This window comes from Adiantum capillus-veneris, chromosome 23 (assembly GCF_014529385.1).
Source record: "Adiantum capillus-veneris isolate H3 chromosome 23, ASM1452938v2, whole genome shotgun sequence".
NCBI lineage: Eukaryota > Viridiplantae > Streptophyta > Polypodiopsida > Polypodiales > Pteridaceae > Adiantum > Adiantum capillus-veneris.
Genome location: NC_140953.1, coordinates 140656207 through 140728295, shown reverse-complemented (window position 1 = coordinate 140728295; position 72089 = coordinate 140656207). Strand labels below are relative to the sequence as shown.

General features: G+C 41.1%; 1 protein-coding gene across 1 annotated transcript; it reads left to right on the top strand.

Annotated features, from left to right (window-relative positions):
• Positions 1-60435: 60435 nt before the first annotated feature.
• LOC147428713 (pentatricopeptide repeat-containing protein At3g09040, mitochondrial-like) lies at positions 60436-64544 on the top strand. Its single transcript, XM_086497099.1, has one exon. It carries the CDS (start codon positions 60678-60680, stop codon positions 62910-62912), a length of 2235 nt encoding a protein of 744 aa, XP_086353225.1. The 5' UTR covers positions 60436-60677; the 3' UTR covers positions 62913-64544.
• The last annotated feature ends 7545 nt before the right edge of the window (positions 64545-72089 follow it).

Below are 72089 nucleotides of genomic sequence, written 5' to 3'. Positions count from 1 at the left end.
GAGAAGCCTCCATAGATCCTGTCATCACAATTATCAGTTAATGCACAAACATAGTACTACTCTCCTAAATTGATTACCACTTAATCATGCATCTAGATGAGCCTTCTTAATCCCAAGATTAGTTAAGATAAAATATTAGTAGATAGACAAGTTCTTCCATTGTGCGACTTTGGTGGCTTTAAATTGATGTTGTTGGTGAAGGAGAACAAGTCCAAATGCCTTGAAACTTTGTGTGGTGTATTCTCTCATCGCATGTAAGGTCACTCCATAAGCCAAAGCTCAAAATCTGTCCCTTTGCTACTTTTTCTTAGTCTATCGCGATAGACTGGCATTTTTTTGATCTGGGTCCTTTTTTGCAGTTGTGACTCCACCACTTGGTTTCCCATACCTTGCACATGGTCTGATCCCCTTTTCACCTCAAATGAATGTCAAGTGACCCCTTTTTGGATCAGATTCCCTTCAGAGAGATGTTGGTCTATCTCCTTCATTTTGTGTTGTTTTGGGCTCAAAATTAGTGGGTGGTCATCTTGCATCATGTTGAAGACAGCTGCTAATTCAGATTTTTGATAAGATGGTACAGTATCCCTCTGCTTGGTCTATCACGATAGACTGGGACTTAGTGCCAGTTTGTCATTTTCTGGCTTTGTGACCATCTGTCTGCCTTCTCCCAGTTGATGCAAGGTTTCTTGACCCCTTACATGTAAATTTTACCTGTCTGCCCTTGAGAATTTCTGTTCTGACTCTGAGTTGTCTGCATGTCTTTCTCAGCTTTCTATATGAGTCCATCTTGGCACCAAATTTGGTGTACTGCCTTCATTTGCTTCCCCAAGTCTAGCTTATAAAAATTTGAAAAGTCCTTCCCCCCAAAAATTGTTGCAGCAAGTCTATCGCGATAGACTGAGCTTTTTGGCCAAAATAGATTTTTATGGCACTTTGACTTGATATTGGTGGTTAACATTCCTTGTTAGCACCCCTCATGAAGCCAAAGTCAAATTTTCCCTTATCTAAGTGCAAGTTCAAGTCTATCGCGATAGACCAAGCACTTTGTCATTTTTACCAGTTTTTTGATGTTAGTTGACATTCATGGTGTTAATAGGCCCTCCTAGACACACACATCAATTTTTAATCAATTTAGCAGAATGTACTCCCTATTTGCAGCACTTAGCTGGTCCTGAAGTCGAAGTAGACCACTTAGGTGATAGTCGCGGTTCCTTTTGGTCTTTGTATGATTCCGACTGTCTTCTACTTCCTTTTGACCTTCCATCCAAGCAGTCGGTTGTTGTTTTGGTGTTTGAAACACCAAGAACGACCATTTGGACGTCTTTCTGACCTGTTGCTGGCATTTGCCCTAGTGGAAGAACTTTTTTTCTCCTGAGTGGACACATTCCATCTCGTAGTTGACCTCCTTTGGATGTTCCTTGTTGAATTTGGTGTAATTTTGTCACTTGGTCGGCCCGTTAGAGTATCATGACGCTTTGTGCGGTTTTTGTCAGATAGGGACTTTAGGCTCCGTTTTGACGAACTTTTTCATAATCTAACCCTTCAGTCGGTTTGTCGAGGTCATTGGCTTGCTGTCTATGAATTTTGGCTCATTTCCGATCACCTTGGTTTTGTCGCCCATTTGCAGGTCCTGCTAAATTAGGGTTTTCTGAGCGGCTTCCTTCACGCTTACCGAGGTCATAGGCTCGATCCCTAAGCTATTAGCATTGTGCCTTTCACTTTTGGTCCCATTTGGTGGCCTCTAGGTCTCCCTAACAACCATTCTACCGTATGTGTGCACAGGTTGTGATTGTGATGCCGACTAGGTTTTGCGACTAACTGAAGTAAACAACACTTAGAGTTAGTGTTGACGAGCATACCTCTCATATCTGATGTCGATCTGGCGACCGCGCGCGATGGATGAGCTCCTAGAATTCTCAACTGCTATAGGGAGCTCTCTCTCTCTCTCACTATGGAAAATGACTCAAATGAGGGATTTCTAGCCTAGTCTCTCTATATGTAATCGAGACTCCGACACCAAATTTTTCCATCTTTTACCTGTGGCCATAACTTTTTGCGAGATGCGGTTTAGGCTCGCAAATTTCCTGATTTGGACTTCGGTTGCTCCAATTTTACAATTTTTGTAGATTTCTCCTTTTGGAGGTCCCTTCATGACGGTGGTCATTTTGCTCTGTCACCTTTGTAGTCCTTATTTTTTCTGTGTCTTCTTTATCTTGCTCTGATCAGGCGTCTCTTCTTTTGTGTTTCCATCTGGATTGCGGATTTTTTTCTATAATTTTTGCTAGAAAATGGCTAAAATAAAGCAAATAAATCCCAAAATAACCCGAAAATAGCAATTCTAACCTAGAAAAATACCAATGAGAAGAAAAACACTTTGTAGCTCACTTTTCTCTCGTCTATGTACAATCTCGCTCACTATCGTCAACCTTGGCCTATTTTTTGCTGTTTTTAGACAGTTTTTGGCCAGATTTGACTCTCTTTATAGTCTATACACATCCCTAGGGGCTCATGAATGATGATTTTGTCCCCGATTCTGATTAATTACGAGGGCATATTCTTTTTCCAAAAATCACACAATAAAACGCAAAAAATGGTTGAAAAATTGCTCGCAAACATTGCCCTCTAATATATGACATGATGAGTCCGCATTTGGAATGCCTCCCCCCCTCCTAGTCGGAGTCCTCCCGGACGACAGGGTATCGTCAAGGGTATGTGTTATGCATGGGTTTGAACTCGTGCTAATGCAGGCCTTGTAATATAGCCCTATATGCATGTACGGTCAATGCATGTAGAAAGAATGTATGCAGTGCAAGAGGAAGGTATAAGCGATTCGCTTATTGGCATTTGTCGTCGAGGTTTCCTGTGGTATCTTGAATTGGCTGGCAGATTTTCTTTGCAAGTAGTAGTTGTAACTCCGTCGCCCATTGTTTGATTGTTTTTCACTGGTTTTGAATTGGCGTATGTGGTTCCTTTGAAATCGCTATTGTCGTATCTGGTTGAACATCCTCTCTTGCTGCCTTTATGATTTGTGTCTGATACATCCTTGTAGTTTTCGTTGTTGATTTTTTTTGTTTCCTCGTGTTGTTTGTATGATGTTGCTTGACCTTGACGGTTGTAGATAGCTGCACGATTGTCATCTTTGTCCTCCCTTCTTTTGTTGTTGGCTCGTTTTGAATTGGCACTTTTGGCCTCCATACCAATATAGTCCGTTGCGTATTTGACAGATTGACTATGTTTCTCTGTAGATTTGATGGCTTTCGGTGTTGTGTCTGTTCTTCAAACTCCTCTTTTATAGGAATTAGGCTGTCGCGCCTTATCCAGACTTTGTATTGCCGCTTTTGATGTAATTGTGCCTCGTTCAGCTCTGTACGTCGTACCCAAACTTGCCTGGTTCCCTGCATGGTTGCTGATTTTTTATAAGACGTTGCTGGACTTGTAAACTTTGTTTGTTGTTGGACAGATTTTTGCGGTTGTATTGACTTTTGTTTCCTCCTTGATATGAATTGGTTATATGATAAGAAGGGTTCTGAAAAGTTTTCCTTTCTAAACACTGCCTCATTCGTATCCAAATCAATGAATACCCTGTTAGCTTTCATCCATGACACTGCTAAGATACACGGAGTTGCTGACCTACTTGGTGGTAGTACATGGAATTTTGTAGTGTACTGGTGTGCCTGCACTGTGATTGGTATTATAATAGACCACATCGTGGTCACCTCATCATCCGACGCTACTTTCAACCTGTGTGCCTCTGGAATCATCTTCATTGGTCCAAGTTTCTGAAAGAGCTCAAAGCTGATGACATTCATTTTTGCTCTAGTGTCAAGCAATGCATAGATTTCAACTTGTTTTGTGCCTGCATAAGCTTTTATGTAAGGACTACACCATGTATCTTCCAAGTCTTTGATGATGCTATCGTCCTGAGTCCTAAGGTCTGTCATGGTCTTTTCTAATTCGTCGCTTTGTATATCCGCTTTGATTGTTTGGGATGTTGAAAGAGGATATTCGTCAGTCATCATTGGGGTGACCATGTTTATTGTCCTGAGAAACTGCTTTCGTTTAGCAATCTGTTCCTTTGCTTCTTGTTGTGCCTGGTCTTGAATTCGTTGTTGTTCCCGTCTATATGTTTTTCCATAATGCAGCTGAAACAACATTTCCGGTGTTAAAGGGAGATGATATTTTTTTAAACGACACCCACTAATCCAGTTCGGAATTTCTTTTCCATCTAGTGTCGAAAGTTTTACTGCTCCACTGGACGATATTTCTTGGATCAAATAAGGTCCCATGCCCCTTTTCTTTATATTTTTGGCATGCTGTTTAAGGGTGTATACTAAGGCATAGTTGCCCGTTTTAAAATCCTTGTTCTTGACATGTTTGTCAAAAAAATCTTTCTGTTGTCTTTTTTTTTTGCATAGATGGCCGCTACAGCGTTGAGTCGTAACTCATCTAATTTTTCAAGGTCCTCTAACCGCTCTGAAAGTTCATGCCCCGTCCAGTCCAACTGTTTTGCTACCCTTAGTGTGGGGATCAAAAAGTCAATAGGCAATATTGCATTTAACCCATATACCATATTAAATGGTGTAGCATTGAGCGTTGTTTTATATGCAACTCGATAAGCCCACAATGCCGAATAGAGCATCTGATCCCAATCTGTTCTTGTTTCACTAACCAGTTTCGTGAGAACCGTGCACAATACTTTGTTGGTCGCTTTCGCTTGGCCATTGGCTTGTGGATGATAGGGTGCAGATTTGCGATGAATTACCATAAACTCATTTAAGAGATGTTGGATAACTTCAATTACAAAGTGTGTCCCTCTATCACTTACCAGCTCGATTGGAAGGCCATAACATGTAAACACATATTCATATAAGAATTGTGCCATGGTTCTAGCTTCTGCTTTCGTTGTGGCTTTTGCTTCCACCCATTTGGTCATGTAGTCCATGGCCACTATGATATATTGTGCTTGTGAACGATACGCTGGTGGAGTGATAGGACCAACAAAGTCCAATCCCCATTTAGCGAATGCTCGAGCACTCATCATTGGTCTTAAAGGCATTTCGTCTCTTTTAACTGGTACCTTAGTGCGTTGACATTCATCATACCTTCTCTCGAATTCTTCAGCGTCTTGAATCATGGTCGGCCGCCAAATCCCTGCAATCATAATGATTTTTACGGTTCTCTCTGCTGAAAAATGACCACCTGCTATGCTTGCATGAGCCTATTCCAATAATGGAAAGTAGTCATTTTCATGAGGAACTAACCTCAGCTGGTCATCAGTTCCTCTTTTATACAATTGGTCACTAATGATGGTATACCTATTCGCTTCGATTTGTAAAGCCTTTTGTCTGGATTTAGACCAATCTCCTGGAAGCTCCTTATTAGTCAAATAATCCACAATAGCATGAATCCATGAGGGTGCTAATGTCACTTGGTATAATGTGGCATAATCCACAGTGGTATTGGATGTGCAAAAGTCGCATTTCTTGATGTAATTGGCTACATCGCCTGCCATTCCTGGCCAATACACTCCAAGTCTTCTTAATTGTGCATACATCATTTGATTTCCTCTATGGAATCCCCCTATTTGTGTGTGGGCATCCTCTAGATACGCTTCGTACTCCTCTGGGCCTATACACAATCTTAGAATCCCATCGTTTCCATGATGGTACATTCTTCCCGCAAGCATTGTGTAATTTTGTGCTTGTCTAATGTCTTCCACCGTGTGTTTGTCGTCAAGATTCATTCCATATGTCAGCAACGGAATAATTTGCTGTGACCATTTTGGTACCATCTCTATATTAAATAGGTATGCGTCTGGGAGATCATCATCTACTCCGGTAGCTTTTTTGCCATGTAGTAATCGAGAAAGGTGGTCTGCTCTTTGATGAGTTTTTCCTTTCTTAACCACTACTGTAAAATCAAACTCCAGCAACACAATGAACCATCTTACAATTCGTCCCGTGTTGCAAGGTTTGTTTACTAAGTATAAGAGTGCCTGATGATCCACAAAGAATGTGAATTTGTTCGCGAGTAAGTAATGCCAAAATTTCTTTACGGCATATATCATACCCAATCCTTCTCTTTCAGTGGTAGTATAATTCTTTTTTGCACTGTTGAGTTGTCTACTAGCATAACTGATTGGAAAATCCATCTTTCCCTCATCTGGTTGTGCTAGTATACAGCCTATTGCAAATGCCGAAGCATCTACATGTACATGGAAGATCTTTGACCAATCTGGTGCTTTTAGAATTGGTGCAGATACCAATGCATCTTTTAATTTCTGGAATGACTCCTCACATTCATTTGTCCAAATGAAGAGCGTGATTAGACTATACAAGGGTTTTGCTATTACAGCGTACATGTAGATAAAACGTCGATAGTATCCACAATGTCCCATAAATGATTGTACCTCTCGTACAGTGTTTGGTCTTGGCAATTCTATGATCACCTTCACCTTGTCTTCATCAGTGGTAATTCCATTATCCGACACTATGTGGCCTAAGATTTTACCTTGTCGTACCATGAATACGCATTTTTCTGGGTTGAGGCAAATCCTATACGTTCTGCATTTTTCGAATACCTTTCTCAGATGATCTATATGGTTTTCTCTCAATAGCGAATAGACACACAAGTCGTCCATGTAAATATCCAAGAATTTTCGCAAGTATTCTTTAAAAGCGTGTGTCATTAATCTCTGAAATGTGGCTAGAGCATTGGTCAAGCCAAATGGCATTACCCTAAACGCATATATGCCCCATTCTATTGCAAATGCTGTTTTGTATTGATCTTCTAGTTTGACCCCCAATTGGTTATAACCAGAGAATCCATCCATAAAGCTATAGGCTTGCTTGCGAGCCACTCGTTCCAGGACGTGTTCAGTGATAGGTAGAGGGTAGTTGTCTCTTATAGTTGCTGCGTTTACCTTCTTGAGATTTACACACACTCGTAATTTCCCGTTTTTCTTAGGTACCACCACTATCGGGGACACCCAGTCCGTGTGTTCTATCTTATAAATAAATTCAGCCTCCATAAGTTTGTCTATCTCCTCTTTTATCATTTTGGCGAATGTCTCATTGTACGTGTATGGACGTTGTTTTCTTGGCTTTGCATCAGACTTCAAAGGGATTGAATGTTCACAAATGTTAGGATCCACTCCCTTCAAATCTCTGTACGACCAGGCAAATACATCTCGAAATTCCTTAAGTGTTTTGATCAGTAAGTCCTCCTCTTCTCGACCTAGATCTGTGGCAATGTAAGCAGGTCAAGGATTTTCTCCTGGCTCTGCTAAGTCTATTTTCTTGGCGTTCTCTGGTTCGTCGTAGGACTCGTTTGATTTAGGCTCCCTCATTGGTTGCTGAACCACCAATCTTCTTTCCTGAATGGTGTACTTACAATAGTGAGGAGGTACATCTATCTTTTTACTCCCATCACTAGCGTTCCTTCCATCGCTACTTTCCATTTCGGTTGTCCATACATTTTTAATTTTTTGTTTCCACTCATTGTATCTCGTTTTCCGTTCAATTTTCGTCATAATTGGACTACCATAGACATTCAATTTTTCTGTTGGAACTCTTTTTTTTGGTTTGCTGGTTTTCTTAGGTTTCAACAGTCTGGACTTAAATCCTAAGTCTTTAGCAACCTTAAGAAATCTTCCTGACACTTTATCCTTAGCACAATCAACAGCATGAATGTTCATAAGGAAATGTGTCTTACCCTCAAACTCCGGCATGGGTCTCAACCTGGTTGGTGTACTGATGTGGTGTCGTTTACTCTTGTATCTTTTTTGACGTCTCTCATTTTGGTTTGGGAAATTGTAGAAGACGTCATTGTCTTGATCTTGATTGTCGTCTCCCTCTGTATTTTCCGACTTCTCGTCATCCGCGTTATCCTTGTTTTCACTTTGATCAGAAGAATCATAAAATTCTTCTCCTTCCTGCTTGATTTCTTTAGTGGGGATGTCCACATAGCCCACTATCTTAATCTCAAGTTTCGTTTCTGTTTTATGGATCCTCGTATTCTCAGTATCTACCTCGTCCTCGTCCTCCTCCACAATTTTGCTCAACATGTAGTATGGTATGATATCGTAGCCATTCTCATCACAAAATTTGGTGGGAGTGACTTCATTGACGCATACATCCAATGTAGCTAAAATTTGAGACCATTCTAGGGGTTCGAGCTTCTCTTCAGGAAAAGGTTCTCGTATATAGGCATCATCTTCCAAGACTCTCTCTAGCGTCCTTTCATCATGGTCAAATTCACTACATTGAGATGCCCCACACATCCATATCTCTTTTTTCTTACAAAGCCACGCTGGGACTTCTAATTCACTAATGGTGGTTGAGTCAAATTCTTCCACAAGGGTTCTCGTGACATCATGGTAGCTATGATTTTTCATGTTTACGCGTGTAGTAGTTTCATCATGTCTTAGATACAAATAATCATACCCCGAGTCCTGCACCATTTTGAGTTGCCTCATGTACGGCCTACCAAGGATAATTTCATAGTTGTTCTTCTTGCCGAAATCTACTATGGCAAAGGTATGTTCGTACTCTATGCCACAGGAAGATACCATGATTGCCTCAAGCAATCCTATAGGCCTTTCTATGTGCCCATCCGCCAGTTGCAATTTCATTCTAGTTGTTCGTATTGCTGGTTTTCCCCATTTTTCCCATAGCAATTTGGTCGCAATGGCAATGCCAGCTCCACTATCAAGTATTGCCTTAGTTTCTATGCCATTATACTCAACTAGTAGGGTCGTGTTGCTGTCTTCACCCTCACAATACTCTCCTACCTTGTTGAGTGGCATTCTCGGTTTTGAAGAACTTAAGAGGCATCCTGATGCCAAAATTTTCAAGACATTTGCCCACTTCCGTCCACATGCTTATTCTGCCAATGTGATTGTACACTTGACCGGAGTGGTCAACAAGTCTGTCAGGATTTTAGTGTCCAGTTGATTTGAACCGCCTATTCTCTGAGAAGGTACTCTTCGAATTTCTGATCTTGCCTCATAGTCCCCCATATATGATGGCAAAGTTCTGAGAGATTGTGGTCTGCTATCTTCGGATGCAACTGAACCATTATCCCCTTGAAATGATTTAACGTCCAAATCCCATGGATTCTTATTCAAGTTCAGCTCCGAGAAAGGCGCTGACTCGACTGTTTTTGTCTCATATTTTTCTTGAGCTTTTCGCACCGTTTCCCATAGCTCTTCAAGCCAATTTTCTTTCACAATAGGCGAATATGGTGAAAAATCTTTCAGCGATTCATCAGTGCTATTAGGTACGTCTTTTGCATCCTCTACATCCGGCAAGGATTTAATGTTTTCTATCTTGTCGGGTATCCTTTGTTCGGTTTTGTGAGGTGTTTCATGGTTTGGTGGTTTGATTACTCTATCTCCCGCTTCCATAGGTGGAGGCTCCAGTAAAGCTTGTGCAGTTTCAATCAGCTGTTTGCACATCTCTAGTCTCTGTTTTTCTATCTCTGGATATGGATATGTCATCCACCTTTGCTCTAGGGTCTGTCTGTTCTTCAATCTTGCTTCATATGCTTGCAAGATTGCATCTAAGGGTTCATTGATCTTATCTACCAATACCGACCCTCCTGAGCTTGCACTCTTTGGTCCTTCCGTTGATTTTAGAGAGTTGGACTCTCTTTGCTGTTTAAGTTGTTCTCGAGCTATCGCTAGCTCAGCTTCTACATCTTTTTGTTTTCGCTCACGTCTAGCTTTCATTTTCGCTCTTCGTTCTTTCCAAGGATTATCACGACTGACACTAGACTTGTCAGTCTTGATTTCTTCTTGATTTTCATCGTTACTCTTGGGTTGATTGTCATTTTTCCTTGCTTGGGCTCTCGTCAAGACCTTAACAGGAATCGGAGTTTCGTTTTCTGACCCTCCACTGGACGGTAGCGCTCCCAGCATATTCAAGGTAGTTTTTGCTCCTTTGCTCGGGTTTTTAGGGCAATCAGGGATCAAGTGAGTAATTCCACACTCCGTGCAATATGCGTTGACCCTAATGATTTCGTCATGAGGGCAATCCCTCAGCCAATGGTCTCCTCCACACTTGTAGCATGGTCCTTTAGGCTGTTGAGGTGCTCCTAGAGCTCCTCTTTGTTGGTGCGCAATTCTTTGCCCGCTCATGCCTCCGTTGGCTATGAACAACAGTGTTCTTTCATCCAGGCTATATCGTCCTTCTCCTGCTACCTGTGCAGCAGTTGGTGGTCCTGTATTTCCTATCATGCTCCATGGTTCTGGTGTAGAGGGTTCGTCCTGTGGATAATAGACAGAGTTTGCCGCATATCCATTGGGCTCGTCGTAGTATGCATGCATAGGTACCAAAGCCTTCTCGTCCGACTCAGTTACTGTGGGTGTGTATCTTATGCCGACTGGTCGTAATCCTGGTAGGGGTGGTTGTTGTCCCAACATTGGTTGTGGTCTTTCTGCACCTATAGGTCCTGGTAGGTTGCCAGTCTCATATCTAGGCATCGTTTGGACTTGAGGAGATGTCGCCTGAGCTTGTGGAGCATATGGTCGTTCTCTCACATATCCCTTGTTATAATAACACTCCTCCGTTCCATGGTTTCCATTTTTGTTCAATCGCACACCATTTTGGTTATTTAGCTTGTGGTTTGGAATACAAGTTAATCTTTTTAAGCACTTCCTCTACAAGCTGCTCTTGGCTTACCGCTACTTCCCCCTTCAGTGTTGTCTTAGCAGACTTGATCCCGCTTTGTTGTGAGGAAGAATCATCGTCAAGATCCTTGAACTCGCCCTCTTTGTAGACCGCACAATTGTCCACAAGGTATAGCGCTTCCTTGGTCAAATCATTCAACGTAGTGCTCCTTTTCATATGTAAGTCCTTTTGAAGATCTGAATTCCTTAGTCCTTGTATAAATATAAGCATAAGTTTGGACTGAGTTGGCAGTTCTTCCACAGGACAGAACTTAACATATCTTTTTAATCAGAGGGCGGCCTTTCGCACGGACTCTCCATATTTTTGTTTGAATTTATGGATTTGCGAGACGGTATTATGAGCTATCCCCCTTTGTGATAATTCCTCGATAAACTCGTCAAACACTTCCTCCATAGACTCAAAGTCTCTTCGCTCCACTGAGTCAAACCATGTAGCCGCATCATCCTCTAAGGTTAAACCGAATCTTGCAAATTGGGTAGGAAAGTCTAGCACCTCTTCAACTCTAATTACACGCACAAAGGCTGCTACATGATCTCTTGGATCCTTGCTTCCCGTATATTTCTTGTTTACCCATTTTTGCACTTGAGAAGGTCTAATTCTACGATGGTCTCCAAATCTCATCATGGGATCTCCCCGTCCTAGTCGATATACCTCCTCTGGTCTTTTGTAGTGGCCAGGTTCTTCTCCCAATGGTGCTCCTAATCCATAATTTCTAACAGCTCTTGGGAGAGATGGTTCATCTCTTTGAACTCGTTCTTGGGGTGTTCTTCCAAGCTCAGTTGACCCCTGAGTCTTTGGCTTACTCTATCCTTGATACTGTGCATAGAGTGGTGGTTCTTGTAAATCCCTTAACCCTCGTGCGGTTTGATAACCCTCTCGGGTCCGGTCTTGTTCTAATGTAGCACTCTGTCGAAGCCATGCCTGCAGTGATGGCTGAGTAGCTGGTTGGTCTTGGTAGTTGGTCGTCGGTGGTCGGGTAGAATGTGAGGTAGCATCATACTCTTCTGAAAAGGGATTAGTCGACTTGCTAGGGGAGTAGGTGGCTCTTGGTACCTCGTCGGGGCCATAGGTCGATGCTCCCGGAACTGTTTCCTTTTCAACCTCTTCTGGGAGAATACGTTTGTATTCTCGCCCGTATCTGTCAACAAAAACAATATCCTTCCCCATAGCAGTTTCATAAGAAAATAAGTAAAGAACCTTGTCTTTGCTTAATTCATTCGGGTAGGGTTCCTTGCATTGAAATTAAGAGACTATTCCTTCGCTTTCATGCTTGTAAATCCCTACATTCTCATTATAGGTTGGAACTCTGGTTGTTTTCTTATCATACATAAAAAGCGCTCCAGGTCGATCAATGTTAGGAGGCGGTTCTTGGGTTTCTGAAACCATTTTCCCTTTGGCCACGTTATACCCATATCTGTTGTAATCCTCAGGGTTACTTACTATCAGATAGTGGTTTCCCTTTTCGTCTCTGAATCTATCTCCATCATCGTAGACTCGAATTATCTCTAGACTCTGAGCCGGTCTTTCTTCAATACAGATACACTTGCGTCCCTGATAGTCAGAATAGACTAGGGCTCCCCTCGAGTTAGTTCCTTCCAAGAAGATTATAGTGAACTTGGTTTCGTTTAAAGGATGTAGGGAGGTGCTCCCCCCTGGCATTGGTCCTTCACCGTTGAAACCTACTAGCTGTTGACTCCCCATCATGAAGAAGGACTTTTTTGACGAAGTGTCAGTATCACTTCCCTCTTCAATGATTGGTGCCAATGGATCTAGTCTCGTCTGAGTTACACTCTCTTCTGTGGACGTGGTGCTAACTTGACTTTTGACACTTTTAGCTCCCGACTTAACAAAGGCTCCTGACCTTAAATACATAAGAATGAAAGTTTTGTTGCAAACTTAAAGCTTACCTGGACTCCTTCTTCCTGTATAGCTTTGTGATGACCTCCTTCTGGGATCTACACAAGGATGGTTAGTCTGTTCACAAGTGTTTTCCCTGAATTACCAAAAAATCTTTCAAGTATATTCAGCAACCACTTAGTCAGTCTTCTGGTGGTCCAATTTCAATGATGAAATGATGGCTGGGATCTATATAGAGAGTATGTTCTAGCAGTATAGTCACAAAATGCAAAAAATGTCTGAATCACTACTTCCTTAGTCTATCGCGATAGACTGACAATTTGCTCAGCACAAGTCAGTTCAAAATTGTGACTTTACCCTTGGGTTCCAGTTACCCTCTATAGCCTATCCCTCAAGTTTTGTGAAGTTTGGACACTTGGGTTGGGTTTTGGTCCCCTTTTAGTATTTTAGTCAGAGCTTGATTCTCTATCTGACCCTCAGATTGACCTTTAGTGATCTAAATTCCTTGAATTTTGGTGTGTTTGCTATTTAGGCCCTGATAAAGCTCTCCCTAGGGAAAATTTGAAAGAAAAGTTCCCCAGTAGAAAGTTCCTTGGTCTATCGCGATAGACTGAGCTCTTTCTTCATTTTCAGCTTTTTTTTCCAAAGTTTTCCCCACATTTAGTTTAGTCTCCCCTTGTGTAGTGCATTGACCAATTTTGGCACTGTTTGGACATCTGGTCAAAGACTTCTTGCCCTTGTCTCTGAATCCAAACTCCAAACACCAGTTTTGAAGTTTTGGGGTCAAAATTGGTGTTCAAATTCACTCAATTTTTGTGAGTACCCTTGTATTGATGTGTTAAGCTTGTGGTGTAAGGGTTTTTTGCTTGTTGCTAGACAAACACCGCCTTCACAAGTCTATCGCAATAGACCAAGCAATGAGCAATAGGAACTCAATTTTTTGTCTGTTTTTGCATAGTCTTGTTCCCTGTGCCCATACAAGTCTATCCCCCAAGTTTTGTGAAGTTTGGACTTATTTTGACCTCAAACTCAAGCACTTCAAAAATTTCACTTTTCTCTGACAATTCACAACTCCATTGCACTTGAAGTGATGCAAATTTGATGACACTACATCTTAAACTTGTGCACATCAGTCATACCTCATGACACAGTCAGTTTACCCTTGGCTAATGGTTATATCTCATCTTGGCCTCTTTTAGGTTCACTTAGTGTTTCCTTATGACAATCACCGGTTTTTTTTTCTTTTGTTGGTTTTGGTCATAGTTTTTATGTTTTCTCGAGTGTTGAATCATAAATTTCAATGTCGACTCTTTTCACCCCTTTCAAGGGTATATGAGGTGGGTTTTGCTTTCAAGGCAAGCAAACAGCCTTATTGTTTCTTCTTTTTGTTTTTTTTTTGCGGTTTTACAGCGTTTTTCTACTCTATTTCTTCACAAGTAAAACAAGCACTCAAAACCAAAAACCATAACTCCTCATTATCCTATTTAACTAAATCTATCTAGTCGTAGACCCTCGGCAAGACACAGGCTTCCTCGCTATCCACTAGACCTCAGGATACTCTATCCTGGATCTTGTTCTAAAAGTTTAAGCTCTCTCTAGTCAAAACTAAAGTAAGCTAACCATCACACGAGTGACGTAGATCTCCCTACTTAAGGTCTTGTGTCCCCGGCAGCGGCGCCAATGTTTTAGGGCTTAACTACTCCCCTGTTCATACTCACGAGCATGACACAGACAACATACTTATCATCCGATGACACGACTAACCCGTAGGTGCACGTAGGCAATCTCGTTAGCTTGTCACGTTGAGACCAATCTACACATACACACTTTTATGATGCATCAATCACTAACCCTGGTAGAATGCAACCCACCCTATCCCTTAACTCTCATAACACAGTTTACACTTCCAATGAACTCAGAATCGCATCAAACTTACTAGGCACCATCCTCTCACTAGGACATACTTACCTATAAGTTTAATCTCGCCAGATTTGAACCCTAGCTATCTCGAATGCTGTCGCGATAGACTAACAGGTCATAATCCAAAAGTGGGCAAAACTTAAGTTTATCAGTATCTATGTGTAGCTAATCTCTTTCTCATTCCATGAAGCACTTGATTATTGAAAACAGACACCGTTTGTGCTACTTACAAGCAAAACAAGCTCGAGGAAGAATCGATCGCGATCAACTCGAAACGGCGAATGCGTGGCGTGGGCGCGTAGCTCTTGGAGAGACTATCGCGGTGGTGTGGTCGCGTCGTGAATCCGGTGAGGGACAAGTGCGTAGCGAAGAGGATAAGACACACTCACTCACTCACTCTCTCTCTCTCTCTCTCTCTCTCTCTCTCTCTCTCTCTCTCAGACTCGTACGACACAGGATTAATTCAAATGTTATTCAAAAAATGGTTCTAAGGTGACTTTTATACTTTAGTCACCTTAGCTCAAAAAATGTACATGGGGTTCTCTTGCTCATGATTACAAAAGTGGGAATAATTATGAGTCCTGACTAACTGACTAATATTTACATAATCCAGATGAATGGATCAAACTGATAAGACGTCTTTGACATAAAAAAATGGAATTTGATATGCTTTACAAATGGGCTCATTACAACAGTTGGACCAATGGGGCTCCAACAGAGAGAGAATCTTATTCTTCTTTCAAGTAAAGAATAAGGTGTGTACAAGTGATGGACAATCGAACGTCTATGACATGTCTGACTGACATAAGAGGCACACTGCCTTTACCCCAACAATCTCCCACTTAAAGGCAAATGTGTCGATAAGTGGTACTACTATAGGTTGTAGTAGTATGTACAATAGGTATGGGGAGGAGTCTCATCTCAACCTATGTCCACTGGATCTCTTGAATTCAATGCATACATCCCTACTAGAATCAACATACATACCTAGCAGGTATCCTGGAATGATCTGCACTACTCCATGATGCATCATTCTAGCGCTTGACTAACAATCCCAATTGCAAACACTCCCATTGCACTTGCTAAATAGGGTCTCAAGACTAAGAGGTCATTCATGAGAGTCTTGAAGGTTGATGAAAAAGCGTAATTTTTTATAGTATATCCATGAAAATCACATCAATGCCATGTGCAATGACCTCTACCATTCTATCCACGGTAGGTATCTCAACACTCATTGCATCACCACCAAAACTAGTCATGCATGGATGCGTCAATCTTTACTCCAAGGTAGTAGTCGCTCCCTCATCACCCATAGGGACTATATCCACATGTCATGACATCACCATATCAGTCTCTAGCATGAGCATGTCAAAGAAGTCCATATTTCTCATCTCTGTAGTAGGAGGCATCTTTTTCCTAAGAGGATCAATCTAATGTGTCTTGCTAGAGCATGGCCACTCTAACTCTGCATCTATAGATATGTCATGCACAAATTGGAGCTCAATCAATGAAACATATGTGTCTAGCCTCTCACTAACATGACTATAATGTAATCTAGACTATGTCGTCTTGCACCTCAGATACATGCAAGGGTAGACCAACCCAATCTTGGCTCCTCTTGCAATGACTAGCAAGTTGTAATGCATTTGGAAGAACTGATCTCTAAGTAGTACTTGACACCCACTGTTTCTCAAGTATCTCACTGAGTTTAATCTTTATGAAATGTTAGGAACATAACGCACATGTTGTAGCATATAAGATGCACCATTGGGTAATAACAAGCATACATCTCCTACACTGTCAATGTCATATGTTGATCCGTGAGCTAGATACACACAACCAAAGCTCCCACTAGCAAAAGTGCTAAACTACTTAGAACATGATGTGACATGGAATGTTGCATACTGATTTAGTAACCATCAAGAGCAAGTGGCATCTCTATCAAACATAAAAGCAAGAGGAATACTAGAGGTAAATGTGACATCATCATCACTAGCATACAAGCCACCTCTCTTGTTTGTGTCATCATCGTTACTAGCATACAAGCCACCTCTCTGGTTTGTGACATCATCTTCACTAGCATACAAGCCACCTCTCTGGTTTGTGACATCATCTTCACTAGCATACAAGCCACCTACTTGGTTTGTGTCATGTGGATGCTTTTGGCATGATGATGGGTGCTATTTTAGCTCAACCAAATGAGCGAATTGATGTTCCGATATATTTTTCTAGTAGGAGGTTCAATAAGGCTAAGCAAAGTTATTCAACTACTGAAAGAGAGGCATTGGGTATAGTTTTCAATGCCACAAAGTTTAGACATCACTTGCTGAAAAAACTATTTCACTTTTATATAGATCGTCAAGCTCTATTATATCTGATAAATAAGGTCATCATCCAAGAAAGGTTTCTCCTGGAATTTGACGTTAAGATTTTCAATAAGCCTGGAAAGACATATTGTGGTGAAGACTTATTGTCAAGAAGCACTGAGGGCATTTCAGCCACGTCCTTAAGAGATGAACCAGCAGATGTTGACCTATTTTAGTCTAGTGCTAAAGAACCCAATCTCAAATGGAAAAAAGTGAATGACTTATTGCATCATGGAGGTTTACTAGAGCACTAGTCATAATTAAGTTAGAAGACATTCATTCTCAGAAGTATGAAACTCACTATTGTAGCTTGAGCTTTGTATTGACTGGGAATTGATGAAATTATGAGAAGGTGTGTGCCTATGTAAGGAAGAATGCAAGTTAACACGGAGGCTCACTCTAGGAATTCAAGAGGACATTTTCAACTAGCTTCAGTTAGAAGAAAATTTTGTAGGCTAGTTTATGGTGGGAGAGCATGATGTTAGATGTTTGAGCTTTTTGTAAACCTATTATATTTGCCAGAGAATGGGCAAGCCACTTGCATTAGATATGAAACCTCCGACCACAATTCAACCCTTATAAATATTTATGACATGGGGTCTAGATTTCATGGGGCCCTTTAAGAAAGTCACACCCAAAAAGAATAAGTACATAGTTATGGCCACATGCTATGTCAACAAAGGGGTGGAAGCTAAGGCACTCCCCAATAATATATCCAAGTCCCCAGCCTAGTTTATATATGAACATATAACATGTCAATATGGTTGCCCTCTAGAGAGTTTCAAATCAAGAAATTCATTTCACAAATGATACTATTCGGATACTCAGTGACATTTTCTCTATCAAGCATCAAAGCTCAACATCAAATTATCCCAAATACTATGGATAGGCTGAAAGTAGTAATAGGGCCATCGAGATTATTTTGACAAAGACTGTTTAGAAGGAACCCCATAACTGGGATGAGAGACTTTAGACAACTTTTTGATACCAATGTAATGTAATTAGGCTAATAACATTGATTGTAGCGGAATTAAAATGATAGTAGTAAGCATTTCATCAAGAGAATTCCTAATGAAGATAGAGAGGGAGTACTTGATTAAAGATAGCAATATAAACATGACACCTAGTTAGCTTGGCATGAACAATACATGTAAAAGAGAGATAATTAGAGAAATTGACAAAAATTGAGGACCGGATTTACTTGGAGCGGGTCCCCCTTCCAAAAGGCTTTTGTATTATATGTTTTCCAATAAAGAGTACAATACATTCTTTGCGTTCCTTGAGACCTTGTTGATTCCATGAAGATGGAAAGATTCATGCACCAATATTATGCCTAAAACAACAATTAAACTTACTTGCAATAGTATAAACTTGTCCCTGGACTCAATCCCAAGACCTGAAACACCTTCAAAGGTGAAGAGAGCTAGCAGGGAGTGAGGAAAGTAAAGAGGAAGAAGATGGAGCATACAAGAAAGAAATATTCTCCTTTACCATAGATTACTCTTAGAGCTTAGCTTAGCATAATAATGAAGATGGTAGAGAAGATGAGCATGCCATTGAAGCTTGACTCTTGCTTGGATTTGCATTCCCTAGGCAAGATGTATTGGTGTAGGCTCTCTACTTCTCAAGCATAGAGAAGGAGATGGAGTTCCATACAACTCAACACATGAGTTGTGTTGACCAACTAACTCTGTATGCTATTTAGAACTGAAGGCTTGCTAACTAGCATACGCCGTATGCTACCTAGCAAACTCCATATGCTAGCTATCATAATCACTTTCTTTTAGACAACGTACTTATCATGCAATTGAGCATACTAGGTATGTTAACTAGCATACCAAGTATGTTAATTAGCATACATATTGTGTTAACCAACTAGATCTGTATGCAATTTAGAACCCAAGGCATGCTAACTAGCATAGTCAATATGCTAACCAACACAGTCCATATGCTAACTAGCAAAAGCCTACAGATCAGTATGCTATTGATCAACATATACAAGTTACTAAGCACTAGAGATGCAATGCATAAAATGCATAAGTTAACTCGAGTATCATCTAGGAGGTGCACAGGGTGTTCTATGTACCTTTTCCTCCCCATCCTCTTTCAACAAACATCCTTCTTGTTCAGTGAAACGTGAGTCTCCACTTTACAAAATATGTAGACCAATTCCTTAATTTCATCTGTGATAGGGCTATGACGGTGTTGCTTGTGACATGCAACCAATGAAAACAATCGACCATCAACATCAGGCTTCGGCTGTCGTGATCTCGCCTTGTGCAAGGTGCGACGATTGACATTTAGGACCCTGGCAATTTTTGCAATAGGCATGTTTTCCTTTGAATTCAACATCATCTGCAATGCTGCATTCTTCAAAAACAACTCCTCATTGGAAACTGGCTGCTTGACGGTAGCGAGTGTGCTACGGACATTGGAGACAATTGCGGTCTGTACAATAGCCTCCTCCTCAAAAGACTCATCGTGGATCGCCCGAACATGCGGATGTTGAGCAACAAGATTCTAGATTTCCCACTTTGCTTCTGTACTAAACCCTTCAGTCCTGCTTTTGAAAACTCTCACAATCTTGGAGGAGATTTTCTTTTTCTCCTCATCGTTGAGGGCATGATGTTGTCGCTCAAATTTCATTTGTTTCTGCTCCCATTGTTTCCTCTTTCTTACTCTCTCATATTCCCTGATTACAGAAAGAGCTAGATATTGGGAGTTGTAATTCATTGCCTGTAGTGGCTCTCTTCTGCTTTTTCCTGAGAATTGTAGATGTGCATAAGATGTTACTTACTTAAAATCACTTAAATGTATAGCTATCAACACTTGATGTTGTAATACACACATACTATGAACAAATACCCTCACAAAACTATAGATATGACCAACAAAACCAATGACTTTATTTGGTGTGGGTGGGATACACATAAGATTTGCTTACCATCACATTAGAGTACGGCTCCATTTCCAGCATTGGAGGTAATGGCAGTAATGTTGGCTGCTGGTTCTCCATTTCATTAGGTTTGTGTCAGAACGAGAGAAAGAGCTCAGCTTTGACAACTCATCTCTCAGGCAGGATTCCCGGCACAAGGAACAAAACACACACACACACACACACACACACACACACACACACACACAGAGAGAGAGAGAGAGAGAGAGACTCCCCACATCGTCTTTAATAATTGAAAACAAAAGCACATGAGGAGGAAAAATATTTTTTTTATGGAACATTTGAAATTCAAAGGACTTGCCCATCCATTTTCAGTATATGCTAACAAGCACAAGTAACTAGCACTGTCCGGGACAACATATTCAGTGACACATTAACATGCTTCTGCCCGTATACCTAACGTTCTTTTTTGTTAAGTCATATAATGGTCTTGCTATTAGCGATAATTTCTCTATGAAGCGTCTATAATATGCACACATACCAATAAGCTTCATAGCTTGTGTAGATTCCTTGGATTGGGCCATCCTTTTATTACCTCTAGCTTAGATGGATCCATTTGGATGGCATCTTGAGAGATAATGTGACCTAAGTATTGAATCTCTTGTAGGACAAATTCACTTTTTTTTAATCAATGAAAAGTTTTTTCTCTCTCAAACCTTGAAAGATTACATAAAGATGTTTCTTTTGCTCTTTGAGAGAATTGGAGTAGATAATGATATCATTAAAGAATACTTCAGTAAACTTGCGGTAAGGCCTAAAGATTTTCTCCATTAAGTGATTGAATGTTGCCGGAGCATTTGCCAAGCCAAAAGGCATGACAAGGTATTCATAAAGGCAAAATATCGTGCAAAAAGCAGTCTTTACGATATCTTCATTGACTACCCTTATTTGATGATAGCCACTTTTAAGGTCAATCCTACTGAAGTAGGTAGGTCCTTGTAATTTATCAAATAGATCTTCTAACAGTGGAACGAGAAATCTATTTTTGATAGTGATTCTATTTAGTGGTCTATAGTCAACACACATACGATATGTGTCGTCATCTTTCTTTTGGACTAAGAGGACTAGTGAACAAAATGGTCAAGAGCTAGGCCTCACCATCCCTTTTTGTACCAATTCATGGACTTACCTCATGATCTCCTCTTGTTGAACTTGTGAAACTCAATAAGGAGGCTTATTAGCAGTGAGCTTCATGGTAGAATCTCTATTGCATGACTGTCATCCCCTCGTTTTGGAGGTAACTCTATAGGTATATCATCAATAAAAACATCTTGGAATTTACTTAGGAAATTAGACAACTCTAATACCTCTTGATTGATTGCGATTATTTTTAACTAGTAAAACATTAAGATCCTTTAGAGATTCCTTAACAAAAATCATGTTTGTGGAAATTGAGCTTCTTATTGACTTATCAAAAGCACACGTATTTACAAGGGGTATGGTGTTACCCGACTCATTAGCATCTATGTTCATGTTCTTTCTCCTATACTTGAAATATATTCTCCTTTCACAGAACTTCATATTGGCAGCCATGCAATGGAACCATGGTGCCCCTAGGATAACATCTTCATGTTGGAGAGGGGAGATGCAAAATTCCTCTTTGGCAATGTAGCTTTGGACATGAAGCCTCAATTTTCCAATCAAGGGAGTAACAGAGTTGTTTTGTCCCTTGAAAGCCTTTTCGGCAGTCACAGTGTCCCATCTCAAAAGTTTGTATGCCTAACTTGGTAGCCAAGTTTGTTGATCTACAGTTGTGAGTTGAACTAGGGTCAAAAAGGATAAAGGAATCAGGATCTCTCACCTTTCCCCAAGCATAGGAAAGGGAAGATCCTTTGCAATGAGCAACTCCTTTTGGATTTTCAATCATAGATGCTCTAAGTGGCTCCTTGCGTGCATTTCTTTGGGGGCAAGTGCGATAGCCATGTCCTTGCTCCTCACACTTGAAGCACTTGTTGTCTTTGCAAAAACACTCTGGATCTTCAGAGGAGAGTCTATTCTTACCTTTTTAGATCCCTTTATCCTTAGCTTTTTTGTTGTTGTTGCTAGAGTTGTCTTTAGAAGAATTTTGAGCATTATTCTTCTCTTTAGGCTCATTTTTGTCTTTAGCTTCCATGGGCTTAGAACTCCTGTCATAAAATATAATATCTAACTTTACCAAATGATTTTCTCATATTAAACTGATCACTTAAAATGGGAAGATAAAAGGGAAACAAGAGTAAGTATATATATATATGTGCTTCTAGACCTATCTCAACAAAGGACCGAAAGGAGAAATGGTTGCATCTCAATAGGGGTCCAAAAGGAAACAGTCTACCAAAGAGCAATGTGAAATCAGTGCTTCTAGATTTACCTCAGCAAGGGACCAAGAGGAGAGATGGTTACATCTAAAAAGGGGTCCAAATAGAGATAGTCTATCAAAGAGCAACGTGCATCTAATGGATCTTAAAAGACCTTAGGGTTAGCTTCATTAAAGACCTCCAAAAGTTAGTGTTAAAAAGTCCTTTGACATTACGCAAGCTAGGGTTAACCTTGAGGTGGGAATCGTACCCAAGCATGAGGTGCTAAGATGCTTAATGTGGTTGTGGGAACCTTGCCCAAAGCTTGAGGTGATTTTTATGCTTAATTGACTAAGGTTTTTGAAATGTTAAATTCAAAGATAAATTCTCAAGAGGCATGAACATCCATGCTTGATTGACTAAGGCTTGAAGTATTCCATTCAAAACAAATGACTTAAGAAGCATAAAAGACACATGCTTTCTTAATTGACTAAGTCCTTGAAGTATTCAATTCAACCAAATGACCTAATAAGCATAAAGACACATGTTCAAATGACCCTCCACATGTGGCCCTCATGATGTGATTGAATGCTATTAGCTAGGTTTTAAAGGGGTCCAATGAGAATTTAGATACATATAAATAAATAATTAAGTTATTTCTCTCAAAGAGGAAAACGAGGACACGTGTCCAAATGAAATAATAAAATAATACAAAAGACAGAGAGAGATAGAGAGGTGTGGACCAAGCATGAGAGGGGGGGTATACTCTCCCCCCCACACACACACACACACACACACATTCTCTCATTGTGTGAAGTGCAAAATTCAAGAGCTCCATCTCCTTCTCCAAGATTGTGGAGAAGTGGAGAACCTACACCAACACTCTTGGCTATGGAATGTAAATCCAACCAAGAGCCATGCTTCAATGCTTAAGCTTGCCATCTTCTTCATCTTCATTACTATGCTATTATGCTATGCTAAGCAAGAAGAGTGATGATAAGTGAGGAACTATTTCTTTCTCCTATGGAATGTTTCTTCTTCCTCTTCCCTATCCTCATTCCCCGCTAGCTCTCTCCACCTTTGAAGGTGCTTGAGGCCTTGGGACTGAGGCTTGGGATAGTTAATTCTTTTTGCAAAGTTTATGTTAAGCTCATGATGCATGAAGCTTTCCATCTTCATAGCATCACCAAGGTCACAAGGAACACAAAGATTGTATTGTAACAAAGTCTCTCTTGATGGAAGAATCTATAATACAAACGCCTTTTGGAGGAGGGACCGTGGAGGAGGGACCGGATCCAAGTAAATTTGGTCATCAACTATTGTCATGTTCTCTAATACTCTCTCTCCTGCAAAAGTATTGTTCATGCCAAGTTAATTAAGTACTATGTTTATGTTGCTACCATCAATTAAGTTCACTCTCTATGTTCTCAAAGTGAGCTCACAAAAATGCTCACCTTAATTCTCTCAATCCCACATTCTCAAAGTTCATAGTCCATTCCCATTACAACTTCTCTTAGCCCCTTGTTAGAAATTGATTTGCGAAGATACCATAGTATGATGTATGACCGCAAAGATGGTCATAGGCTTTTGAGAATTGACATATTTGGCCATGTCTTCAGATAGCTCATCACAAAATTGTTGTTTTTGTTCTCTAAAGTATATCATTTTGTAGACAGTGGCTTTGAGATGCAAATCCCAAAACTTGTCCACATACTTAAGAATAGACTCGTAGGGAGACAACTTCAAACTTCACCATTCGATAAGAATTTTGTCTTCGGTGCTGCTTGCAAGAAACTGTCTCATTATGGATGCTCTTGGAGCTTTCCACGTCCTTCGAGCTTTGCCATTAGCTCGTAGACTAGCCCACCATTGTCTGGTGGACTTTTGAAAATGCATAGCTACATGTCGTAGCTTAGAGGACTTCGTGAAGCCCTCATCTCCAAAGGGCGCATCAAATTACTGGATGAAGGCCAAGTCTTTGTCCGTAGCACCAACGGTGACATCATAGGTGAGAAAAGGATGTTCTTTCCTCCCTTCTTGAACTTCTTGAGCTTGCTGGACCTTTTCGAAGCAGCATAGACTTTTGATGCCCTCTCCTTCTAGGCCCTTTAGGGGATAACTTGCTACTTTCATTGGAAGAAGAGGATGGTGATGAGGATGAAGAAGAGGGTGACCACTTTCTCTCCAAAGAAGAAGGTGATGAAGATGGATAAGAGGGTGACCTCTTTCTCTCCTTTTTCTTCCTTTGATTCCCCTCTTCCTTCTTGGGATTGCGACGAAAAGGACTATGCGGTGATATTTTCCTCTTAGAAGGAGTTGGAAATCTTTGTGACCGCCATCGTCGTGGAGCCACATATTTTGAAGGGTTTAAAGACTCACTTCTTTGTCTTTTTTAGGGATCTTCTCTCACCAAAGAAAGTCTTCTTTTGGAAGTCTCAGTGAGAGGCTTCCTAAATACTCTCTCTTCTTAGGGAGTTTGGAGAATCCCATGGGTGCGAAGTTATTTGAGAACTTCACCTTGTAGAGCGGGGTTGCCCATGGATTGTTGTAGCCTGATGATAAGATAATTTATAAGCACAGGGGAATCATTAGTAGCCCCGTCATGTGCAAAATCAAAGTCATCAATATTCATTCTACTCTCTTTATTATTGTCATCCATGCTAACAAATTTTAGTTGTATGCTAATTTATTCTTTGGTAGCTTAAAAACCTCTCATAAAAGCTTTTTACAACCTATCCTCTCAGACAAGAAAAGAGAAACCAATAGCTCTGATACCAATGTAACGGAATTAGGATAACAACATTGATTATAGCAGCATTAAAATGACAGTAGTGAGCATTTCATTAGGAGAATTCCTAATGAAGATAGAGAGGGAGTACTTGATTAAAGATAGCAATATAAACATGACACCTGGTTAGCTTGGCATGAATAATACTTGTAAAAGAGACAGAATTAGAGAAATCGACAACAATTGATGACCAAATTTACTTCGAGCTGGTCCCCCCTCCAAAAGGCTTTTGTATTATATGTTCTCCCATAAAGAGAGACTTGGTACAATACATTCTTTGTCTTCTTGAGATGTTGTTGATTCCATGAAGATGGAAAGCTTCATGCACCAATATTATGCCTAAAACAACAATTAAACTTACTTGGAAGAGCATACACTTGTTCCCAACCAATGAGAGATATCAAGCAATGTGTGTAGCCTTGTAACAAGTGTCCTTATTTCCCCTTTAGAGAGAGCTTAGATAATTAATTAAATGAATCTAAATTCTTATTGGACTCCTAAATCAATTGGCCAATAGGAATTAAGCTACCCTATGGGCTTAGCCTATGGGCTGCTTAATTCTCATTGGACCCCTTGGTAGACTGTCCTCATTAGGAATTAGGAGGGTCTCATTCCTCATTAGTTCTTTCAATGAGATTTTCTAAAATTAAAATCTCAATTTACTCAAGCTTAATTCTCATTGTTACTTGCCATAGGCCATCCAATAGAAATTAGGCTTCATTAGGGGGCAACCTATCTAGGAGCTTGACATGTGTCCTATATGCCTTATGTCAAAAAAGGGGAGCTCTTATAGTGTGTGCGTGTGTGCTTGTGTGTTCTCTCTCATCACTCACAAAGATGACTTGCCCCATGCAAGTGGGAGTTTACACTTGGCCACTTGCATCCACTTGGTGACCATAGTCCAAATTTACAAAGGTTTAAAATACCTACCATAGGCAATAGTCACCCCTTTGTTCCTAGGCCTAAAGGCTTTTAACACTAACATTTGGAGGCTTTAATGAAGCTTAACCCAAGTTCTTTAAAAATACATTAAGTGCATATTTCTCTTTGGTAGAACTCTCTCCATTTGGACCCCTATGGAGATATAACTATCCCTCCTCATGGCCCCTTACTATGATAGGTCTAGCATCACATATCCATATTCTAACCATTGTTCCCTTATATCTTTCCATATTAAATGATCATTTTAGCATGAGAAAATCATTTGGGATAGGTAGATATTAGATTTTTTGACAGCTTTTATGCTCCATACAATCTCTGACCTCAAGCAGACACACCCTTTAGAGGATAGATGATCTGAAGTCAATTAGGCATATGAGTAAGACACCAAAAAAACTGAAGAACTAATCAAATGTCTAGTTGGCATTTGAAGTAACCAATGGCTATTAATTGTGCATTAATGTTTTTGGGAAATTATATCATATAATCATTGTAAAGGTTGATTCATACATGCACAACACATCAATAATGGTTGTTATCACCCTAAGGCATGAAAGTAGGGTCATTTCTGGCTTGAATTAGAATCACCATGAGGAGAATGCACCACCCTAAGTCCATTTCATTTCCCTTTGCACACATGCGTACACACACACACACACACACACACACACACACAAATTTTCAAATCACTCTACCATAAGAAGCATATAGTCTACATAGCTGATGAGGTCTCTAACTATCTGAATGAGACACTTGATAAGAGAACTAAAAGGAAACCTAGAAGGCAGGGGATTCCAATTTCAGCACTTGAAAAAAAATTAACGTACAAATTTATAGTTGAAGCCCTCATATTGAAAAATAACCCCATGTATGTATCTAAAAAACTATTCAGCATACTACTGACCAGAGCTCTAGATAGCCAACATTCCAGTAACTTGAGCATAAATTTGTATAATAGTGTGGTGGCTTAGACAACCAAGGTGAAGTCCTAGTACCTTTTCAAATCGTGGTATATATAATTTTTTTCCTATTGGATGACTTGTGAGCTAGACCATTCTACAACTTTGGTAGTAAACCCCAAGAAACCAGAAGTCCAGACATTAGCATTAGTAGTACCATAAGGACAATTGAAACAATCAATGCCAAAATCCACAAAGAAACACAACATGGAAACTGATAATGCGCATGCATCTGGAAAGCCTACCAAGAAACAAAAATTATCAAAATAGTATTGGGACTAGCTAAGCACCAAGGCCAAGAAACTAGTGGTGGACACATCTATGGAATAGAAGGCTAAAGAGACAAGACTGACATGTGGGACATCACAGGGCAAAGCTATAGTATAACATCATGTACTCCCCAAAAATGGAAATTGGTTTATAGAGAACTCTAGTCTAGACAAGCCAGATGCCGAAGACATCTGGACAGATAACCACCAACACGGCGCAAGCCACTATACTTTATACAATAGTGGTTCAATGCCTTCCACATAGGCTCTAAGAAAAACAAACGCACTGACTAGTGGGTGATCTATTCATTGATCTCATGCATCAATTGCCCTTACCATACCTAGTACCTATGCTTAGATATGAGATTCAAAGGACAAATGTGGATACTATTACAAGGAATACATAGACACAATTTAAATAGGGTGGAATACCATTGTAATTTTTTTTGCTCAGATGATAGAGGCTCAAGCCAATAGGGACATTTTTGAAATTTCCAGCTAAGGCAACAACTAGAGCAACAAAAAGGGATGCAGACAAGTGGAAATATGAAGTGCTAAAACTCAAGAATCACTTAATCCAGGAGCAAGAAGACAATAAAAACTATAGGAAAGCCATCAAAGCCATGGAGGAGGATCATTAAGAAGGAAAATGTATCCTCCAACACTCCCACAACAAGATGGTGGCCAAAACTTCTTGACCACTAGCTCAAATTGTTCAGAAACCTATTGTAAAGAAGACACCAAATAAACAGAACAGCAAGCACAAGGGATGAAACATTTGGAAAGAGCCAGTGCTACAAGAACTCCCTCCTAAGCCACAAAAGAAACACAGATGTGGACATCACACTTGAGGTGCAAAAGTGCAAGATAACAGGATGGCAATGGAGCTGACACTAGCTCTGATGAATCTATAGAGTTAGCAAGGCTTAACAGAGTCTGCCTTGAGTTCATTGTCACACAACCCCAAGGAAAAATTGCACAAAAATCTAGAGTCCTTGAAGTGTTGTAAGGATCTCAACGGGATGAGGGGACTAAAAAAGACAAGCCTAAGATAGCTAAAAGAGTTAAAGATGTCCAAGTAGCTTTGTAGTGAGTCATAACTAGATGACGGTCTTAATGATGTTGAGCTAGCTATGGAGGCTATAGTAGCTCTCCTCATCAAGACTCTATTAGAGAAGTTGATGGAATATTCCCTTTGTTCTTGAGGAAGCTTAAGGTTCCCCTTCAACTAAAAGCTGATTTACACGAGTTACGTACCCTCAAAATCAAATGAGGCCCATTGTTGGACACAATACTTGAATAAGAGGAAAACTCAAAATATTATAAATTGGGAAAGTCAAAAAATGTAAGTAAAAGTCAAACCCATGGAAATACACAAGACTTTGATGAAGCATTATAATCAAGGGATACCTCGAGTGAAGACAATTCACGAGGATCCTATAACTTAAAGGGAGTGCACTAACAAGTCCTTAGCTAGGGATCCTTGGCCAGCTCTCTATGATGAGCTAGAAAGAAGATTTCCTCCTACCAATACATTGCCTCCTATATATCAAGAAAATCTCAAAAAAGAGTGTGCTGACAAGTCCTTAGCTAGGGATCCTTGGCCAAATCTCTGTGATGACCTAGTAGGAAGATTTCCTCCCACCAATACATTGCCTCATATATATCAAGAAAGGCTCAAAAAAGAGGAGCAACACGTTTGAGAGTTGGATTCCCAAATAGCTGATGAGTTTTGGGAATGAGTGAGAAATAAGGGTGACAAAGAGGCTCCAATTCCTCCACCCTTGGAAAACCTCTATTTCTCCAATGGATGCAACAAATATGGTGAGATAAGCCCAAGTTTTAAAGACCTCCTAGACAACAATGATGATAGTGAGAGTGATGCAAGCATTTTAGCTACACTTCTAGAAGAACACTCTTAGCAATAATGTCATCCTTAGTGATGTACACTCTTTGTCTAGTAGATTTGCTAAATAAAAGGCCTAATTTATGGGAGGATCTTGGGCATCTAAAGTTAGTCATTGATTTTTTTACTAAACATGGGGTTGACCAAGAGTTCTTAAACCAATATGGTGAAGGAAGGCCAAAAGGAAAAAGCCAATACCAATTCATAAAGTATCCTACAAAAACAATAGAAAAGAACAAACTACAACCCTACCCATAGAATATAACAAGAAAAATTCCATGACAACATCGGATACCAGGCAAGAGTTAGTATTGCCACAAAAGAGATGTGGGAAAAATGGGGGGACTAGCTCTAAGCAAAACACAAGTAGTACTTAAACTAGCTGATGGAAAGATTTCTAACCCATGGGACTCCTTGAGGACATTGACGTTAATAGTTGTGGTGTGAAAATATAAGCACACATTTGCTATTGTGGACTTTTGTAGGGATCCCAATTGCCAAGTGATATGTGGCAGTTTCTCATAAGACAACTTATGCTTGTCCACTACAAATACCTCTATTCCAAGGCATAACCCAATTTGGATAGGGTTTGTCCCCTACGAGAATACTTCTTGGCTATGATCAAATTCAGCTACGAGGTGCATCCCTCATCAAACTCTTCTACATCCATTGTCTCATTGAGCCAAAAAAAATGAAGAAAAACCTTAAAGAGGAGATATGGACTCCAACAAATAGTCTTGAACACATTGGCAATCTCCACCACTACAAGGGAAACCATAAGTCAAATGTAGTCAAAATTACCACTTCTTATGGCAGCCTCGTCAAGTTGAATACCTTTTCATAAGTTTGTTTCCACTAATTTATTCCCCATATCAACTTTATCATCTACACTATGAGTTTGAATCTACACCTATGCATATATTTACTCCACTATTCAAAAAGCAAAATGTATTGCCTTAATCTTTGGTGTCTAATCACATATCTATAACAAAGAAGCTCCAATCGAGTCATTAAGGAACAAATTTCATCCATTTTTCTCTCTCTTACTAACCCTCTCAAGCAACCAACTTATGCCTTGGCAGTTCCTTTCCAATAACCCTTTTGTATGCTCACTAGTTTCACCTTAAGAACCCTATACAAAGGGGTGTCTAGGGATGGACAGTCAGTGTATGGGGAGAGTTGTGTGCCGAAGTGCACACAAGAGGTGCACCTGCTTATTAACACTAGGTTGGTAACCTAACAGGACACAAAAGTGTCCTTTCAAAGTTTTGAAAAAAACCTCCAAAACCATAGTAGATCCACTCATTTTGTAAAATCCTTTCATGAGGTTATAGTTCAAGGCCTACTACACATGGAAAAAATAAGAAACTTGTAAAATTTCTCATCTTTTGGTCACACCAAGCCTCCAAAGTTGATGGACCAGTGCATTTTCATCAAAATAGTCATTTCCTACATTTTGTTGCATAAAAATAAGATTAGGGATTTTTGTAGGACTTGAGATAAATTCCCTAGTTAACTTCAACGGGTTGGTGATCAGAACATATGATTACTTCTCACTCACTATTTTTTGTTTTGCCAAAATAAATAGGTACAAAAAAGTTGAATTTTTACCATTCTGCAAACCTGTCATCAAAGTTTCTATAGCCACGCTCAATACAAATAATATATGCATGTTTTCTTAGTTCCCTATTTTCCTTTATGTTCATAAGGAGCCATGGAGCATGTCAAAAGAATAATACATCTCTTACCAAGGGGAATCTTGGGGACAAAGATGAAGTGCTAAATACAGCAAACATGAAAAAACTGGGTTCAACATTATGAGTTGTAGAATCCCATAGAAACTATTCAATATCTAGCCAAATTTGATCCTTATGACTAGATATGGTTACTACCTACAAAATGCATGTAGTTGTCACAAAAAACTAACAATACTGAAAAAGCTATACTTAATATACTAGAATGTTTTGTTTTCTTCTATAATTGTAAAAATCAACCATCGTTGTGTACTATGCAAAATAGGGTATTAAGTGCCCCAAAACTCAAGGAATATTAGTTTTATGTTACAATATGCGACATAGAAAATCAAAAATGCATTTGAATATCATGAAATCCACCAAAAAAATCATAGAAGAGCTAAAATTGGCTAAAAAACAGGATTTGACAATTTTTGTAATTTGCAACTTTAATATTTATTTCTCCCTAGAAGCATCAGGACATGTTGAGGACTACTAAAGATAGTTCTCTAGAATTATAGACCTCACAAAAATGAATTCTAGAGTGGTATAGTTGCAAAAAGTTGAAAAAAGCCAAAAGCAGGACCCGTTTTATCACAGAGTTTAGGTTGTGAAATGTTGTGCAACGACAAGGTTAAAGATGGAATTGATATTCCAAAAAAATGTCGAGTTTTTTTCAGCTCACGAGACAACTTTCTAGATAGATAGAACCTCAAAATCCATTTTAAAACTCTTGACATAATTCAAGGAAAATGGTCACTTAACAGGACATAAAAGTGTCCCACGACATAAAAGTGTCCCATTACCAACCTAGTGTTAAGGTTTTCTCAAAGCCGTCAACAAGATTGGTCAACCATGTCAAATGGAGATAAGGATGGTCAAAGTGGAGTAGCATGGCCTAATATGGCTATTTATTGGACCTATTTTTAAATTGTTGCAGGAATATTGGAAGAAGATTAGAAACCTAGTCAAAGTGGTGATTTGGTAGAAGTCAATCGTGAAAATGCCAAATATGGTAATGTAAAAGTTTGTTAAAATGAAAACAAGGAAACAAGTTTATGTCCTGAATGGAGCTACAAGCTACAAATACGGTGCCACCTAGACATTGCAAGTATTTTTTGCAATATTTTTCAAGTAGTTAAATAAAATGCTGGATTTGATGTTATGTTCCTATGATAGCGCACACTCACATGAGCTTGAGTTTGTATATTCCAAGCTCCTAGTTTAGGCTTACATTAGTTATTTTGGCTTTTGTTGCTCAAAAAAATAGTTTATATCTAGGTATAAATATAACTTTGTCGAATGTGAACTAATCTCTAAGCAAGAGTGTATCACCTTAATTGCAGCTCAAGCTTCCATAACTTGCAAGATTGGATTGTCCTCTATGTTGAGGCAATGAAGAGCTTCTTTCCTCCTCTACTCTCTTCTATTATGTGAGTGCGTGAGCTCTCTTTTTGCATTGTAAGTGTACTTGTGACACTATGTGCACGCTTATGTGTGCATAGGAGAAGTGTTCTCTCCAATGCTTGTGTGTGCACTCTCTTGAGTGTGCATGTGCTTCTTTGTCAAAGCCATGCTTGATTGATAAGACCCAATGCTTGCTTTGTTGATGGTGGATTGTAGATTGAGTAACATTGATCAAGTGACTAGGATTCAAAAGATGTGTATTCACCTTAGATCCACTCTTTATAAGCATTGTAGCTAGGGTAGAGAACATTGAGCACTTGTTGCGCTATGTGTGTAGTGAGAGTCCCATATAAAAGTATGGTTGCCACCAAGCACTAGCCGAGTAGCTCATTAGATTAATGACTTAGAGGATTCATGCATCAATGACCGCATAGCTTGCCCCTTTCCCTATATATCACATGGCGTGATGGCAAGAGGGTAGCAATTCCACTTAAGCCAAGCCTTCATTTCACTTTGTGCTCTCATGGAAATTGTTGTTGTTGAATGTCGAGCTACTTCTCATCTCTCTCTTCATGGAGAAAACATTCCCCCCCCCCCCCCCCCCCTCTCTCTCTCTCTCTCTCTCTCACACACACACACACACACACACACACACACACACACACACACACACACACACACACACACAAAATGTCGCATTCAAGAGAGGAGGTAAATGGGGGGTAAATGGTTGGCCTTCACAATACTGGTTTGCCATCTTTTTCACCTCATGTCTATGGTTCTCCAATAAAAGAGTAGCCTCTCTAACTCTCATAGGCTCTCCTCCTTTCTGAATGTGTTCTACCATAGTGTTTCATATGGAACGTATATGTATGGGGGAAGGGACAATCAAGAAGTAGGTGAACACCTCTCTATCTATCCCTCAACCTATTGGTGACCTCTACATGTGTGTGTTTAGATGAGCATGTAGGTTGCATGTGGATGGTATCAATCATGATTAGGTGAGTAGTAGAGTTGACCATGATAATCAAGCCGCACAACATAGACCACAAAGAGAGAGAGAGAGAGAGAGAGAGAGAGAGAGAGAGAGAGAGAGAGATTGAGAGAGAGATAAGAAAATGAGGTGGGAAACATTTTTTTTCAATTTAATTTTCACTGCTCACATATAGCTAGCAAGCACAACCAAGTGGCCGATGCACTTTCACGAAGGCCAAACGTGAATGTTCTATCAATAGCTACTCACAATGATCTATCCTCTATGTTAGATGAGTATTCTACAAATCCAAACTTCAAATATGTAATGTCTTGCACTAGGAAAGAAAGAGGAACCATATAATGTGCAAGACTGTTATCTTCTCTCTGGCAACAGGTTATGTGTTACACATAGTTTACATGAAAAGCTTAGGTACGAATCTCATGTTCCATCTTATGCGGGACATAGAGGGATTCAAGCTACTCTCAAGGGAGCAGAGATGTACTTTTATTGGCCAAATGCATTGTATGTCAAAAGATAGAGGGAAGCAACTTGGCTTGCTTCAGCCATTGCCTATACCTAATTCCCATGGAAAAGTATATCCATGGATTTCATCTTTACATTACCCAAGTCTATACATGGGAATACAGAAATATGGATACTAGTAGACCGGTTTAGCAAGCAAGCACATTTCATACTAGTCAAGAAGACTATTAAAGCACACCATATGACAACCCTTTTTATCTCACAAGTCTTTCGGTACCATGGCTTACCAACATCTTGCTAGGCTACAGCCTATGGGGGGTGAAGGCATAGTGGAGCCATGGCTAGAGAGGACGGGTTGCAGAAGAGGGAGAGCAAAGAAAGGGGCATAAGAGAGAGAGAGAGAGAGAGAGAGAGAGAGAGAGAGAGAGAGGAGAAGGAGAGCAGATACGACACAGAGGAAATGAAAAGCAACGCTATTCTTGATTATAATTCCTTTGTAAAAACCTTACAATATATAGTAAAAGTGTCATGCACACTCCAGATAGACTGGATTTTCCTCTGCATTCTATAAGGGGAGTTTCCAACGGGCTTAGACCACTAAATCCGGGCTGGAATACCTAATAGTCCCCCCCTCAAGCCCAAAGTAGATAGACCACTCTCATGATATCTCGAGTTTTTGGTATACTCGGCAACCGTGAGTTTTAGGTTCTCTCACAACCAAGGATTTTTGGTGTATCCATAACCTGGTGCTATGATAGTAAACCCCCCCCCCCCCCCCCCCCCCCCCTTGAATAGATAGGGTGTAGGTCAATAAATGGAGTTTTTGGTTCACTGCCAAACCTTGGGTTTAAGGTGTACCCAGTAACCTCGTGAGAAGTGATAACAACAGGCTGAGAACTGACAAAATGGGAGGTCTTACCATTTATGGATGGCAGTGCCTATATCCCGTACAATTTTGATATGATGAAAGCTGACAAGCATGACAATAACTGACAACAAATAATGTAAAAGAGGCTGTGAACTGGAAAACATAATTGTGTTGACAAAACATAACAGATCTATGACACTGAGGGAAAAAACAATTTTTTGTACTTTTTGTTGGTGTACCGAGTGCTCGAAGCAAATCCATCTTTGTTGTTGGGACCTTCGATATGTCGTAAACCTTAGACAAGATAAATATTTGTATACACACCAAGACGTGTAGGCATAATACCCACATAGCCGCAAGAGTCCCCACAACACTCCCATGACCTTCATAAATTGCTTGAAGTCCTTTCCAAGTGCTATACCATGTGCAACGGCCAAAAATCAATTAACTTCCACTCGCAAAGCTAAGGCAAGTCTGCTGGCTAAGGTACTGCCCATTATAGCCAAGCTACCACGTTTTTGATATGCTCCGACAAAGGACTGCTCCAAGGCAGTGTTGTGATATGCTATCATCTGCAGTCCAAGGGTGTTTCGAAAATCTATTGATAGCCGAGATCGCAAAGCAGCATTTTGGAATGCTTTGCTTGCGCAGGCTTGACACAGTCAACAGTATGCCGGCCTAGGTCTGCTGTAATCGTGGACTGTTGGACTGCGGGGTGTGAACACCTTCTTGCTTTAAGGGTTAAAATTTCTTTAGGACATCTTTTATAAAAAAAACAGTGTGAAAACAAACCAATGATGGCGAGCTCTGCAACGACTACGCCGATAGCCAGGGAGTTCATAGTAGCGAGCGACGGTGCATGTTTTAGCAGTTGGTAGAATGTCGAAAACTCTTCAGACAGCCAAGGCGACCTCGTTGATGCATAAACTACACGATTCCATGTAGGTTGACAACGCCTTATTTCTCTGTGCAGGCAGTGGTTCTCGCATATGCCGAGTCGAGCCGAAAGCACTGGCTCTGATACCAGTTGCTAGGTGGCTACGGCCTATGGGGGGTGAAGGCGTAGTGGAGCCATGGCTAGAGAGGACGTGTTGTAGAAGAGGGAGAGCAAAGAAAGGGGCGTACGAGAGAGAGAGAGAGAGAGAGAGAGAGAGAGAGAGAGAGAGAGAGAGAGAGAGAGAGAGAGAGAGAGGAGAGCAGATACGACACAGAGGAAATGAAAAAGCAACGCTATTCTTGATTATAATTCCTTTGTAAAAACCTTACAATATATAGTAAAAGTGTCATGCACACTCCAGATACCTAACATGTTAAGAAATAAGACGTAGCTAAATAGATAATTGAGTAGATTACTTAATGGAGAGAGACAGATTTATATACACGAGATTATAGAGTAGAGAGAGAGAGAGAGAGTACACACAATATACGTGGTTCACCCAATGTGGGCTACGTCCACGGGAAAGCAGCCACTCAATGGCTTTAGTACTTCAAAACAAGAAGTACTTTACAAAGGGATTATACCCTTAATGGAGCTCCCGCCTTGCTTCACTCTCACCACCTCACACTCACCTTGTTGCATCAACTTCACACTATGAAATGTGTGTAGAAATGGCCTCCTTTTATAGGCCAAAAGGGCTGCCCTCTCTTATGAGAGACAACCGTGTGTAGCCGCCCTTGTGCGAATAAGTCCAAATCGGACCCTCCAATCCGCCCATGTGTGGCCGCCCTTGAGAAGACAAGTCCGCTTTTGAATTCAGCCACCGGCCATTGACTTCCGACCACCGGCCATCGGCCATTGACTACCGGCCACCGGCCAACCGACCAATTGTTTTCCGACCACTTTCCGGCCGCCGGCCGGCCATAATATTCTGGCGAAAAAGAATATTCCGGCGAAAAAAAAAGTCTCGGGGGCCTTCGCCCCCGAGGCCTTTAAAGTTGCCCCTGATTCTTGTCCGTGAAAATTTTGGTTTCCGGTGAGTGATTTTCCTTCACGCACGATGGCTTCTCCTCATAATGGGGGCCTTACAAATGTGCGCTTTTACCACAGAAAATTACAAGGGTAAATCAGGCTCCATACTTAACATAACACATCTATAGGATCTGATAGAGATCCAAGAATGACTAGCAATTTTTGAAAAAGTCTCTTTGAGAATCTTAGTACGGCCTATCACCCACAAACGGATGGCCAAAGTGAGAGATTAAATTCAAACGTCATTGATCTACTTAAAGCCTATGTTATGGAAGTAGATCAAAAAGATCAATGGAAAAAGTATTTACCCTTTGTAGAGTATGCGTACAATAACAATGTCCATACTTCTACAAGAAAGACACCCTTCGAGGTAATTCAAGGAAGACCCAAGCTCCCATTGATAGTCAAGACACTTTGGACCATATTTGTTGTTGATGAGTATAGCATAGATCTTAAAGAATCTTTTCAAAAGATCAAAGAAGCTATATCCATCACACAATAGAAGAAAAATACTGCTACTAATAAGCATGAATGAGCCTTGATCTTCAAAGAAAATGATTGGGTGTTTCTCAAGTTTCCAAAAGCACGCCTAAGCCACACTACAAGCAAGGGAACACAAGGACACCCAACAAGTCACCAAAAATATTCTGATAAGTTAGCAAAAAGATATTATGGCCCATTTCAAATTCTTAAGCCTATCAATGAAACAACTTACAAGTTAAGGTTACCAAGTACCTGGTTCATTTATAATGTCTTTCATGTGAACCTCTTGAAACCTTACCATGGGCTTGAAATTTCTTCTCGCCCCTTGTTGGAAATCGATCCTTGAAGCAACCATAGTCTGGTGGATGACTTCGGCGATAGTGCTAGGCCGTTGTGAGTTGACATACTCAGCCATTTCTTCAAGTAATACCACACAGAATTGTTGCTTTTGTTCGATGAAGTCTACCATTTGAAAGACTGTAGCTTTGAGATATAAATCCCAAAACTTGTCTAAATTTTTGTGGATGGACTTGTTGAAGAGCAAATTCAAGCTCCATCATTCGGTAAGCACTTTGTCCTTTGCATCACTTGCAAGGAATTGCTTCATGATGGAAACTCATAGAGTTTTACATGCCTTTGGGGCCTCGCTGTTGCCACAAAGGCTAGACCACCATTGACGAGTAGATTTCTGGAAGTGCATAGCTACATGGTGTAGCTTGGAGGACTCCGTGAAGCCCTCATCTCCAAAGGCCACATCAAATTGTTGAATGAAGGCCAATAATTTGTCTGTGGCACCAAAGGTGCCATCATAGGTGAGAAAAGAGATACTCTTTCCTCCCTCTTTGAATTTCTTGAGCCTTTGGAACCTTCGCAATGTTGGGTAAGTTTTGCGATGTCCTCTCCTCTTGTATTCTCTAAGAGAATAACTATTGCTTTCATCGGAAGAGGAGGAAGGTGAAGAAGAAGGAAAAGAGGGTGACCTCTTTCTTGCCTTTTTCTTCCTTTGTTTCCTCTCTTTCCTTTCGGAGTGACGAGGAGAAGGACTGTGTGTTGACCATGTCCTCATGGGAGAAGTAAGCGATCGTCTAGACCGCCGTCTTCGTGGAGCCACATCTTCAGAGGAACTTAGGGGTTCATTACTTTCTTGTTCTTTGAATTCCTCCTCTCGTATAGGAGAGAGTCTTCTTTTGGGGGTCTCACCAAGAGGCCTCCTAAGCTCTCTCTCTCCTCTTGGAGAGGAAGGGAAATCCCATAAGCACGAAGTTGTTAACTTCGGCTTGCAAAGTGGGGTTGCCCATAGCTTGATGCAACCTAGTAACAAGATAATCGTTAAACATGGGGTATCATCATTAGCACCTTCATGTGCAAAATCAAAGTTATCAATGTTCATTCTACTCTCTTGGTTATTGTCAGATATGCTGATTATACTTATGTGTTTACTTAGTGTATTCTTTGGCAACTCAAAACCTTAGTTGCTACTCCTCTTAGCCTTTGAAAATAAGCACTTAAGTATCTGCATCCACGGCTCGAATTGGTTAATTATAGAGAGTATTGGGGTGGGTCTAACATAGCAGAATTGCCAAGGGATAGCTCCTTTCGGACTTCTTATGGCTCAATAATGGTAAAGCCATAGGAAAGTCTAAAAAGACCCCATTATTAAGACCAAAGCTCTCGAGGTGTGCATCATATCCCACATAGTGGGCTCAACAAAATCGATAATAGATCCCAGTTCCACTTACCCTAATATAATTAACAAAATCAACCATTAATAGGCTATTTAAGGACCTCTCTTCTTAAGCAAGAAAAGAGAAACCAAATGCTCTGATACCAATGTAATGGAAATGGCCTCTGAACTTTGAGAATAGCGGAATTAAGAGAATTAAGGTGAGCATTTTGATGAGATCACTTTGAGAACATAGAGGGTAAACTTAATTGATGGTAGCAACATAAACATAGTACTTAATTAACTTGGCATGAATAATACTTTTGCAAGAGAGAGTATTAGAGAACATGACAATAGTTGAGGACCGGATTTACTTGGAGCCGCTCCCCCCTCCAAAAGGCGTTTGTATTATAGATTCTCCCATCAAGAGAGACTTGTTACAATACAATCTTTGTGTTCCTTGTGACCTTGGTGATGCTATGAAGATGGAAAGCTTCATGTATCACGAGCATAACATAAACTTTACAAAAAGAATTAACTATTACAAGCCTCAGTCCCAAGGCCACAAACACCTTCGAAGGTGGAGAGAGCTAGTGGGGAATGAGGGTAGGAAAGAGGAAGAAGAATCATCCATAGGAGAAAGAAATAGTTCCTCACTTATCATCACTCTTCTTGCTTAGCATAGCATAATAGCATAGTAATGAAGATGAAGAAGATGGAAAGCTTAAGCATTGAAGCATGGCTCTTGGTTGGATTTGCATTCCATAGCCAAGAGTGTTGGTGTAGGCTCTCCACTTCTCAACAAGCTTAGAGAAGGAGATGGAGATTTTGGACTTTGCACTCCACACAATGAGAGAATGTGTGTGTGTGTGGAATACTATACCCCCCTCTCATGCTTGGTCCACACCTCTCTCTCTCTCTCTCTCTCTCTCTCTCTCTCTCTCTCTCTCTCTCTCTCTCTCATTATTTTATTATTTCTTTTGGACATGATGTGTTCTCTTTTTCCTCTTTGAGAGAAAGAACTTAATTATTTATTTTTATGTATCTAAATTCTCATTGGACTCCTTTAAAACCTATCCAATAGCGCCATATGTGGAGGATCATTTGAACATGTGTCTTTTGTGCTTATTAAGTCATTTGGTTGAATGGTATACTTCAAGGACTTAATCAATCAAGAAAGCATATGTCTTTTATGCTTCTTAAGTCATTTGTTTTGAATTAAATACTTCAAGCCTTAGTCGATCAAGCATGGACGTTCATGCCTCTTGAGAATTTATCTTTGAATTTAACATTTCAAAAACCTTAGTCATTTAAGCATAAAAATCACCTCAAGATTTGGACAAGGTTTCCATAACCACTTTAAGCATCTTAGCACCTCATGCTTGGGTAGGATTTCCATCTCGAGGTTAGTCCTAGCTTGCGTAAGGTCAAAGGACTTTTTAACACTAACTTTTGGAGGTCTTTAATGAAGCTAACCCTAAGGTCTTTTAAGTTCCATTAGATGCACGTTGCTCTTTGATAGACTATCTCCGTTTGGACCCCTTTTAAGATGTAACCATCTCCTTTTAGTCCCTTGCTAAGGTAAATCTAGAAGCACTTATTGCACATTGCTCTTTGGTAGACCGTCTCCTTTTGGACCCCCTATTGAGATACAACCATTTCTCCTTTTGGACCCCTGTTGAGATAGGTTTAGAAGCACATATATATATCCTAACTCTTGTTCCCCTTTTATCTTTCCATTTTAAGTGATCAATTTAATATGAGAAAATCATTTGTTAAAGTTATATATTGTATTTTATGTGTGTGTGTGTGTGTGTGTGTGTGTGTGTGTGTGTGTGTGAGAGAGAGAGAGAGAGAGAGAGAGAGAGAGAGAGAGAGATAACCACTCTCTTATCATAGGCTTCAACAACATTTCTCGTCATGAGTAAGCGATGAGAGTTGCAACTACCTTAGTCTTCAACACCAACTTTGCATGATAATCCTATGAGGGCACTCGTCTACCAAGGTGGCAGGCTATAATTACTAGCATGAGGGAGTATTAAAGAGTTTCCAATGATCACTTTTTAACTTTCAATTTTAAGATTGAGTTAGCTACTTTTGCTTTAAAGCATGACCAACTATCCAACTCACTCGTCTACCTTAGTCTTCGACACCAACTTTGCATGATAATCCTATGAGGGCACTGGTCTACCAAGGTGGCAGGCTATAATTACTAGCATGAGGGAGTATTAAAAAGTTTCCAATGATCACTTTTTAACTTTCAATTTTAAGATTGAGTTAGCTACTTTTACTTTAAAGCATGACGAACTATCCAACTCACTCATCTACCACGGTAATCGCCTAAGGTTACTAGCATGAGAGGGGGTTTATTCCAAAGGTAAAAGTATTGGCAATTCATCTCTAGTTGAGGTGACCAATGTTCATTACTTTTACTTTAAAGAGTGACCACGGTCCAACTCACCTGAAGACAATTATGAGGGTCTTGAGATGTGAAAGCGTACACACTCTCAAGGAGCTAGCATCAAAAGCCAATAGTTTCTTGCAGAGACATGGCAAGGGAGTGTGGGCAAAGAAGAAAGGGTGAAAGACCGGATAAGAATGCAAGAATGCCACAAAATGAAAATAGTTTATCATTAAATTTTCTTAGCCTTATACAGGCTTTACATCCACGTTTACACAACGTGGCCGCCCAGGTTGGGTTGACCCCAACAATTGCCCCCTTCAGCCAAACTTGGCGTACAAGTGTAATCCTAGGAACTATTGATACATATAGGCACAGTGCATGATACATCATGGAGATTCTCATAGAAAATGCTCACCAAGGTTCACAAGGGCACTCGTCCTAGGCTCACGAGGTAGTTCTAACCCTGGGTCATCGGGAAGGTCTTACCTTCGGTGTCATTCATTCTCACTGGGGTATTGTCTAATCACGTTACAAACAATTGTCATTAAAAGCATAAGACGCTTCAGGGGTTTGATTCATTATCATACATATAATTGCTTCCATCATTACATTCATGTGAACATGCTCTAAGATAAGATAAGCTCAACAAATTTTGATTAAAAAATTTAAAAATTCAAATGAACGTTCATACGTGTAGTGGGTGTGTATCTGGCACCGAGTGTTGCTGTTGTGTTGGCTGGCTGTGTACACACTAGGGCTGCTATCTTTCTCTTTCGGCCGCCGCCTGCAATGATCTCTCACCGCCCTATCTTGGACAGTCGCCACAACCCAAGCTGCCTACTCCTTGCTATCTCTCTCAACTCTCTCTTGCTGCCCACACGCTCTGCTACTTTCAAGCCTTTTATGCTACTACAGATGCGGACTGGCAGGAGTGCTCCCGCCTTTAGCTGGCGGCTACCTACGCGGTGTTGCAGCTCTCTAAGCTGAGCCACCTAGCCGGTTGAGTTCCCAGCCTTGGTTGGTTGAGCTCCTGGCTGAGGCTTCTTCTGTTGCTGAGCTCTTCTTATTGCCGCCAAGCTTGAAGTTGCATCAAGTCCTCTAACGAATATTTTGAATCGTTGCCCAAACTATAACCTGCTTTGATACCACTTCTGAGGGTCTTAAGATGCAAAAGTGTACACACTTTCGAGTAGCTAGCACCAGAAGACAATAGCTTCTCGCAGAGATCACGGCAAAGGAGTGTGCGCAGAGATGAAAGGGTGAGAGAATGTCACAAAATGAAAAGAGAGTTTATCACTAGATTTTCTTAGCCTTATATAGGCTTTACATCCATGTTCACACAATGTTGTCCGCCCAAGTTGGGCTGACCCCAACAACATTCCCTAAACTCATACACTTCCAAAGGTTTAAAATTGTGTCATCAAATTGTGTCATCCCGTACAGAAATCCATTCATTCTTCAAGGAAGCAACTTATCTCACACACCTCAAACTTTCTTTTTAATTTTCCTACTCCATGGGTTTACAAGACTCGTTTATTTTTATCCCTGTGCCCTTTCAAGATTTTTTCCCCTTTCAAGATCTTCAATGCTGAAGGATCATGGTGATGAGAATCGTAATAGAGAGCCCACACTGTGCCTAGAAGAGGAAAGAGTTTTGGTCTAAGTCATGGCTGAAGAGGTGAGGGAAGCAAGTTTGAATGTGAGCAAGAGCTGAGCACACTCTAGTAGTGTGTGATACTTACTCTCAATCTTGCAATGAGCTAATGTGCATAGTGGATGTGACTCTATTCCATTGCCCCAACGCCCCATTTTGCACAACCTCGGTTCTTGACATTAGCATCGGTCTCGGTTTTGACACCGATCACGCGATTATTCGGCTAGAGTGTTTCCGCCTGACAGTGAAAGACGGCACAGACGGACATCCCCGGCTTTTTGACTTTGGCATTCTGAAGTTTTTGGCTTCGACGGCACATATCGGCCATACTGCTCTGACAGATCATTCCGAAGGAGGTTGATTGCGGGATATGCCCAACAAGGACTGGGCCACGAAGCTCTGGCTCATTGGTTTTAGGATGCAAAGCGAGGGCACTTCTCGCACTACATAGGAGTCCAATACGTCTATGATGTAGAGCATAAAGTTAGCTCTGCTTCTCTTTAAGTTTAATCTATATCTTGCATCTTTTCTATTTGTCTTAATGTGTGTTTTTTGTCTGACAGGGAGGACATATATTCACAACAGTGGATGTTCAATTGCACAAGTGCAACTTCAACTCGACAGCACTACAAGGTTTGTTATTTGCATCCATCACCCCATGACTATGCGTTTGCTTGGAGCAACACATAAACTCCATGACGCAGGGCACGACTTCTGTTTCTTATAATTTTTGGAGAGACCACAGTGCCAGCTCTCCACCATACTTTTGTTTGGCACCTCTGCATGACGTGCACTGTATACTTTGCAGTGTCAGTCTGTTTCATTGCAAGACGATATGTTTAACTATTCACATTGCTTTTTTGTAGCTTGACTCAAACATTGTCCGCCAGCTTGCACAATTGGATGACATTCATACACGATTATCAGGTCGGTAGTGTAGTCTGCTAATTGACTATGCTTAATTGAGAATAAGATGGGTGTCTCAAAGATGGTTCCACAATTTAGAGACTAAATGGTCGATATTACTAGGTTGAATGGTGCAATGTGAAAATAACTACCAAAGTAGGTTAAGTTGCAACCCTTTTGCTCGATTCAATTACCCTCTTTAGTAGCTCTTTGTCGTATACGGAGCACTCTAGGACACAACTTGCTTCTTCCCAATGCTCATCAAGTCCCAAGCTGAGCTATAATTGGTGCCTATCAATAGGTTCTACTCATTTTCTTGTGTCACCATAACAAAACCCAAGGCGACAACAATCACAACCAACTAACTAAGTAACCAGCTGCGCTCCAAAATCTGTCAGATTATGTACGGCAAAGGACCACCAAGCAAGACTAGTTTGGGGATACCTCCCGAGATTCCCTCCCCTCTCTTGTGGCCCTCCACCTCGTCGCTCACCATGCAACACCTAGTACAACTACGGCCCCCACCTTGCAAACCACATGTACCCTCAGCCTATCATCGCCACCCTCCACAGCCAGCTTGGTGCAATCCAGAACCTGCACATACCTCTTGTCCACCTGCGCCTCCCTCGACCCCTCGCCTCCTCCTTCACCACAATAGAGTAGCTACTTCTCTTGTGCTTTATCACCCACTTGCCCACGATGGCAGATGTCAGAGTTTGATGCATAGAAGGTTTGGTACTATTAGCCTTGCATATTCTTTCAGTAAAGTGTTAGTGAAACTTAGTAATTTACTTTTCAGTTTGTAATTTGTGAAGGTCTTTGTACCTCTTCATTCTTCCTAGTAGTTGGCCTCGCACCTGATGGTAGTGCGTTGTATGAGAGAAGGACGATGAATGAAAGGCTATGGCTATGAAGATTCTGTGTTTCTCTGTGTATTTTGTCTTCAGTTTCCATTCAGTACCCTGATTCTGTTCTGAACCTGTACAAGTATTGAAACTGTTCTGATTTAGCGAGGTGATGATGTAATTCTTTAATGGTTGATTTAGTTGTTATTCCCACTCCCCTATGCCTCAATAACACTTGGCGATCCTGCTAATTGTGGAGAAAAACTTGATCAAAGCCTTATTGGGCAATGGGGTTTAGTTGGGGCATATGGGGTTGTGAACCTAAAGATTTTCTGCAAGCACAACATTCTCCAATTGGAAGTCAGAGGAGGAAGAACAGGAGGAGTATAATCTGATTTTCCTTCAAGATTTTGTCCTTGGAATAGCATCCTTCAGAACTTTTGGTGACTTAACACTTGACAATCGTTTGCTGGTTTTTGTCAGAAGTGGTAAATTAAGGAGTGAAAACCCTACTTCTATTCAGGGCGTTTTTGGTTTTCAAGGCGTTTTCAGAAATCATGCGTTTTTCAGCAAATGGGGTGTTTTCCTCATGTTTTCAGGGTCGTTTTTGCAACCTGATGGCATTTTTAAGCAATGCAGGGTGTTTTCCTGACAATTCGAAGGAAATTTAGGCAATATCCTGACAATTTCAGACAGTTCAGGAAATTCAGGCAGTTTCTTGACAGTTTCATGCAGTTTCCCTAACAGTTTGTAGGAAATTTAAGTTTTATGCAGTGTAATGTTGATTCTTGGAGTATGGGTATATTATTTGTCTCTTTTCCTTAATGTCTACTCAATGGCAAAGAAGAAGAAGAAGAAGAAGAAGAAGCAATGTCTTATTTGTCAAAAGCATGGCCATTCCATCAAGAAATGTCGTTATATGTGTACGCTTTGTCAGAAGAAAGAGATATGTGCGAAGTATTGCATGCCCAAACTATGTAAGAGCCTCTATTGCATCATAAAATCTTTCCAGGATGCATTAAGTTATGAGGACTTTGCTGAAGCTAAAGAGGATTTGAAAGAATTCTCTGATTTTCTTGATGAAGCATGCGAATGGCATAAATGTTGTAATGGCAAGAGAAGGAAGTCATGCTCTAGTGAACGACGGATCCGAATGTTGCAAGTAGCGGCTGAGAATGTAATTGAGGAGTATGAAGATGATTTTGTGGATGATGCAAGCGATGATGATGATTCTCAATGGTGTTTTCAACAACCTGTTACTATTTCCAACCGAAAACAGCCTCAAGTTTTTGGTTTTCAGTTACCAACAGTTTTTCGGGCACCTACAGTTTCAAAACCTCATATTTCAAAGCCCGAATCTGATTTGTCAACACCTGAAGTTTTTCAACCTGATTTTGATGTTCTTGAATATGGCATCAAAGCTGTAGATACTCAGATTTTTGAAGAGAAGAAGTTGATTCAAGAAGGAGATTTTGTTCAATGCAAGGGAGATGAAGTCCAAAAGACGATGAAGGAAGAAGGAGGAAGCCAGGAGCAACTCATGAGCCAAAGGAGCCAAGAGGATTGCCAGCTATCCCCAAAACTCACATCAAAGAGACTCACCTCTTTGCAGGAAGAGAAGGCGAGTTGCCAAAAAGGATATTTACTGATTGAGAAGAAGGGAATACAAGTGGGAGTGAGCGAGAGAAGCCACCAATATCCCATACAAACCCATATACCAACATTTGACATCAATCTTGAAGAGGTTGAAATTCAGGGAGACATCAGATTACAGTGTATTAAAGTGGAGGAGATGAATATTAAAGTGTGCCGATGATGAGGATGATGTGATGAATCAATTTTTGATGTATCTTGATGAAGATTATCCCACAGGTGACAGCTTGAAAGGTGTTTGTGTTGATGGAGAAGAGTTTTTTGGTGTTTTGAAGACTGAAAGCCAATTTCCAAGAGTGGATATGAATTATTCAGGTTGTGAATACAAGGATCTTCAATTTCAGGTCCCTGAATTACAAGTTTTGATACCAAAGGTTCCGAATTTGCAGAGTTTCAGAATTCAGGTCCCTGATCCGCAAAAAACTGATTTGCAAAGGAGTTCAGTACTTGAATTACTGAATATCGAAGTCTTGTTGTTTGTCATTAAATATCTAATGTCTAACCAACCCAAATAATTTTCTCATATTAAACTCGTCATTTAAGATGGGATAATAAACGAGAACAAGGGTTAGAATATAGACATGTGCTTATGGATCTATCTCAACATGGGGCCAATGGTAAAGGGGCCCAAATGAGAGATGGTCTGTCAAAGAACAAGGTTAAATAATGAATCTTAAAAGACCTTAGGGTTAGCTTCATTAAAGACCTCCAATGGTTAGTGTTAAAAGTCCTTTGACCTTAAGCAAGCTAGGGCTGAGCTTGAGGTGGGAACCCGACCTAAACTTAAGCAAGCTAGGGTTGTTTTTGAGGTGGGAACCCAACCTAAACTTAAGCAAGCTAGGGTTGTGCTTGAGGTGGAAACCTGACCTAAACTTAAGCAAGCTAGGGTTGTGCTTGAGGTGGGAACTCCACCTAAGGTGCTTGTCATGCTTGATGACTAAGGTACTTGAGGTACTTGTCACATTTAATGAGGAAGTTTCTTGAGAAGCTTCCTATGTATGGGGGGTAAGATGCTTGAGCCAAAAAGAGAACCTACACACTTAATGAGGAAGCTGCTTGAGAAACTTCCTATGCATAAAAATCTCAAAGTTAAGGGAATTCTAAAAGAACACATGGGACACATGTCAGACTCTCACTAAGCTTAACCACATGGTGTGCTTGAATGCTATTGGTTGGGCTAAAGAGGGGTCCAATGAAATTCTACTTTCATTTTAAAAAAATATAGATATTTTCAAGCTCTCTCTCTCTAAGGGGTAAGGAGGACACTTGTCAAAAGATTACCCATGTGCTTGACTACAGGCTGCATGTGATTGGCTAGGGGAATAGGGGTCTAATGAGCTTGTAGCATGCAGGAATTTTGCCGAAAGCAAGGAAGGGGGGTGATAGGGGGATATACTCCACACACACACTCATTTGCAAGGTGATTCTCACTTGGTGAAAGTGGAGGAACACCACCTCCTTCTCCAAGCTTGTGAGAGTGAAAGCCTACACCAATACTCTTGGCTATGGAATGCAAATCCAACCAAGAGTCATGCTTCAATGCTTAAGCTTGCCATCTTCTCCATCTTCATTACTATGCTATTATGTATGCTAGCAAGAAGAGTAATGATAAGTGAGGAACTATTTCTGTCTCCTATGGAATGTTTCTTCTTCCTCTTCCCTATCCTCATTCCCCACTAGCTCTCTCCGCCTTCGAAGGTGTTTGAGGCCTTGGGACTGAGGCTTGGGATAGTTAATGCTTTCTTCAAGTTTATGTTATGCTTGTGATGCATGAAGCTTTCCATCTTCATTGCATCACCTAGGTTACAAGGAACATAAAAATTGTAATGTACCAAGTCTCTCTTGATGGGAGAAACTATAATACAAATGCCTATTAGAGGGGGGACCGGCTCCATATGAATCCGGTCCTCAACTATTGTCATGTTCTCTAAACTCTCTCTCTCTCTCTTGCAAAAGTATTGTTCATGCCAAGTTAACTAAGTACCATGTTTATGTTGCTACCATTGATTAAGTTCACCCACTATGCTCACAAAGTAATCTCTCAAAAGTGCTTCACCTAATTCTGCTACTCTCAAAGTTCATAGGCCATTTCCATTACATTGGTATCAGAGCGTTTGGTTTCTCTTTTGTTGCTTAAGAAGAGAGGTCCTTAAGTAGCCTATTAATGATTGATTTTGTCAATTATATTAGGGTAAGTGGGACTGGGTTCTATTGTCGGTTTTGTTGAGCCCACTATGTGGGATATGGTGCACACCTCGTGAGCTTTGGTCTTAATAATGGAGTCTTTTTAGACTTGCCTAAGGCTTTACCATGATTGAGCCATAAGAAGTCTGAAAGGAGCTATCCCTTGGCAACTTCGCTATGTTAGACTCACTCCACTACTCTCTATATTAACCAATCGAGCCGTGGGTGTAGATACTTAAGTGCCTATTTTCAAAGGCTAAGAGGAGTAGCAACTAAGGTTTTTAATTTTGCAAAGCATACACTAAGTAAACAACTAAGTTTAATTAACATGGCTGACAATAACCAAGATGGTAGAATGAACATTGATAACTTTGATTCTGCACATGAAGGTGTTAATGATGATGCCCCCATGTTTGTTAATTATCTTGTTACTAGGTTGCAACAAGCTATGGGCAACCCCTCTTTGCAAGCCGAAGTTACTCAACAACTTCGTGCTTATGGGATTTCCTTTCCTCTCAAAGAGGAGAGAGAGCTTAGGAGGCCTCTTGGTGAGACCCCCAAAAGAAGACTCTCTCCCCCGAGAGGAGGAATCCAAAGAACGAGAAAGTAATGACTCCCTAAGTTCCTCAAAAGATGTGGCTCCATGAATATGGTGGTCTAGACAATCACCAACTCCTCCCAAGAGGAAACGGTTAACCCATAGTCCTTCTCCTCGTCACTCCAAAAGGGAAGAGAGGAAACAAAGGAAGAAAAGGGCAAGAAAGAGGTCACCCTCTTCTCCTTCTTCTTCACCTTCCTCCTTACGGATGAAAGCTATGGCTATTCTCCTAGAGAATACAAGCGGGGAGGACATCGCAAATCTTACCCTGCATGGCGAAGGTCACAAAAGCTAAAGAAGTTCAAAGAGGGAGGAAAGAATATCTCTTTTCTCACCTATACTGGCACCTTTGGTGCTACCGACAAAGTATTGGCCTTCATCCAACAATTTGATGGGCCTTTGGAGACGAGGGCTTCACTGAGTCCTCCAAGCTACACCATGTAGCTATGCACTTCCAAAAATTGGCTCGTCAATGGTGGGCTAGCCTTCGTGGCAATGGCGAAGCCCCAAAGACATGGAAAACTCTACAAGTTTCCATCATGAAGCAATTCCTTGCAAGTGATTCAAAGAAAAAAGTGCTTACCAAATGGTGAAGTTTAAAGCTTCTCTCTCATGAGTCTATCCACAGATATGTGGACAAGATTTGGGATTTACATCTCAAGGCTACTATCTTTCAAAAGATAGACTTTGTCGAGCAAAAGCAACAATTCTGTGCGGGATTACCCAAAGAGATGGCCGAGTATGTCAACTCTCAACGGCCTGGTTCTATCACCAAACTAATCCACCACACCATGGTTGCTTCGCGCATCAATTTCCAACAAGGGGCTAGACGGAATGTGAAGCCCATGGAAAATAAAGACAAAAATGATGCCAAGGGGAAAACCAATGGCCAAAATTCTTACCAAGGCTATTCCAACAACAACAACAATTGGTCCAAGGAGAAGGGAGTTTACAAAGGTAAATATAAACTCTCTCCTAAAGAGCTAGAAGCTTTTAGTAAGGACCACAAATGTTTTAAGTATGGGGAGCAAGGCCATGGTTATCGTCCTTGCCCCAAGAGAATTGCCTGCAATGAGACTCCTAGAGTCTCTATGTTTGAAGCTTCAAAAGAGGATGCTCATTGCCAAGGATTTCTCCTTTCCTATGCTTGGGGAAAGATGCAAGAGCATGATGCCTTTATTTTGATTTGACCCTAGTTCAACTCACAACTTCATATCCACAGAGTTGGCCACTAAGCTAGGCATATGAGCCCACAAGATGGGAGATGCATTGAAAGCCAATGGAGCTATCAAGGGACAAGACGTCTCAATTATTTCTTTCATTGAAAAATTAAGGCTTCATGTCCAAAGCTATTTGGACAAAGAGGATTTCTTCATCTCCCCTCTCAAACATGAGAATGTTATCGTTGGGGCACCATGATTTAACCTCATGGCTTCCAACATGAAGCTCCTTGAAAGGAGAATCTACTTCACCTACATGGAAAAGAGCATGCACATAGATGTTTATGAGTTGGGAAACACCCTATCCCTGCAATAAAGGGAATCAAGAGGAATTAGAGTTGTCTAATTTCCTCAATGGATTCCAAGATGTTTTCATTAATGACATCCCTAGTGAGCTATCTCTAAAATGAGGGATGATGACCATGCAAGTGAGCTCCTACCAAGAAGCTCACTGCCTAACAAGCCTCCTTATTGAGTTTCACAAACTCAACAAAAGGAGATAATGAGGCAAGTGCATGAAGTGGTGAAAAAAAAAGGGATGGTGAGGTCTAGCTCCTCTCCATTTTGTTCACCATTGCTTTTAGTGCAAAAGAGAGACGACACATATCACATGTGTATCGATTATAGGACACTAAATAAGATCACTATCAAAAAAGTAGATTTCCCGTGCCGCGGGTAGAAGATCTATTTGATAATTTACAAGTTTTGGCCTGACAAATGCTCCAGATGCATTCAAACTCATGATGGACAAAAAAATCTTCAGGCCATTCAAATTCTCTTGAAGAGTACAAGCGACACCTCCATGTAATCTTTCAAGATTGTGAGAGAGAATAAGCTTTTCATTAATAAAAAGAAAAGAGAATTTTTCCTACAAGAGATTCAATATTTAGGTCACATTATCTCTAAAGATGGCACCCATATGGATGCAACAAAATTAGAGATAATAAAAGGATGGCCTAATCCAAGGAATCTGTAGAAGGTACGAAGCTTCATAGGTATGTGTGCATACTATAGATGCTTCATAGAAAAAATTCTCTCTAATAGCAGTCCCATTACATGACTTAACAAAAAAAGAACGTAAAGTATTCATGGACTACAAAAGTGCAAGAAGCTTTTGAGAAGCTTATCTCTCAACGTGTGTTCACACTACTAGATCTCTCAAAGCCATTTGAGGTCCAATCTGATGCTTGTGGTGATTGTCTTGGAGCTATTTTGCTTCAAGAAGGGCATACCATAGCATATGAGAGTCAAAGACTCGACTTCAATAAGTGAGTATTGGGCAAATACAAAAAAAAGCTACTAGTTATTCTATATGCCCTAAACACATGGAAACACTATCTCTTGGGGACTCCATTCATCCTACGAATGGATCACAAAGCCTCAAGAACTTCATGACGCAAACCAAGCTCTCCAACAAACAAATGAGGTAGGCAAGATTTATTTTGCAATTTAAATTTCATATTGCTCACATTGTTGGCAAGCACAATCAAGTGGTCGATGCACTTTCACAACGACCAAGGGTAAATGTAGTGTCTATGGCAACTCACAATGATCTATCTTTTATGATAGATGAGTCTGCTACTGACCGAGACTTAAGTACGTAATTACAGCCTTTGCATAGGGAAGTAACAAGAACCATTCACCTTGAAGAATGGTTATCTTCCAAATGGCAATAGGCTATGTGTTAATCACACATACAATAAGAACGTCATGTATGAATCCCATACATCTCCTTATGTGGGGAAAAGAGGAAATCCATCATCTACTCTTCAAGGAGTAGAAATGTATTTTTATTGGCTACCATGAAAAGTAAACATACAAGAGTATGTTTCAAAATGCGTGTATACCAAAAGTTGAAATTTGATCGAGGGAAGAAACTTGGATTGTTTCAGTCAACGGGCTTAACAAGAAAACACACTCTATGCCTGACAAAAAGACTATTGAGGCACATCAAATGGCAACCCTCTTCAGATATCAAATTTTCAAGCATCATGGATTTCCAACACCCATAGTGTCGGACAACGATCCTAGAATGACCAGTAATTTCTAGAAGGGTCTCTTTGAGAATCTAGGAAGTAGATTAAATTTCTCTTTTGGCCTATCATCCACAAACGGATGACCAAAGTGAAATAACTAATCTAACGATTCTTGATCTACTAAAAGTCTATGTCATGGAAGTAGATCAATGTTCTCAATGATAGGAGTGCCTACCTCTTATAGAGTATGTGTACAATGATATTGTACATACTTCTATGGAGAAATTACCTTTTTAGGTTAAAGAAGAAAGATCCAAAAGTCCCTTACTACTTAAAGTACATAGGAAGATCTCCGTTGCTGATGAATATAGCCGAGACCTACAAGAATCTTTTCCAAAGATTAAAGGGGTTATATCCATCTCACAAGAAAGGCAAAAAGGGTTGCTGCTAATAAGCACAAAAGTGCCTTAGCCTTTAAGGAAAATGATTGGGTCTTACTTAAGTTTCCTAAGGCTCAATTGAGGCAAACGACGGGCAAAAATCCAACGGGTCATCAAAAGTATTATGCAAAACTAGCAAAAAGATATTATGGTCCTTTTTAAATTATTAAGCTAATCAATGAGATGGCTTATTAATTAAAGTTTCCCAACCATTGAGCTTACTCAAGCCCTACAAAGGAGAGACTCCAAATGAACCAATTATTGAAGACTCTCCCGAAATCGAAGATCAAGAAGAGGTACTACAACCCAAAGCTATCCTTCGGCATGAAGACAAGGTACTACGACATGGTAAGATTATCCGACGGTATCTTATTAAGTTCAAAAATTATCCTTTTGAAGATGCTAGATGGATGCAAGGAATCCAGCTTAAGGATAGTATGAACCTTGTCAATACTTACATGCTACATTAGAGTAACCAATTGTACATGTTTCTTTTAAATTATCAATGTTTATGTTTTATAAGACTACTTCTCTCTTTATTGTGCACAAATTTAAGTAGTATGCATACTAAGAATCATGTTTGGGATGACGACGTCTCTCAAACACCACGTAGAATTTGTCACTCTACTTGGGAGGATGAAATGGACTAAAGAGCAGACATGCTTGCGGTAGCTATGTCTCCCAAGCGCCAAATGGAGTAGTCATCCATCTTGGAATGATGTTGTAGGGTAAAAAGGGATCCTCTACCCGCCGCTAAAACAACTTGACTAATGACTATGACTTTTATCTCTTTTACCTCATAGTCGAGGACGACTATGATTTCAAGAGAGAGGTAATCTCATTAAATATCTCATATCTAACCAACCCAAATGATTTTCTCATATTAAACTGATCATTTAATATGGGATAATAAACGGGAACAAGGATTAGAATATAGACATGTGCTTACGGATCTATCTCAACATGGAGCCAATGGTAAAGGGGCCCAAATGAGAGATGGCCTGTCAAAGAACAAGGTTAACTAATGAAGCTTAAAAGACCTTAGGGTTAGCTTCATTAAAGATCTCCAATGGTTAGTGTTAAAAGTCCTTTGACCTTAAGCAAGCTAGGGCTGAGCTTGAGGTGGGAACCCGACCTAAACTTAAGCAAGCTGGGGTTGTGCTTGAGGTAGGAACCTTAAGCAAGTTAGGGCTGTGCTTGAGGTGGGAACTCCACCTAAGGTGCTTGTCATGGTTGATGATTAAGGTACTTGAGGTACTTGTCACATTTAATGAGGAAGTTGCTTGAGAAGCTTCCTATGCATGGGGGGTAAGATGCTTGAGTAAAAAAGAGAACCTACACACTTAATGAGGAAGCTGCTTGAGAAACTTCCTATGCATAAAATTCTCAAAGTTAGGGAAATTCTAAAAGAACACATGGGACACATGTCAGACTCTCACTAAGCTTAACCACATGGTGTGCTTGAATGCTATTGGTTGGGCTAAAGAGGGATCCAATGAGATTCTACTTCCATCTAACAAACATCTAGATATTTTCAAGCTCTCTCTCTCTAAGGGGTAAGGAGGACACTTGTCAAAAGACTACCCATGTGCTTGACTGCAGGCTGCATGTGATTGGCCAGGGGGAGAAGGGTCGAATGAGCTTGTAGCATGTAGAAATTTTGCCCAAAGCAAGGAAGGGGAGTGCTAGGGGGATATACTCCACACACACACACACTCATTTGCAAGGTGATTCTCACTTGGTGAAAGTGGAGGAACACCATCTCCTTCTCCAAGCTTGTGAGAGTGAAAGCCTACACCAATACTCTTGGCTATGGAATGCAAATCTAACCAAGAGTCATGCTTCAATTCTTAAGCTTTCCATCTTCTCCATCTTCATTACTATGCTATTATGTATGCTAGCAAGAAGAGTAATGATAAGTGAGAAACTATTTCTTCTCCTATGGAATGTTTGTTCTTCCTCTTCCCTATCCTCATTCCCCGCTAGCTCTCTCCCCCTTCGAAGGTGTTCTAGGCCTTGGGATTGAGGCTTGGGATAGTTAATGCTTTCTTCAAGTTTATGTTATGCTTGTGATGCATGAAGCTTTCCATATTCATTGCATCACTTAGGTTACAAGGAACACAAAGATTGTATTGTACCAAGTCTCTCTTGATGGGAGAAACTATAATACAAATGCCTATTGGAGGGGGGACCGGCTCCATATGAATCCGGTCCTCAACTATTGTCATGTTCTCTAAACTCTCTCTCTCTCTCTCTCTCTCTCTCTCTCTCTCTCTCTCTCTCTCTCTCTCTCTCTCTTGCAAAAGTATTGTTCATGCCAAGTTAACTAAGTACCATGTTTATGTTGCTACCATCGATTAAGTTCACCCGCTATGCTCACAATGTAATCTCTCAAAAGTGCTTCACCTAATTTCCTAATTCCGCTACTCTCATTAGTCAAGGAAATTGGTGCTTTTACAAATTTAGTCAAGGAAATTGGAAGTCCGCCTTTTTCCAAGGAAGTTCAGTTTCCTGATGGTATTCTCGAAGATTTGTATTCTTTATGTGGTCATGAACTTGATGTCAATGTTGTGAATGGTGTTTATGATGTTGAGGAGATGGTTTTGACAGATGATGATGCAAGTATTTTGCAAGTTTTTGATGATGATCAAGTGGGTTTTCTTGGAGATTTTTCTATCTTTGTATGTGATGTTGTCAATGAAGGAGATATGATAAGTAATATGTGCTTCATGCAAGAAGAGAAGAAGTGGAAGGAAATTCAAGAGACACAAGTCAAAAGTTGTCAATTTCAGGGAGATATCAGTGATTGGAGAGATTTGTGACTAAAAAATGGATTTCTTGATGTTTTCGAGGGAGAATATGTGCAAGCCATCTTGGTGGTGTCTTTTATGTGTGAAGGAGATTTCAACCTTTTGTTTTCAAGCCTTAAATCAAATCAATTTGATGAAGAAGCAGATCACTTTGGATGTTTCTTGAATCAAGATTTTCAGGAAAGTTAATTTATTTTGGCATACTGAGTATAAATCAGGTCTTCGCGTGTTGTATCTACATGCAAAGATATTGCAAATGTTCAAGAGGTGTCTAAAGGAACTTGAATTGGAATCTAAATCTGAATCTGCTACTACTGGACCTGAATGTGTACCTGAATCTAAATTTGGATCTGAACCTGACCCTGAATCTGAACCTGACCCTGAATCTGAACCTGTTACTGAACTTGAACCAGAACCAGAACCTGAATATGTACTTGAATCTGAAAATGGACTTGAAAACCTGAAATTACTTGAAGAAGAGGAAAGTTTACTGATTTGTAGAAGAGATTTGATGTCATAAAATCTAATATCTAACCAACCCAAATGATTTTCTCATATTAAATTGATCACTTAATGTGGGAGAATAAATGGGAACAAGTGTTAAGATATAGATATGTGCTTATAGATCTATCTCAACACGGGGCCAATAGTAAAGGGGCCCAAATGGGAGATGGTCTATCAAGAGCAAGGCTAACCAATGGAGCATAAGACCTTAGGGTTAGCTTCATTGAAGACCTCCAATAATGTGTGTAAAAGTCCTTTGACCTTAGGTAAGCTAGGGTTGAGCTTGAGGTGGGAACCCGGCCCAAGCTCGAGGTGCTTGACCTGCTTGAGGTGCTTGTCGTGCTTGAGGTGTTTGTCCTGCTTGAGGTGCTTGACTAAGGTGCTTGACTTACTCCATGCTTGAGGTGCTTGACTTGCTACATGATTAAGGTGCTTGAGGTGCCTTGAGATGCTTGCCTGAGATGCTTGTGGGAACACCCCCTAGTCCAAGTGCTTTGTCATGCTTGATGACTAAGGTGCTTGAGCTCCTAAAGTCAAAAGCATCCCTACAAGAGGGGGGGTGAGCCCTTTTCCTAGGGATTAGAGAGAGAACACACACTCACACTCACAAGGGAAGCCCCAGCTTGAAGAGGTAGCAAGGACACATGTCAGGTCCCTACCCATGTTACCTTCATGTGTTGCTTGAAGCCGATTGGCTAGGCTTCAAAGGGGTCCAATGATAAATTACTTGAATTATCTAATTGTTTTTGCATTTATCAAGTCCTCTCTCTCAAAGGGGAAAGGGGGACACTTGTCCCAAGGCTACCCATGTTGCTTGTAATAGCTCCTGCTTGTGATTGGCTAGGCCTGGAGGGGTCCAATGAGCTTCAAGCATGAGCTACAAGGGGGGGTCGACCCAAGCAAGCTAGGGGGGTGCTTAGGGGGTATACTCACCCACACACACTCGCAAACACTCTCATTGTGTACTATGCAAAGTGCAAGAGCTCCCTCTCCTTCTCCAAGCAAGTAGAGGTTGAGAGCCTACACCAACACTCTTGGCTATGGAGTGCAAATCCAACCAAGAGCCATGCTTCAATGCTTAAGCTTGCCATCTCCTTCTTCTTCATTACTATGCTATTATGTATGCTAGCAGCAAGAGTATGATAAGTGATGAACTAATTCTTTCTCCTACGAAATGTTTCTTCTTCCTCTTCCCTACCCTCATTCCTTGCTAGCTCTCTCCACCTTCGAAGGTGTTTGAGGTCTTGGGATAGTTAAAGCTTTCTTCAAGTTTATGTTATGTTTGTGATGCATGAAGCCTTCCATCTTCATGGCATCACCTAGGTCACAAGGAACACAAAGACTGTATTGTAACAAGTCTCTCTTTATGGGAGAAATCATAATACAAATGCCTATTGGAGGGGGGACCGGCTCCACATAAATCCGGTCCTCAACTGTTGTCATGTTCTCTAAATTCTCTCTCTTGCAAAAGTATTGTCTATGCCAAGTTAACTAATTGCTATGATTATGTTGCTATCTTCAATTATGTCAACCCGCTATGCTCACAAAATCATTTCTTGAAAGTACTCTCATTAAATTCCGCTACTCTCAAATTGAATAGGCAAATTCCATTACATTTGAAGCGGGATGCAGGAAGCAAAGATCAATTTGCTTATTTTTTGCCTGACATGAGTCAAGAAGATCATGAAAATCTTGTTTTTGAGGATGTGGAGTCCAGAGTTGAATCTAATCTTCTTCCATAGATGTTGAAGATTTTGGAGAAGCATTGTTTGATAGTTCGCAAGGTGTTTTTTCATATCGAACCGTTTGTATCTCATTTTGAATTCAAACCTGATCTATGTGAAAGGTTATCTACTGCAAATTGGTGGTTAACATTGATTGTGGAGATGTTTTTGAACTATGTGATGATGGTTATTGAGCTTAAAGTTGCAGATGCTTTAAATCTTGAAGTGTCGAAAGCGGGTGAAGCTCAACCTGAAATCAATTTTTCATATTTCTTGAATTTTGAAATTGCAAATGAGATCTTGCAGATGGAGATGTTGGTTTTGATGATTCAATTACATCAGTTTCATATTGTTTGGATCGGATTTTGCAAGATAATGAATCAAGAGATGAAGGTTTTGGACCTGATTCTGCAAAATGATTGTGGAGTTCAAAGGGATTTGATATTTTGGATGTTTTTCTTGCTAAAGTTGCAGACTTTGATGAGTGGAGTGATTGAGTTGCAAAGAGAGGACTCTTTTGAGTCTAATTTGCCGAGAATGATGAATGTTGAAGAGGAGATGTTTGTGGAGAATTTGGATCAGTTTTTCCACGGTTCTTGGAAGCAGTTTGTTTACTTGAGAAGATGTTTTGGGGATATATTTGTTGATTTTCAGATTTACAAAGGGATGCAAAATTCAAGAATGAAGAATTCAGTGATGCAGAATTCACTGATGCAGAATTCAGTACTGCATATTTTAAGAATGCAGATTTCAGGGATACAGAGGATCTTGAACCTGAATTTGACTATTTTTATTAAATTTTGGTTGAGTGAAAACTTGATCATTGGACTGTGGTTCTACCAATTTGTTTTGTATGAGCTCTTATGGATGATGATTTACTTAATGGGTTCCCAGCCCTAGCATGGTGCCAATAAATGGTGCACTTGTAAATCACTCTTGATGGTGAGGTGGTGCACAATGTTTTGTGATATCAATGTAATCCTTTGGGGGGTATGTAGTTAAGGTATGTAGTTGTATATCTTGGATTTAGTTCCAGGCACTATACTTTGCCTACTTTTGAGGAGGTAGCACTGAGTTTTTGGAACAAGGGATGTGTGGGATTCGAGTCCAAAGTTTTTGCTGGGAAAAACTTTTTGTCACCGGGCTGTGCCAGATGTTAGCCTTGCATATTCTTTCAGTGAAGTGTTAGTGAACCTTAGTAATTTACTTTTCAGTTTGTAATTAGTGAAGGGCTTTGTACCTCTTCATTTTTCTTAGTAGTTGGCCTCACACCTGATGGTAGCGTGTTGTATGAGAGAAGGACGATGAATGAAAGGCTATGGCTATGAAGATTCTGTGTTTCTCTTTGTATTTAGTCTTCAGTTTCCATTCAGTACCCTAATTCTGTTTCAAACCTGTACAAGTATTGAAACTGTTCTGATTCTGCGAGGTGATGATGTAATGATTTAATGGTTGATTTAGTTGTTATTCCCACTCCCCTATGCCTCAATAACAGGTACATCAAGAGCGGTGGTAGGCACCTCTCCTTGGGCATCTTTTCCAACCGCAGTGAGCAAGCGCAACCATTCCACTCCAAAAGAGCTTCATCAAGAACGGCTGGAATTGCACTCTCCAACACCTTGTCATCTGCTTTAGGCTCCACCACCGCTAGCTCTTCATGTGGATGATTGCACTCTTTCTCTTTTACCAAACTATCCTCTCAAGCATCTCCTTCCACACAGCTCGCTTTTGAAGCAGTTTCGCATGTTAGCCAGGGTGCACACTCTACAGTATTGCCAGTAGATCATAAGTGCTACCCTTATTGTGAAGGGCTTGCGACCCATCTCTCTGTTGGCAGTTGTCCTGTGACAAAGACGTGGGGCCTACTACGGCTCATAGCATAGGTCTATGTGCTATTTAGCGTTTTGACAGACATCCCAAAGGCACTCTCTTTGTCACCACCCCACTCGGCACCCGTCACAAGAGACTAAGATAGCTAGGGGGGGGGGGGGGGGGGGGGGGGGGGGAGAGAGAGAGAGAGAGAGAGAGAGAGAGAGAGAGAGAGAGAGAGAGAGAGAGAGAGAGAGAGAGAACGCTCTTGCTAATACTTGCAAGAGCCATCGCCCACCGCCTCTGAAAGATACAATGCACACATGAGAGGCGATCGATCTGATCGTGCCTATGTGCTGATTGAATTTGAGCGAATGACGAAGTGTGCACATGATGCTTGTTACGTTGCTGACATTGTCAAAAAGACATGACAGTATTTGTAGAGGGTGTTGGAGGCTGCTCGTAGAAGATATCAACCACGAAAACACTTTTCCGCCATTTCGAACAGGGGCATTGGGATTGAACGATTCCTAAGCTTCCCTGGGGATTCGATTCATGGAATTGCTCCATGATGGGGATGAGGACAAAATATAGGTGGGTCCATTACCTTTTTGAGCAAAAAACTGAGCGAACGACGCTCATGTGAGCACTGCAAGAGGCTTTGAGGAAGAAGGGTGATTGCGGCTACAAAGGGGGGAAGACAATTCTGAATAGGCCTACCCATGGGCTACCTACCCCAATTCCTCCCTCCCACTTGCCTCACCACCGCCATTTCTCAAATCGCATCATCTCCAAATTCTCATTTTTTAACGATTTTTGTAAAATCATGCACCCATACTCTAGTTTTTGGTGAAGGGCAACCTCGACACTATTTGACACGGGGTCTTAATGACCCCCAAGCAATGGGATCGACGACCCAAGTTAAAGCGCGCGAATCTTGAGGCAGATGAAGGGTGGAAAAAAAAGTCAACGACAACGGCAACGACGGCCAGGGATTTGAACCAACGACGGCCAGGGATTTGAACCCAACACCAAGCTTGACGTTGGCAACCTGGTGAGCTAATCACGCAAGCACATGCAATTTGTTCACACTCAAGTGAATTCATATTATTATAAAGCTCGTCATTGTTTACCCTCCCTCATGTCCTTCTTTACTTTTGCTGTGCATCCGACGTTTGAGCGCGTCTCCGGTTTCCTTGGCTTCATTTATGACCCGGTGTTAGATAGTGCTAAGGGAAGGGCAGACAAATTACATGAACATTAGTACGGGGGACAGACGCAGGGATCGATCACGATAGGACCCCCGCGTAAAACACACTCTCTCTCTCTCTCTCTCTCTCTCTCTCTCTCTCTCACTCACACACACACACACACGCACGCACATCCAAATCCCCCTTAAGATCACGCAAGTCAGGAAGAGAATGACAAGGACTTCATAGTAATGTGCCTTTCCTTTCTGAACTCATTAAAAGCCTGTGCTAAGAACAAGGATTTGTACCAAGGCAGTAGGATACATGCTGATATTCGCAATCGTGGGTTACTTGAGAAGAACATATACTTAGGGAATACATTAGTTAGTATGTATGCCAAGTGTGGTGCACTTATTAGAGCACAAGAAGTCATTGACGAGCTTCCTGTCCGGAATGTTGTCTCTTGGAATGCACTTATTGCAGGATATGTTCAACATGGGCATGGTAAAGAAGCTCTAGGTTGTGTACATCGAATGCGAAGTGAGGGCATCTCTCCAAATCCGATTACCTATGCTTGTATTTTGAAGGCCTGTGGCATCACACAGGAAGCCGATGTGGGTGAACATATGCATGGTGAGATTATTAGGCAGGGCCTATTGGAAAATGACATTGTGCTTGGCAATGCTTTGGTTGACATGTATGCCAAATGTGGGGCATTCACGAAAGCACAAAAAGTGCTTGACAATCTTCCTTCCCGGACTGTTGTCACTTGGAATTCATTGATTGCAGGGTACGTCCAACTTGGGCACGGTAAAGAAGCTCTAGGTTGTTTTCAACATATGCAGAGTGAGGGCCTCTCTCCAGATGCAATCACCTATGCTTGCATCTTGCAGGCATGCGGTATTAGTCAAGAATTTGACATGGGTGAACAAATTTATGATGAGATCTCCAGTCAAGGGTTGCTGGAAGAGAATGTCGTGCTTGGAAATGCGTTAGTCAGTATGTATGTCAAATGTAATGAGCTTACAAAAGCACAAAAAGTGCTTGGCGAGCTTCTTGTTAGGAATGTGGTCTCTTGGAATGCATTGATTGCTGGCTATGCCCAAAAGGGTCAATGCCAAGAAGCTCTAGGTTGTTTCCAGAGGATGCAAAGTGAGGGCCTCTCTCCAGATGCAATCACTTATGCTTGCATCTTGCAGGCATGTGGAACTAGTCAACAAATTGACATGGGCAAACAAATTCACAAAGAGATTGCTAGTCAGGGGTTGTTGGAAAAAAATGTCATGCTCGGAAATGCTTTGGTCGACATGTATGTCAAATGTGGCGCATTCTCAAAAGCAGAGAATGTTTTTGACGAGCTTCCCGTTCGGGATGTCATCTCTTGGAATGCATTGATTGTAGGATATGCCCAACAGGGGCAAGGCCAGGAAGCTTTGGGCTGTTTTCAAAGGATGCGAAGTGAGGGCTTCTCTCCAAATGCAATTACTTATGCTTGTATCTTGAAGACATGTGCCCTTATGCAAGAAGCTAACATGGGCAATAAAATTCACTATGAGATTGCTAGTCAGGGGTTGTTGCAAAGGGATGTTGTGCTTGGCAATGCTTTGGTTGACATGTATGCTAAATTTGGTGTTTTCAAGAAAGCACAAAATGTGCTTGATGAGCTTCCTGTTCGGGATGCTGTCTCTTGGAATTCGCTCATTGCTGGATATGTCCAACAGGAGCAGGGCCAGGAAGCTTTACTCTGTTTTCAACGGATGCAAAATGAGGGCCTCTCTCCAGATGTCATCACCTATGCTTGCATCTTGAAGGCATGCGGCCTTACACATGTGATTGATGTCGGCCAAAAGATTCATGAGGAGATTGTTAGTCAGGGGCTCTTAGAAAACAACATTGTTCTTTGCACTGCTTTGGTTGACATGTATGCCAAATGTGGTGTCCTTATGAGAGCACAAGAAGTGCTTGATGAGCTTCCTGCTCGGGACGAGGCCTGTTGGAGTGCCTTGATTGCAGGGTATGCCCAACAGGGGCAGGGTGAGGAAGCTCTTGGTTGTTTTCAGCGGATGCAGAGTGAGGGTTTCTCTCCAGACGTGGTCTCTTGGAGTGCACTTATAGGAGGATATGCCCAGCAAGGGCTGGCTAAGAAAGCTCTGGACTGTTTTCAATGTATGCAAATGGAGGGCATCTCCCCAAATGCAATCACTTTTGTTAATATGCTCACAGCATGTAGTCACTCAGGTCTAGTAGACGAGGGGAGAATGCTGTTTGATAACATGAGGGGAAAATGTGGCATTACACCGGACATAGAACACTACACTTGCATGGTTGATCTGTTCGGACGGGCAAAGCTTCTTGACAAAGCTATGAGAGTGATTGAGATGATGCCATCGTCTGATTATGCTCCGGTTTGGTCTGCTCTTCTAGGTGCTTGTCGAAAATGGGGAAACATGCAGCTTGGAAGAGTGGCCTTTGAGCGTGCAGTTTAGCTAGATGCTTGCATGCAGAAGAAGGCACAAATCATAGAATGATAAGATTTCCTGTCCAGAATATTCACTCATTGCAGGGTCCAACAAGGGCAGGATCAGTAAGCTTTAGGTGGTTCCAGCTAAGAACACTCATGATTTGTGTTGAAGCCATGTGAAATTATGCGTGACATTGTCAAGCGCAAAATTAACACAGCAAGTTTTAGACGAGCGAAGGATGAGGTCTATTGGGGTGCATTCATTTCGTTCTCCCAAGATCCCTTTATAAAAATAGACAGCAAAGCAAAGGGTGAGGTCTCTTGGAGTGAATTCATTTCAGGATATGCCCAGCAGGACAGAGTGAGGAATTTCACGCTGTTTTTCAGCAGATGAGGAGCAAGGGTTGCTCTCCAGAACGGGTTTCTTGAAGTAATCTTGCTTAGCAAGGGCTGGCCAAGGAAGCTTTGGACTCTTTTCAAAGGATGCAATAAGAGGGCATCTCCTCAAACGCAATGACTTTTGTTAATGTGCTCAATGTCTGCAGTCCATGGGGTCTAATGGATGAGGCACTACACCAGACAAAGACCACTACACGAGCACGGTTGATCTTTTTGGACCTTTTTGACAAAGCTATGAGAGTAATTAAGATTAAGATGGGGCCTTGGTCAGATTATCCTCCAGGGTTGTCTGCTCTCATATGAGCTCGTCAAAAATGGGAAATGTGAAGTGGGACATGGATGAAGATTATGACAGTGATTGTGCTGGGAACTGGCCTAAAAGAGTACATCCTCAGTGGTCTGTTGTCTGTTGATCGCCTCATGGTGATTGGGTTGTGCTCTTTTGGTTCTGATGCTGCACCGATTTTAATGGGCACGAAACACGCATGATGTATGTATGAGAATGAAAAATGCCGCTTAGAAGCTGCTGGGTTGATGCGAGGAGAATCTACTCGGGGACATCAAGACACTTAAAGATTTTCAACTTATTGTCCCAACAAGGGACGTTTCCCACATTTGCGTTGGATCTCACAAAACATATCCTCTCATTCCAAAACGTTTTGCTGTTTTAGCGCACTGACAATTTGGCCATAGTACATGAACCTCCCAAGAAAGAGTCTTCCTTTGGCTAAAGTGGAAGTGGTGATTAAGCTTGGATGTCCATCAATAGTGCTTGGTGCTTGATAAATTTAGTGTCAAGAAGGGTATAAACTGCTTAACCACAAAGCCTGTCGGTTGGAGTGTTCAACGGATGAGAGAGAGAGAGAGAGAGAGAGAGAGAGAGGTGAAGCCGCCAAACTCAATAACTCAAGAGGAAGAGGCAGAATGATATAAGATGACTAGAGAGTGGGCTTCCCTCCACTCTTCCGTTGCTTTGTTTCTTCAGCCTTTTCTTTTGTTGGCACTGCCGGAGGCATGTATTGTTTTGATTTTTTGTGGACAAAGTGTCTCGAGATGCGTTTGGGAATTACTTTGATCAAAGGAGGGAAATTTGACTCTTTCTTTTCTCCAGGAGTCCAATGTCAAGAGAGCGTTTTTGCATGCTCTCAAGTGCATCCGCAGGCTCTCTCTCTCTCTCTCTCCGACAGTGCACTCGTCCATCGGACTTCTTGTTTTTCATGGGGTTGTGAACTTTGCTTGGTTGGTTTTGAGAGGGTAATTTCTATTTTGTTCTTAGCTTTTAGATTTTGCTTACAGTCTCATGGCCAATTTGCACTCCAAGTGTAAGGGATGTCTTGTCCAATCCGAGATTAAACTACAAGTGAACTCATTTTAATTAAAGTGAACCAAAATGTGATATCCAAGTAAACTCAAAGTGACTATATGCCTTATGTGAACTCATGGTTTCTTAAGCGAATTCAACATGTACAATTACATCCGAGTGTCACACGATGGTTTGCTTTATAATTACAAATGAGCTTGCACGACCTCCCCTACGACGAGTCTCGCTCACTCTTATCAATGGGTTGCTGCGTGGTCATTAATAGAGTCATCTAAAAATGCATGGTGGGACTACGACGGGTTGTGCAAGCTCGTATCAGCAAATGGCTCATTGACGACCGCTACGCGACCATTACCGCAATCATTTGAAAAAATGTTGTGGGATTATCAATGCTTACCGCAATTTCTAATGTGGATTGATTTTAAAGGTTGAATTCAAATGCTTCCACTCTTGCACTTCAAGAGAAAATATCAACTGATTGAATTATAAGATTTTTTGGCTTGGCTTGTAGCTGGACAATGGGTACATCTAACTGATTTTGGATTGTTTGTTCACTTGATTGGCTGATGGTTCATGGTGGTTTGGTAGTGGGAACATGGGCTTGCAATGCTGGCTATGATCGGGCTTGTTTTTTGTGCACCTTATATGTAGATTAGACCATTAGTTAGCCTTTGCGTTTGGGTTTGTCCACATGGTATATGGTATGGCATGTAGTTTGTGCTCTCCCATGTTGGATGGTCTCTTGGGGTTGTGTTTGCTAGTTGTTACAGTTCTCCAGTTCTCACCTTCCTTTTGAGTGGGAAGGAGAAGATCTGGTTTTATGTCGATGGGCCTTGGCTATGACCGGGCACATTGGGTATGTTGCCACATACTATACATGCTTTTGAGTTGCGAGCTAATTTTTGCGGTCACCTTGTGGATGATTTGAAAGTCTAGATGCTTGCATGTTATTGATGGTCAATCTTCTACTTCTACGGATACACTTAGTGCATGGTATCTGGACTAACTTAGTTCACAGTCTTTGGAGTTAGTGGGATACTTTAGTTGGCTCCTCCAGGGCACCAGAGAGCGCCACCACCATATCTTGAGGCAATTGGTATGCACCAGTAGGTTCCTTACAGTCTCATAGGACCTGGATACTTGGCATTATTCTTTGTCGCCTTGGTTGTAGGTGCGCGGGAAGGATTGCACAATGTGTTGTTTACATGCAAAGTTGGGTGTCTATCGTGACTTTTGAGGTCACATACATTGTATGAGGGATCCGGTCTTCATGTTAATCGTTTGGGCTATCGATAAGGAAATGTGGACATGCTTTCATCCATTATGCATTATAGTTTGATCTCCATTCATGCGATGCAATCTTTGCTATGTGATTTGCTGCATATTGCAATGGGGGTGGGGGATATCGGCTAGCGCAAAATCATAAAAAACAAGTGATGCCTTTACTCGAAGGGAGAAACGAAGGCAAAGAATGGTTGCAGACGGCGGGACTCATCAATATGTAACAGGGGTCCAACTCAAGGGATCAAAGGTGGGAGTGAAATCAGCCGTTGATTTTTTTAAAGGCCTACCAAATATTGGGTGCAAGTGAAAAGGGGAGGCTCTACGCAGGTTAATAACTGACGCCGAAAAAGGCGTGTACCAGCGAAAGCGACGCGAGGCAGGGACTAACCTACCTCGCAGCGAGAGAAAGCGACGCAGCTGCAAGAGACCTGCGTGTGTTAGAGCGCGCCTTTTGACTCCAACTCGCCCTTGCGGAGCACTAAGAGATTACACACAGTCTCGACAGGTATTCGAGCTGTGTGGAGATTACTGCGCAGAGACATCACCTTCAGAGTGGGGAGGCCACACAATTGCAATGGCGCCCAGGGGCTGGTTTCACATGCTGAAGCAAGTTTAGGAAGTACGCTCAGCCTCGTATCAAGCTTTCAGCATTGACATGGTAAGCTTGTCTGCGTTTGCCTGCTTCGATTACTTTTTGTCATGTCAGTTTTCAGCAAGGCAGAGATCTTGCCTCAACTGACACACTGTCATGTAGGTTTAGGGTCTTTCTCTGGTTTTCTATGTCGAGATTACTGCACAGGCGGGTTATCTGTGTCGAGATTACTGCGCAAGGCAGGGGTTTTATAGCAGGTATAAAGCATCATGGGGAGCTGTTCCAACAGTTCCATGGTCACAAATGTGATGAGTTTACTGTGCAGACAGGTCCGATTTTCAGCATTGCAGAGGTGTCGAGATTGGTTCATTGCATCACGGGGAGGTGTTCAAGCAGTTATTGATTCTCTGATGTGCTGAGTTTATTGCACAGACAGTTCCGATTTCATCATTACAGGGGTGTTATAGCAGGTACAGTGTGCAGCATGCAGGTGTTTGAGCAGCTATGTGGTCTCTGATGTGCTGATTTTACTGCGCATACTACCGAGATTACATTATCTGACACAATCTCCAGCGAGCTGTTGTGTTAGGTCGAGAATGGCCGCTCATCTTTTTGTGAGGACATCGTGGGTGTTTTTGAGAGAGAATGGCATTGTGAAGGTTTCTGAATTGAATTTTGAGTTTTTGTGAAACAGAGAGAATCGTTTTTCAAGAAGGTGACAAGGTCCACGCCCAGCTTGACGTGATGATTGCTTACAAACGAGCTCTCTGTACATGGGCTCAATGGGTCGATAGGCATGTAGATCCACATGAAACACGTGTCTTTTTTCGGATGTACTCTCCATAGCATTTCAGGTAAAGGACAGGGATTGCACTAGCTATTTTGTAGTGTGACTTTTGATAGGTGCATGAAACCCATCTTAATCATTTCTGTTTAAGATGGCTTAATCTTCTTTCCTGCTTCCAGGGGAGGGCGATGGAATTCGGGCAGGCATTGTGAAGACGAGACAGAGCCCACAAATGACTAGTTTGATCTGCCCACATATCCAAATGAGATGCGAGCTCTAGAAGAAGTCCTGGGAAAGATGAAAGTACGTGTTCATGTGCTCGACGATATGAAGCTCTCCGCATACAGAAAGGATCACATCCGAGTGTCTCTTGGCATCCTCAACAATTGAATGTAAGGGAGCAAGATTGCGGCCATTGGTGCTTACCGGGGGTTCCGGACACCTGGAATGAGCTCCTGTACTATTCAATCACCTCGGCTCCCTAGAATGATATCTTTATGTCAAGTCGAGCTTGTGCAGATGCCATTTGCTAATCGTGCACTATGCACCATTGCTTGGGAAGAAAAGGAAATAGCATCTCTATGATGCTGCCCAAGCAATGTATGTATAGCATCCCTTCAGGAAGTGAGGAAAGTGGCAGCTTCATGATGTTGTGGAATCACTATGTATAGCATTGCTTGAGCAACATGTCTCATGGAAACGACACCTCTTTCACAAATCGGGATAGCACCGTAGGCTCTGGCTTTTGTGGTGGCCAGAGTCGGAGAAATCAACATTCCATACTACAGCAGTTGATATAAAGAGGATTGCACCAAAGGCTGCATTCCTTAACCAGATTTTGGACAAGGCCTTGTTCTGAAAGCTGCAGAACTAGTCACCAATAATGCTTATTTAGTAAACAAGCGATTTTCATTAACATGCCATATGTGAGCAGTGGAAAGCACAAAAGCAGATATGTATGTATGTTTATCAACACCACACCTTGAACCATTGTACACCTTGCACAACACTTGTGCATTCCTTTTTGAGTAAGTTATGCCTCTACTATGCTACCTTTTTCGTTGTGTAGGTTGCGTTGGAGTGCACTTACGTACCAAATAAATCTTCAAAGCGCTCTCTAATTTGATTGAAGCAAACTCTTTGCCACGTACAGTGAATAAATAAATGAATCACTTTAGCATTAGGAAATTTCAGAGGTCATTTGGAGGGCCATATGAAGAGAGAGAAAAATAGAGCGCGTCCAATGAGCACGAAGGCTACTTTACGTAGGAAAGTACGTAGAAAGACTCAAAAAATAGGAAAATAGCATAAAACTTTCACGAATCTAGGATTGTAGCATCGTAATTTCCTTCCTTTTACCGAGCTTTTAGGTGCTTGCATGTGGTCCCACTTCTGATATTCTCTTATGGTCATTAACGTACTGGAGGGTGACCATTAAGCCCGCACAAGATATTGGAATTCTAAAACACTTTCCCTCCATTAGAATGCTTTCAAAGTGAATCTCCCTCCACTAAAGCTTTTCTCTGAGAGCTATGGCTTCCACGTCTTCTCGCCCAAGAAGCTCCAGGTGTTTATTGTCTCTCACACCAACAACCAACAGCTGCACTTTGCCTAGAAGGCCAAGTAGTAGCATATCCTCAATTACAATATCAACTTCAATAAGTGCAGAGAACCAATGGGTTGGACAAAGGATAAACAAAGGTTCATGGGTCCTCATGCAACCAAGAAGACCCAAGAGGTCTAGTGGTATCAACATTTACCGCTCAGCATGGAAGGCCAGAGTGTTGGATTTCAAAGTTGAAATCGGCAAAAGATCTGTAAAGGAAGTTCTTGTTCAGCATGTGTTTACCCATCCAGAGGTGATAGCAAATGGTGAAAATGTATCAGATATACATCAACCACGTTGCAATTGTAAGTACTCTTGACATGTGAACTTACTGATACTCTCATTATAACTTTTCTTATATATTTTGCAATGTTTCTCCCGCTTCTTATGAGCAATGTCTCCATTCTTCACAGCTCAATTACATTAGATTTGTCATTTTTACTTATTGATACTCTTAGTTTAACTCTTCTTATATATACTGCAGATGTTTATCCCTCTTCTTATGAGCAATGGGAGCCTGTGGAGTGCTTAATAGGCCTCTTCCATGTTGTTCATGCCCACATTGGTTCTCTACAGTATTCAAGGAGGAGCAGCAAAAGCCTGGCTGATGAGGGAATATTTTTTTATGACCACTTATACCAACTCAGCTCAGGGAATAAGAATGGCATGTTGGTGAAAGTGCCTCTACCAACCGATTGGAACACTGTGGACTGGCCAGTTCCCGAGGAAACAATGGTGGAGGCAATGCAAAGTAAGCTCTACAAGGATATACAGAGGTCTCTACGTAGCTCTATTCCCACCAAACTGGTTAGAATTGCAAACTTTTGTCCTGTTGCACTCTTCATAGAGTTGTTTCATAGCTACAACATCCGTGTTACGAAAACTATGTTCATGTGCAAGTCATTTCAGCAGTCATCCTGTGACAAACTTTTTGACAGAGGATGGTATGTAAAGGAAGAGATTGGTTTACGGTGCAAGGTCGCACTTGATACTCTAGTTGTCAAGTACATGATTGCAAGCCAATCACTGTTACTCTCATTTTGGTATATGCGATCACAAATGCTCAATGGTAAGTACATTCCTATGGACCAGGTTTCTGCAGGTTTGGAAGATAATCCTGCTGTGGATGTGGAAGTGATTGATAAAGAGCATGGCCTACTGTTGGTGGTTACAATAAAGGAGCTATGCAGTCTTCAACATTTGCGGCATGACATAATTGAAGAGTCAATGGACATGGACCTATCAGATTTTTCCTTTTTCCTAGCTGGCCGTAAGGTGATGCGGCGAAGGGAAAAAGATATTTTGTGCAAAGAGTTGGATGGTCGGGTTGAAGTAGTGTCAATGTAACATATATTCTTGTGAACCCAAGTGTATACAAATGACTTTGAATACATGAAGTTTATTGAGCTCATTTGTCAATTGTGCCCTGTGAAAAAGTGTGCTTGAAATACATTTCTTTACCATGTCAAATCTCTCTCTCTCTCTCTCTCTCTCTCTCTCTCTCTCTCTCTCTCTCAATGTTAGACAAGACAAAGACATGATAGAAGAGTCATCTTAATTCATTAGAAAGTACAAACTCATCTGTGAACAATGGACTGAGATACAATTTCTGTAAGTATGGAATCAGAATGTCTTCAAGGTAAAAATCGAAGGAATGCCCCTCGAAAGAAGGTGGTGAGATAGTTGTTCCCGGCGGATTTAGTTCTCCCTTTTCAGGAGTATCATCAATCAGTAGTGTATTAGTTGCATCAAAGGGTACACTGATTTGGCTAAATGGTTTGTACAAAAGAGGTAAGTGTGGTTTTTTAGGGTGGTAGTGGCCCTCAACGGTAACACATTTTCTTTGATCATACAAAAAGGCAAAATCTAACGTGTGAGCGCCGCATACACTGCAAATTTAATATTCCCTAGTACCAATCCGTAAAAATGGAATGTAAATCCTGGGATTGTTGACTACTAAGAGTCTCTCTTATCATTCTATGGAGTTTCCATAGATAGGTAAGGTCGTAAGTCCCACCTTTTCTATTTTCCCCTCTCCAAACCAAGGGTGGGGCGGCAAAGAAGATATTGGGTCTCGCCCCAATGCGGTACTCAAAGAATAGTCTTACAGGATAGAGAAGAAGGAGGGGTAGGAAGTGGCGGCAAACTATTGTGACTAGTGGCGACAAGTTTTGCCTTTGCATTGAAGACCATATGGCAACTCTGAAGCGCGGAAGAAGAAACTGAATAAATTCCTTGGTTCCTGGACGAACCACGACTCGACAAGTTCCCATCCGAAACGTTTGCAAATCCTCAAAGGGTTCTGTGTCACCGAGAGGCACGCGCATCAGCAGCAATCCATTGACGTCCAAGATAATCAACCTCTATAAAAGTTGACAAGTACATATAAGTAGTTAGAAGCTGAACATATTTTTCCATACTTGAATAGACATTACCGGAACAACCGTATCTACAGGTAGCAAGGGTCCATACTGGGTCTCTGTAGTGTTGATGTCGTTGTTGCTCTCCTCTGCTTTAGCTTCATCATTCACATCTTCATAGTCATCATTCACATCTTCATCAGGGGTCTCCCCCATGGCTCTTTCTGCCTCATTCAAGGTTTCCTCCAAGGTCTTTTCCTCTCCCTCGGTTGACCGGCTTGCCTCATACATCCTTGCCTGATCCATATCAGTTTGCTCATCCCTAGGCCTGCTTTCCTCATCCATATCCTTTTGCTCATCTATAGGCCTGCTTTCCTCATCTTGGGTTTCATCCATAGGCTCTTTTGGCTCCTCCATTGGCTGACTTGGCTCTTTCATTGTCTCCTCTGGTTGTACACTAGCACCTTCCATATGCTCATTTGACCTTTCCTCATCCTCGTCTCTTTCATCTTCTGTTGATATGACCCCCTCGGCCCGTTGTGAGTCCACTGTATCGGATGCAGGGGTTTGTCGTGGTGGCACGTCATGTATTGTTAGATCAATAGTGCGGTCATCCAAGCCGCTATCTTCAAGCTCTCTGGGGCTAGACATAATAAGCAGGTGTCGTATTAAACTTACCCGGTATCTTTGCAAATAATCATATGTGTAGTTTTTTAAAGCACTTTGCAAAATTGAAAGACCACATGGTGAGAATTCTTTTATAAACTAAACCAAAACTGACTGAATGCATTGCCAAATGGTTACCTTAGTCATGAAAGGTTTTAATGCAAAGTAGCTTTGCAGGACATATTCT

What these genes read in the sequence shown, in the direction of transcription:
- LOC147428713 (XM_086497099.1), top strand. Translation starts at nt 60,678, where the DNA reads ATGTGCCTTTCCTTTCTGAACTCATTAAAAGCCTGTGCTAAGAACAAG.